We start from the raw sequence: 66,311 nt of genomic DNA, 5'->3' as shown, positions 1-66,311 counted from the left end.
TGTATTCTTTGTGAAACAAGATTAGTATTCTAGTTATTTGTTTTTTCGTTTGTTAAATGTTGTGTTTAAGAATATTATAGGTAAGGATTTATTGTATTTCCAGTGAATAATAACTTGCATAAATAATTTCATTCAAATGAAATACTGTATACAAATATACTATTGATAGTGTTACCAGAAATAAAAGCAATAATGAGTAATTTCAGCTGTAAACAAGATTATAAGCCCCTCTACCAGATCTAGATTGCAATTATCATATTCTGGCAATATTCTGTCACTTAACAGAATTTTCCATTATAGAATATTCCTAACTGTTAACAAGATGAAATCTGTAAATAAAATTATGATAAAGAACGTGGTAAACATCAGGCACAACGTGTTAATCTATGTGGGAATTCCAGTGTCACAGGCTCAGACTTAGATAAATACGTTTACATTAATAATAATCCACAGTCACAGGAAAACTACTAGTTATGCATTATTTCTTTACCAAAATCGAAATAACATCAGTGTACCTGGTCAGGTACACAATGATCTTGATTCTGAATAGGGTCAAGTCCAAAATACAATTATACACAGCATATAATCATGGAAAAGTAAAACTAAAAGACAATATAAATTAAATATACTTAACAATATACACTATATTCATGTAAAAGAACAAAAACAACAGTAAGTTTTCAGGTGAGCCTCCCAACAGCTATTTGAAATTTCTTCTACTGCGGTCTAAGCTATCACACTAATATTATCCATTCGATGCTGTCATTAGCTGTGGTGTGCGAAAGAGGTGGAATATATGTTATTTTATTCAAAACATATCCTGTGGACCTATATCTAGTTGTAACAAAGAACAAAAGAAACAGTATTTTTTCCATTGGAGTTAACACTATCCTGTCCATGTTTTGTAAATTTGCTGTCAATATATTTTGAATATCAATTATCCCTTAGGAAACGGATGCAATCAACTGTCTCTTTAATGGGTACTTGCGTGAACTCCTAGCTGTAATCTCAATTTTCTAGAGTCTCTCCACATAAAACATTTACACTGACTAATCGTTTCATGTTGCAGTTTATTAATATCATCTGAATCCATCCGTACATACTTTAAAAAAAATGTTTAACATTTCCCACAAGAAGATAAACTTTCATGACTGCTATGATAATGAAGAGATGTATCATCTGTACAGTTCGAAATTTAACTTATGAAACTTTTCGTTCATTGTTGTTCTCTGTCATCTTTAATGGGGCTGTCACCATTTTTTGTTGTTTTTTTAATTTAATATTTGCCTGTTTCACTTAGCTTTATTATCAGTACAACTGACCCCAGTAAAATTATTTCTCACAGTATGTTCAATTTTCCACAACAATCAACGACCTGATTTCACGAGTGTCCTTTCCCCGGCATAAATGTACACCAAACATTCTCAACAACACCCTCCATGATACAAACAACGTAAGCTTACTTTACTTTATTTACTGATTGTGAAAAGTGTATTTCTCATTTCATGATAATTTTATTCTCCAAGTTTGTATCCACATTTCCTTTCTGGAAGTAGATATAACTTTGTAGGCTTTTAAAGTTCTTCATTTCTTTTCCATCTACTGCTTGTGATTAGATTAAATAATTGTTAATGTCGCCGTACATGACATTTGGCCATTCTCTCGTGTCGTCAGTCGATTCATTTATATTGCAAAATACATCAGGCATTAATTTAAACACCTCGCATAAGACATTGCACTTTTCAACGTAAGTTTCAATTTGTTTACAATTCTTCGCAGTAATGTAATGGCAGACGCAGCAGTGGTGCTCCAAGCGGACTCAATCGATTCAAAGGGTGATATTAAAAAAGATATGTCTGTACAAAACACCATTCATTTTTGGGGAATTATCTGATATATTTTTTTAAAACTGTTGTCTGTCCACTCGTCGTCTTGACAATGAATATCTCAAAACTGATATCTTGGCTCTGTCCACAAATATCATATGCAAATGTCTTGCGTATTAATGTATTCTCTCTCTCTCTCTCTCTCTCGTAAAATTTATATAAAAATATTCAGTTTTGTGATCATTGATCTCTCTCTCAAAAAATTCGTGTAGAAATATTCAATTTCGTTATCATTGATCAATATAAGGAATGATGTTATCGAATTCGTAACAAAACGAGGTGTAAGGTACGCTTCCCACTCTGATACATACAAAAAAAGCTGTAGTCGATTATGTTCTGAGTATCTGATTTTAATTCCTAAATATACATTGTAGCAATATCTGGCTTTTATTAACGTATAAAATAAATGCGGACTTTATCTGACTATTTATGATAAAGAAATAAAAAATAAGCTGTTATTACTGGCAATTCTGTCACATTTTGAAATACAAGACAGTGATAAAGAAAGCAAAATAATGAAAGCATTTAACGTAAAAACGAAAATAGGTGTCAAAGGTAATTAACTGTACTATGGAAAATATTCAAATGATTAAAACAATGATTTAGAACAAAATGCCATATTAATACAAAATATGGTTGACTATACGCATATGTAAATGCATGTTGTCAGTGTAATCATTTTTGGCAGTCTAATCTAAACGGGCTTATGAGCCATAATGTCTATAATCTACATAAATAGGTGTCACAACGGAGTAGAAAAACACTGACATTTTAAAGTCCTGTTACGTGCAAAAAGTCGTGGATGTGCAATAACCTGAATAATACTGAATCTTGAAAGAGAGAAAAAAAAATGGTTGGATGCTTTAAAACTAGATATATCGACGATTCATCACGCCAAGAGTTGTGTAATTTCTCCCTTTAATCGAGAAATGCTGCCATTTTCACAAGCATCGTTGATCGGTGATATCCGTGGGTCAACCAATTTCAGTGGAGATTAGGAACACAGGATTTATTCTGTCACGGTTGTAAACAGAATAAGCCAGCACAACGCTATGTCGGATACGGTAGGTGATCCTAATGTAAGATTATTCAATATCACTTTCTTCCGAAAATAAATAAATTGTATCAGACATTAAGGAAAGGAGACACACGAGTTTAAAAAGCAGGAATGTCTCTATTTCTTCCCTCTCTAATCAATGTATTCTCAATCTGCGAATTTATTGTTACTGGATTATTCACTAGAATCTGCAGAATGCATAACGTCACAACTTTGGGAGCACACATGAGAAGAAAGAAAGGAAAAAAACGAATTTTGTGAGCGACTTCAGTGATTGAATTAAAACGTGGCGTCTCTTAATTCTGAGCCGAATATTTAAACGTCCATTTGCCAAACATCTTCATCATTACAAAGGTTTAATGTCAGAATTTTTTTAAAAATCATTCCCTTTCTTCCAAACTTTCGTTAGATTGGTAGAATTATAAATTGAAAATAAAACACGAAGACATTGGGGCTATATTGTGCTTTTTTCTGAGTAAAATTTAGATAATGTTTTAGTTAGAGACGTCGTAACCCTTTCGGATCTCATAAACAGGTACATCATAAGAATAAATAAGAAGAATGGATCTATCAGAGAATTGGACCTTTTTCATTACTCAGTGGAGAAAAGAAAAATTGAATGCTCCGAGATTCTTGCGAATTTCCGAAGTCAAAATGTTTGCCACGTCACACGTCACACGTGGCAAATGCTAGAATCCCAGGAGGTCGAATTTCATCCTGTCGTCTTTGACAACTTCAGCACTTACCAAATTTGAAATTAAAAGGCAAACCAAAGATTGCATCAATCTGATTAATTCTCACTTGTTCCTGTAAAATCAAATATCTTGAAGTGGACAACACCAAATTAGCTCCTGTCAGCAATGTCATGTTCAGCGAAGTGGAATTTTACTTGTTTACTTTTTCAGCAATAATTTTTGTGATTTGCGATCTCATTAAAAAAGTGCAAATGACGTAGTTTTTTATCAGGACATCACCGCAAACTTCAGAAAAGGCCCCTCTTAATATAACCAATACTTTCATTTCTGTATGAGATAACACATCTGTACATTTTGACAGTTTCACAGAAATACAGTTTGAGATTTTCACAGAAATATATTTGGATATTTTCACATTAATATTTTCTGACATTTTCACAGAAATACTTCTGAAAGCAAAAAAATGTCATTCGAAATGTAACATTACAAACGACATGTCCCCCTATCGTGAAAAACAACTAAATGAGGTGGAAAGTCTGAATATTCACCAGAACATGAATCTTTGTCGGTGCCTGACATGTCTTCGTTATGTCGAACCAGAGGCGTCACTAGGTTTGGTGTTACTCAGTTGTTTGCTCATTTTAAAACGTATCGAATACATTTGTATTCCTCTAGCGGCAACCAACGCAGTTGAAATCATCAACGAAAACAAAAGCGACTCGTGAGATACTCAAGGCAGTAAACCTTCACCTGGTGATTTCTTTTATACAATAATGTTTTCAAGTGTCATTGCATTAGGAGTAACGTAATTGAATTTTCGGGTTTAAACAATAAGCGCCTATTCTGTGGCATACACACTCATCCTTGACCATGGAAATGGTGTTAACCTTATAGATTCACAGTGATTGCTTCAAGATTACTTTGGAACTTCTTCTTGATAGTCATGATCATGTTCCAGAACCCCGTAGAAATTAGGTACTTGTTAAAGACCACGTACACCCAGTGTGGCCGGCGAAAACCAATCATTTTATTCTAAGAAATAAAAGAAAATTGTTTACATCTTGAATTCATAGTCCCATCATAACCTCGACAACAACCAATTATTTTAAATTAAAATAGAACTTGCTTATGTGGTTGCTACTTATTTTGAATCAAGATCAGGATCTAGATCAACACCTTGTTTACAAAACGAACAGTCAAGGTCAAACTATTTTCTTTAAAAAAAGTATCATCTCCAGTTAATAAATTTACATTACAATAGCATGTAAAATGTTTAAGTCTGACAAACAATTAAATTGAAATAAATATATATTAAATCAGATATTATTAAATCAAAAACTCATAACACAATACAATAGATGATAAGTATGCGTCCTTTCAGGCCAGGTAGAATTTTTAACAAATCCTTTTGAATGGCATATAACAAAATAATGTTTACATTGCACCCTTATAGAGCGAGAGGGATTTTTGAATGTTATTGATAATACAAATTGCAATATATCCGTGAAGAACATGTACAACAGTATAATGTCGATGTACTGACGAGCCTCAAACCATGTGACATGCTGTATTTGTGGTTATGAGATTGTCCATTTGTAAGCAAAACAAGAAGAATATATTCACAGGAGGTAATTATAGATGATATTCAGTGGGTCATGCTCTAAACGTTGCAGTAGGATTCAAATGATATTGGCTTGTAAACCCCACCTATTTCGCATTTCTTTTCAGTGAATTTGTGACGATCCCACGGCAATAATTAATTATAGGTTACTGCATTTGTATGGGAAAATATGAACGAGTTTTGGGATGGAATACTGCACGACCTTGGGAGTGCAGTATATCATTCCGACAAAACGAGTTCATATTTTCCCATGCAAAAACAGTAACCTTTTTATTATATGCTCATTTTTTTAAAAATTCTACCTAAGGTTTAATTATATAAACAAAATACGCTACAATAAACAACGTAAATGAATGTATGCCGTATTTCAAACTAAATACACAAGCGCATATTCATCATTACACATATCAACATTATTACTGCGCACATAACTCCGCCCAGATAAATTTGTACTTAGTCGCGCGCTCGACATAAATGGCGTGTCTAGTTAAAATTGAAATTTGGAGTCATATTTTGAATCAATGTGCATTGCAACAACTTTTCCATTTGATCTGAAATGAATAGATTTTGGTATTTTTCTCGATTCCAGGAATTTTCGTGATTATGGACTGGATTTGTATGTGACCATTCCACATGAAATACATGAGATTGAAGCTAGGGAGAAGCATGTTGACATCTGCAAATGTGTTTCTGTTTCTGTCATTGAATGTTTGAAATCAAAATGTGGGGAAAATATGAAGTCTTTCAATTGCAATTATCAAAAAAGACGCTATGGAATGTAATGCTCATTTCATTTTGAGTGCAGCAAGGAGGAAGTAATTGCACTTGTCATTGAAATTACAGAACAATTTCGAAATGTGTAATCCAGATTGAAAACTATGACATGGATCATGTAATTCAGATTTACAGAATTAAGAAAATACATTTTGAGGAAATTCAGGCTGTAAAACTGTAAGTATATTTTATTTTGCCATTCTTATCGCCAGCTAAAGAAGAGAGTATATGACTTGTCACTTGTTATGTTATTTGTAAGGACCTTATCTTGCGTCTGTTATATACTGTAGCTAGCCCAAATCCGTAACATTGTATCAACGTGGAATGTGACAAAGCAACTGGTGTGTGGCGGTCTACGAAACATCTGTTTTAGTTCATTCAGAAACAAATTTAAACAACCACAACGTAAAGAGTCTCTTACGCGAGTGTACATGATTTGTGTAAAAAAGCAAAAGTGCTGGCGTCTGCGTCCATTGTTTGTTTAGAAAGTAGTTCCTTTATGCATATGAATGCTATATGTGTATTGTCGCGCGAGTTCAGTATCGGTTAATACTGAACGATTCTGACAATGTAAAGTTAACGGGGGAAAAAATGAGCATATATTAATACCCTATTCTGGAGTTAACTTGTTTTGACCGACCCTACCGTATCTCGGAAGTGTGGGAGTACAGACCAAAGCTCCAAACCACGGGAAAATGGAAACCAGGCCCAGGGAAGGGAGTACGTAATATTCCAGAATCTTGTGGGATAAAAAATACTAAAACAATATTTAGAAAAACAGGTTGTCTAGGAAAGTCATTACATATACTTCTTCCCACATGATTTTGAGAAATATTACGAAAAATACAGTACCTAAGTTAATAAATACCAGAAGAAAAAAAACTTAGATCGGGTTGTTTTACTCTAAATGCATTATAGTAACACACTATATGACCTAGTTAAAACGAATTTTACCCAATCCATTGTCTCAGACTTTTAGCTTTTTTAAAATTCCGTTTATAGGAATATAATTATTGTCTTTTTTATGATCTCAAGAAATAAAATTATTACGGTCAACATTCAGGAGATGTCACTTGAGCAAAGGGACGTAATTCTTACGCGACTATTATTACTACCGGTGTTTATCGCACTGTACATGACCAAGAGTGTTTGATATATAGTTTTTACGTCTTCAGGCGACACACAACTATGCAGATTTGGGCCGCACAACGCTATGTACATTCTAATATGGTATTTAGGGAGGAAAGAACTTTGCTCTAGAAGGACTCCAAGAAGGTAGCACTGGCCAATGACGAGCAATGCGGTCGTCCAATAAACATCTCCATTTTATGACATTGTATATACGATATTTACAAAATATATTTATTATAGTATTTTAAATTCCAGTATTTTCTTTTTGGAATGGGGTGTTTCTTTTGTTGTCTTGATTTACAATTATGCTAAATATCTGCATGCAATTTAAGTAGTGAATAAAGGCTGACACGTCTAATTTACCTCATAGATTGTATTAAATTTATGAAGGAAATAAAATATAAGTTACGTTGTTTTTTCCGATTACAGTTAATATAAATAGGGAGTAAAAAAACGTGAAAAAAAACCCACCAAAATAAAGAAGAACATAAATTATGGAGATCCATTAAATAAAAATAAAAAAAACAAATAAATAAAGGATCTAACAGCTTTAAGAAAGGAAACAGAAAAAGGGCGAAAGGTAGAAGCATGCATTTTCGAGACAGGATAATTAAAGAAAGAACAACAAGGAAGGGAGGGAGTATCACATACATAATCTTGGTTGATTTTGCTGCTGAAATTTAAAAACATGGTAGAATCAAAATTTATTCTCAACCATTATTTCATATTTTTATTAATGGTTTTGGGAAACATGTCTTCAATTCAATGCACTATTGAGATCCTCAAATTAAAATCTGTGTGCATGGACACCGTACAGTGCAATATTGAGAACTTCAGTCTGAAATATTTGTGCATGTACACCGTACAGTGCACTGTTGAAAACTTCAAATTAAAATATGTGTGCATGTATATTATACAATGCACTATTGAGAACTTCAAATTGGAATATGTGTGCACGTACACTTTACAATGCAATATTGAGAACTTCAAATTAAAATATGTGTGCACGTACAATTTACAATGCGCTAATGAGAAATTCAATTCAATATCTGTGACAGTTTCAAATTACACTTTACAAAGCATTATCGACGACAGAGAAAAATTCATCTCTTGTACTGACATAGATTTGTACTATACTAACGATTTGTACTTTAAAAACCATATATAATTTATATAATTAAGCCTTAGGTAGAATAAAAAAATGAGCATAAAAGAAAAAGGTTACTGCATTTGTATGGGATAATATGAACTCGTTATGTCGGATGGATATACTGCACTCCCAGTGTCGTGCAGTATTCCATCCAAAAAACTCGTTCATATTTTCCAGTACAAATGCAGTAACCTATAAATATCTGAGCTTAATAAATTTTGCCAGACTTGTATTGGTGAATCTCGTTATGTGAGAAGTTTCACTGACCAAATGCTTTCACATGTTGAATGTTGTTGCTTCTTGAAATGATGTTGATCAGATCAGGAGTTTATGCAAACGCTTTCATGTTAAAACGTGACATACTGAACACAATACTTTAACATGATTGGCTAAAACAAACTCAAGGACTATCCACACATGATAATATTGAGTCAACTTAAGTTTTAGAATTACGGTATTATGAAAACTTCAGGGCCACCTAAGAGTTTGCTTTCAAAGGCAGTCGGAATTTAATTCAAAGATAATCAATTTACAAATTCAATGTTCCAATTCTTTCTTTTTTCCCTACAATACGTTTGACCTAAAACAAAGTATACACTGTTACGACAGTATGATCTTAAACTAAGTTATATATTAAAAAAACAGAACGAGACCCAACAAATTTTGTACAGTTCAACAAATAATGTATTCCCATAGAATATAAAGGAAAGATTTTAAAAGAACTTAAAGCATTGTGAAGTAAGTCACAACTGTCCATACAATTCGTAGTACAAGTACAAATCTACGAAGCTCCAACTGAGTTCCAGTGGTATTCCAATCAAATTCCAATACTGAATGTGTTCATGTACCTGTACTATCTAATGTGCTAATGTGCCAGTGGCCTGGATGGTGGTGCGTGTGTGGTTTTGGAATTTTAACATAGCTTTAAGAATTTGAATCATATCACTACGATGGTATCATGTCCCATGTGATCACATTATCCTGACACCAGGCCGACCAGTCCTGCCACTAACCCTTTAATGCTGAGCGCCAAGGAAGGCAGATGTTAATACCATTTTTATAGTCTTTGGTGTGACTCGCCAGGGGTTCGACCCCACGACCTTCTGCATCAGAGGCGGACTCTCTAACGACTTAGGCCACCGGAGCCGTGAGTGATGTGCTAAGAGTGTTTTGATGTATCACAATAATACAATCCAAAAATGTAACTGTCGGAATTAGCTACCATTCAATATTAATGTCCAGTACAAACATTTTATTGATGATCACTTCGTATTTCCAGTGAATAATATTTGAAAAAATAAATTCTCCGAAAGAAAATCAGAATATAAAATTAAGACTGGCTCTGCTTCAATATGCTAAGTCAAGAATGATTAATTTTTAGACAAACAAGATTATAGCCTTCTACTTACTCTAGGTAACAATTACCATTTTCTAAAAATACTCAATCAATAAATGGAATTTTCCTTCCATAAGATTCTAAGATCAGAATTTAAAAGACTATCTTTTTATTCAAAATCAGGTAAAACATGTTTACATTAATAATGATCTGAATATCAAGCGAGGCAGCTGTTAGTACCATTTTTAGTCTTTAGTATGACTAGGCCGGGGTTCGAACCCGCAACTTCTGGCATCCGAGGCTGGGGCTTAAAGTACATGTACAATAGGTGGGGTGAAGTGTCACTAATTACATTTTTCTGAGTTCGTATGACGGATTGTTCGTCCAAGACATTTGATATATTTCTGAGGATGATATGGCATATGTCGTGGATAGACAATTCGTCGCTTAACTTTAAACAACTGCAACCATTCTTTTGTTACAATGAAGAGAAGAAGGTAAAGAAAAACGGGTATAAAATTGACAAGTGTTACATTTTAAGTGGTGAATCTCATTTCTGAAGTACGTATATATTTTTTTTTAAAAATTGGTACTAATAATCCAAAAACACAAGGAAAACCAGAAGTTGGAAGGGTGGGATACCACCCACCCACCCCCACACCCACCCCACACCCAAAAAAATAATGGCGGTCGACAAATTTTTGCTATCTTTCATTAAACCCTCCATTGCGAAATCAGACGCTTTTATGAACAAGATACAAAAAACAATGACCTAAATTTATACGAGACTCACAGCCCTACCATACCGTAATCTTACACAAAAAAGCAAAAGGAAGTGCCTGAGATTTACGTTGAATATCTCTTCTTAAATATTGGGTAATTGTTATATTTTTTTTTCCATTGCAATTGTTGGATTATTTCAGAGCATTTTTCTTTTTCCCATTGTGCATGAACACATCCGCTGATGAATCGATAAGTGCGAAACAAACTTATAGAGATTTAGAGGGTTGTCAATGATCACTTTTAGTTTCGTAAATGTTTAGTGTAGCATGCATCCCCACCCCAGTGACTCCCGGGATCTTAAAATAACCGCCCTTGGGGATCAGGGAGGGCCCATGTAAGTTGCGCCTGGTTAGTTATTGTTAGAAGTTTTATTATTGAGGATCAACAGATTTCCCAATGACGCTGTTAGGGTCACCACGGAATCTTTTTATATTAGTCGTTGTAACACGGACCTCATTCATCCCTTTATCGATAATGTCGGCGTTGCTGTTTGGGTTTCATGGCGGGGGGGGGGGGGAAACACCAACAAATACAAAAATATTCTGAATCAGCTGACGTTAAAACACCTGACGTTAAAACACCTGATGTTTATTATCGCAACCATAATTTATCAGGACCATTATAGCCGTCATTAAACGATCCAATCTCGAGAAATAGCACGGTCTATCTGAATGGTCCGGGTGGTCCAGGTGGTTCTGGTATAACGACACATGTGATAGAATTATTTAAAAACTCTAACATGATTGTGCTGACGCCAACGCACAGACTTGCCAGAGAGATGAGACAACGTGGTGTCAGAGCATGCACGTATCATAGTTTCTTTAAAGGCGAGGTGATGAATTGAGCCCCGGACGAATAGGTGAGAAATATATCCCGAAAATAATTATCTGGGATGAGGGACAACTCAGATGGCTATGGGTAGGTAAGTATGATTGTTTCTTTAACGTTCATAGCATTAATGTTTTCTTATGAAGCCATTAGAACATTAGAGCTACGAAACAGTCCATATTCAGTCAAACACATCACCTTGTTGATGATCACTATCCTATCAAAATCTGCACCGCAGCTGGCCGTATGTTCACTGTAACGTCGCCCTCTTATTAAGAGGGGTGGTTAATTGGATTTGGCTGGCGTTATCTAGAAGATGGCCTCCCTCGATATTATATGCCGGCGAGGGTGAAGAAACATGGTATTTCAACAGATTACTGAGCGAGAATACTGGGAAGAAATAAAGCAATACGAGCCCCTTTTGACTAGAAAAAAACAACAAATTAAATTAGAGCAAATTAATACCGGCAATCCCAATTCAAGTTAGATTATATCAATAGAACTTAACAGGTGTGTCTAATTTAGATTTATTTCGTTATCATGAAAAGAGCGCAATGTCCACGATTGATTCCTCTCTTTTGACCATATATCAACGTCTCCTAGTTCATCCTTCCTAAGCTCATTGATTTGTTCCTTCATGGATTTCCTGGTCCTTTTATTCTGACCTCGTCCTTCTTTTTCATCGAACTTCTGTCTTTAGACTGTCCCGTCTCTCTCCAGAAATATGTTCCTTAAAGGACAAAATTACCCCTTTTTCTGTATACCTCACTCTCTAATACGTACATGAAATTCACTCACGTTACTAAGAGCATGTTGGCTATCCACACACTGTGTAAACTCTGACTTAGTACGGTAGGACTTTGACCTCGCTTCCAGCGGCAGGTCTTAAATTACCACGTGAGCGTCTGTCAAATATTACCGTATTTTTTTTTACATATACTACTACATGTTCGATTACTATTGCATGAAATTCACAAATTGTAACTCACAGCAATCTTTAACCTAAAAGATTGTTCAAACATTACAAAATCAGATATAATTAGGTAAGTATCGTTAAATCACGATGATCTGTATCGTCCTAACAAACAAATGAAGTTATTTCATATAACCCTATGAAATCCTACATATATGACATTTGGATCGCATGCAATCAATTCTACCAATGAACTAATAATAGTGCACTTAAAGGGTAAATTGCATAACAATTCTAGCATCAACACTTTCCATGAAATTTTATAAAATTAATTGCATAACAACTCTAGCATCAACACATTTCAGTGAAACTGAATAAACGATACATAATGTGGAAACCTAGTCATAGCAAACATATTTGTATAAATAAACAATCAAATGATAGAATATTACGTGAAACTAAAATTGCTTACCTGATTACTGTTCTCTTTTAGAACTTGTGCGTCTTAGCACTAAAACCTGTCTTTCTTTTTACAAAATGGCCACCTCGTCTCTTTCTTGTTTAACGTGGAAAGCACTATTCTCTTTAGGCCTCCCCGGAGTCGACTACACTTCTCCCTTCATGAAATTTCAAACTAAAGAATTTCGACCAAGGTCGACACTTTAAAGTCTGATTGCTCTAAAATGTACTCCTTAATTTCTACTGCCCAATAGTAGGCAGCGGTCCCTAAATTTTACCTAAGAAATAATTGCATTCATCAGCTTTAGACACATTAGAATCTGTGAACGTCGGTGCGTAACAATTTCATTTTGAAAAAAATAATAAGTGGACATAAGTTCCTACCAAGCGGTAAGGGTTGGTAGCTCAAATGTTTACTTTCTAAGGAAAGTGTTAAGATACCCCGGTCAATTTCACTGACTTGGAATTCTGCCCCTTTTTGAAGTTTACACTGACATGGGGGAGATGAACGAAGAAAGGTCGAAGTGACCTTTCACGAAGACTTTTCTGGCTTAAATGCTATAAAATTGTACAGCTCGATGCATTCAACTTTAATGTTCACTGCAATTAAAAATCCGGCACTTCACATTCACAAAACCTTCAACCCTAGGATACTCTCAACTCGGATTTTGCTATCTAAGAATGAATAAATTGATTTATACAAGTAAGATTCACCTTAATACTACTACTACTGCTAACTACTACTACTACTACTACTACTACTACTACTACTACTACTAATAATAATAATAATAATAATAATAATAATAATAATAATAAAGTCAAGTGAAAATGTGTTCTTGCATGAAACGGAGTCAACATATAATGCTCTCGAAATATGCAAAATCTGAATCTGAGTGTATACTCAAGTTTAGGAGTAATGTGGTTATGGTACCAGAATGCGTGTTGTATGAGATACGTGAATGCCGCACCAGAATGCGTGTTGTATGAGATACGTGAATGCCGCACCAGAATGCGTGTTGTATGAGATACGTGAATGCCGCACCAGAATGCGTGTTGTATGAGATCCGTGAATGCCGCACCAGAATGCGTGTTGTATGAGATACGTGAATGCCGCACCAGAATGCGTGTTGTATGAAATACGTGAATGCCGCACCAGAATGCGTGTTGTATGAAATACGTGAATGCCGCACCAGAATGCGTGTTGTATGAAATACGTGAATGCCGCACCGGAATGCGTGTTGTATGAAATCCCTGAATACCGTACCACAAAGCGTGTTGTATGAGATACGTGAATACCGTACCAGAATGCGTGTTGTATGAAATACGTGAATGCCGCACCAGAATGAGTGTTGTATGAAATACGTGAATGCCGCACCGGAATGCGTGTTGTATGAAATCCCTGAATACCGTACCAGAATGTGTGTTGTGTGAGATACGTGAATACCGTACCAGAATGCGTGTTGTATGAAATACGTGAATGCCGCACCAGAATGCGTGTTGTATGAAATACGTGAATGCCGCACCGGAATGCGTGTTGTATGAAATCCCTGAATACCGTACCAGAATGTGTGTTGTGTGAGATACGTGAATACCGTACCAGAATGCGTGTTGTATGAGATACATGAATACCGTACCACAAAGCGTGTTGTATGAGATACGTGAATACCGTACCAGAATGCGTGTTGTATGAAATACGTGAATGCCGCACTAGAATGCGTGTTGTATGAAATACGTGAATCCGTATCAGAATGAGTGTTGTATGAGATACGTTAATATAATTCCATAATGCGTATTCTATGAGATACGCGAATACCGTACCAGAATGTGCGCTGTATGAGATACGTGAATACCGTAGCAGATTGAGTGCTGCAGCAAATACGTGAATACAATACCAGAATGCATGTTAAAAGTGTTATGTGCTTACGGTAACATAATCATATCTGAGTGGAAATCTTTCTTTTTCTAAACTGAACCTTTCAACGTTTACAACTTGTGTAAACGTGACAGACGTAAGTACAATTCAATTGAATAAATGAGAATATGAACACTGTACAGAGAAGGTGAACGATTATTATGGTAAGTCGATTTAAGGCGAGATGACTCTGAAGCGACCTAAAGGTATGAAAGTATTTCAGTTTTACTATAAAACAATGGTCGCTCGAAAACGTGTTTTCATTGGTAATTCGACAAACGGGAGTAGTCCATTTTTTTCGTGTTTCAACACGCCTTAATTAAAAATAACTACAAGTTCCAATATGATTTATTTACCTCTCTTTCACTTTCTGCACGTCGGGCTGTTGATGGCTCACCCTCCTTTTCCACAGGTTTTCTCGGGATCGTCTTTTTCTTCTTTTAGGGGTAGTTTCAGTCCCTTCAGCAGTTGCGCTTTGGCTCGCTGATGCAGCCTTTCATCGTCTCGGATTCGCAAGTGAACCTCCAGAGTCTTGAGTTCCTTCTCCCGGTGGCCTTTTTTTTTCCCTTACCATTACTATTTTGACACCTGCATCTTCTTCTGTATTTGAAGTAGGCGAAAGAGGTGGTAGCTTCGACAATTTTCCGTTTCTTTCGCTTGTTGTCTCTACCATGGTTGCAAATAATTTCCAATCAATGGTGGAAGTGGCCTTAAGTTAGGCCGCGTATGAGCATAAAAATATTATTTTAAACTAAACACACACACACACACACAGAGGATGATGAAGAAACTGTTTGTATGAATCTGACTGAACAGTGAAACTGTCCATGGAAATTGTGGCATAATATAAAACATGTGAAGGACTTGTATAATTTGTCACATTTGTTTTTATCCAAAGACACTTTTCAACTGATCAGGTTTTAACATTTCTTGTATCTATACATGAAGACTTTTATGCCCGTGGTCTGTCACACCTATTGACTCTAGGAAAGGGTCACTTGTTAGATGACCCTACGGTACTGTTGCTGCTTTATGGCACACGGAACATTTTATGACCCACTATTATAAACAAACCTATTACAGATGCAATTCTTGTCCATGATTTTAGATTATATTTTAAGATGATGATTACTTAGAATTAAACATGTTTATGTGGCCTTTTGACCTTAGAAGTTCTAGAAAGAGTCTTGCTTAGGAATCTGATGGAAAAGTGACCCTCATCTTCATTCTGTTATTGTGTCAGTTTTTTATATAAGGGATATGTAAACAGAAATTCTCTATTCCTATTTTAGTATAAGTCTTTAGAGGAATATGTTTTAATTGTGTACATATTTAATTTGAGGATTTTTTTAAAAGTTATTCGCTGGAATTACTATGTGTTCATTAATAATTTCGGACTAAATCACTAATTTGTTATTATCGTGAATTCATTTAGTGATTCTTTGGATTAAATCATTGTGATATATCCAGACTGTTAACACATCAGCACTATTAAAGACTATTAGTACAACAGCATTTTCAATATTGGAACTCATTCAAAACAGCGCTCAAATTCATTTGAATACTATATAGTTTTGGATTTGTTTAGGATTATTGGGGGTTTAATTCACATTATGGCTATGTATTTTTATAGCACAGAAGTATAGTATCGATCGATGGCAAATGACACTCTACTATGTCAGCCATGTCAATAGGTTTGTTATTTTATGTTTGAATATATGTTAATCAAGAGGAAGTGAATATGCATTTTCCTCCTCTTCATAGTTAATGTTTCGGCTATTGGAACTTATTAAAATATATTGATTTAGAAACTACGGTATTAATTTCGTTTTTCTTAAAGACAAATTTTATGTTCATATGCTCTTTCATTCTTTGTCTGTCAATCTTTGAGGTATTTTTGTAACAGGATGGTTTCGTTTAAGTCTGCGCAATTGAAGTTAAGGGATTTTTTCTTCACATCCATGCTTCCCACGAATAAGGCGCGGCATCATGCCCCATTGCTTGACATCACTTTAAACTGTCACAGCAATATGACTGAAACATTTGTAAAGGTACGTTAGAAATCAAAATCACACACACGCACACACACACAGACACAGACACACGCACACAAATAAACCGATGCTTTCACCATTCTAACACTTAATCGTCGTCTAGACCACGTAAACACAATGAGCGTAAATTGGTATGGAAAACTAAGTCAGAGGACACGATGGAGTGGGAGAAATAAAATAGGGAACGCCAGGGTAGATGATTTGTTCAGACAACATTAGTGACAGGCAGTCACTGTCATGTCAGAGTGTCACAGACGCTTACCTGATTCGTTTTTAGACCTCTGTTGAGGACTCAAAGGTTATCCCATCAAACCCCAGATCATCTTAGTCTTGGATTCCTAGTAGAACATTTAATGACTTGTCTTGGAAGTGAGTTCTATAGAAATTATGACAAAATAGTAAGGTGTTTTGTTAAAATTGTGGCTATGTATTTTCTTTCGCTCAGAAACGCAGTGTCTGTCAAGGGCAAAATGACATTGTACTACACCAGTCTTGTAAATGAGTTAGTGCTTACTGTCTGAATATATGTAAATGAAGCAGAACGGACTAGACCGAATCCTCCCTCTTGATATTTAATATTTCAGTTATCGGCCTTATCAAAAAATGTTGATTTCGATAAATTGATGTTAATTTAATTTCGTTTGGCTCTATATCGACACCACATGTTAGGCTATGACGTAATACTAACTCTGCTTATTTATCTTAATCGCCACTAATTACTACTTCCGACATTATTCTCTGGTATATAAAAATATTTAATTTAAAAATAATTATTTAGTACGTAAACACTTTAGAGATTATTCTCTGGCATATAAACACCTATTTTCGATGGCATTCTCTGGTAGATAAAGACGTTTCCTTTCGACAGTATTCATGGTATATTCATGAATGAAGGCTTTATAAAATATCTTTTCTCGTTTTGCATTGTTGCTGATGTTGTTACTGCATTAATAATACGATTCAGAACAACTTTTCATAAATGCATATAACATGAACATAAGCAAAAAGTAAGTAATAATTTGCAAAATAGTCTCTGTGGTGTCAAATAAGTCTTCCTTGCGTTGGTTGGATGTGTAGTCTTTACGATTTTATTTCTTTCTATTTGCCACTATTTCGTTCTATCTGTCAGTATGTATGTATGTATGTATGTATGTATGTATTAAAGACTTATGACAACCCACATATCCATTTTAATCACGACTCTTTCATTTCTGACATTCATTCATTTCGTCTGTTTATATCGTTATATTTTCCCTGTTCATATGTGAGATAGTGATAGTGATTTTAAAAATATGAAGGAATTTCAAAATTCTGAGCATGTGATGTAAATTAATGATATATGTAATGTATGTTTTGAAATGTTAAGGAGTACATGTGTGAAACTGTGTTAAGGAGTACATGTGTGAAACTGTGTGTTAAGAACTTGTGTGTGTTAAGGAGTACATGTGTGAAACTGTGTTAAGGAGTACATGTGTGAAACTGTGTGTTAAGAACTTGTGTGTGTTAAGGAGTACATGTGTGAAACTGTGTTAAGGAGTACATGTGTGAAACTGTGTTAAGGAGTACATGTGTGAAACTGTGTGTTAAGAACTTGTGTGTGTTAAGGAGTACATGTGTGAAACTGTGTTAAGGAGTACATGTGTGAAACTGTGTTAAGGAGTACATGTGTGAAACTGTGTGTTAAGAACTTGTGTGTGTTAAGGAGTACATGTGTGAAACTGTGTTAAGGAGTACATGTGTGAAACTATGTTAAGGAGTACATGTGTGAAACTGTGTGTTAAGAACTTGTGTGTGTTAAGGAGTACATGTGTAAAACTGTGTTAAGGAGTACATGTGTAAAACTGTGTTAAGGAGTACATGTGTAAAACTGTGTTAAGGAGTACATGTGTGAAACTGTGTTAAGGAGTACATGTGTGAAACTGTGTTAAGGAGTACATGTATGAAACTGTGTTAAGGAGTACATGTGTAAAACTGTGTTAAGGAGTACATGTGTAAAACTGTGTTAAGGAGTACATGTGTGAAACTGTGTGTTAAGAACTTGTGTGTGTTAAGGAGTACATGTGTGAAACTGTGTTAAAGAGTACATGTGTGAAACTGTGTTAAGGAGTACATGTGTGAAACTGTGTTAAGGCGTACATGTGTAAAACTGTGTTAAGTAGTACATGTGTGAAACTGTGTTAAGGAGTACATGTGTGAAACTGTGTTAAGGAGTACATGTGTGAAACTGTGTTAAGGAGTAAATGTGTGAAACTGTGTTAAGGAGTACATGTGCAAAACTGTGTTAAGGAGTATATGTGTGAAACTATGTTAAGGAGTACATGTGTGAAACTGTGTGTTAAGAACTTGTGTGTGTTAAGGAGTACATGTGTGAAACTGTGTTAAGGAGTACATGTGTAAAACTGTGTTAAGGAGTACATGTGTGAAACTATGTTAAGGAGTACATGTGTGAAACTGTTTTAAGGAGTACATGTGTAAAACTGTGTTAAGGAGTACATGTGTGAAACTGTGTGTTAAGAACTTGTGTGTGTTAAGGAGTACATGTGTGAAACTGTGTTAAGGAGTACATGTGTAAAACTGTGTTAAGGAGTACATGTGTAAAACTGTGTTAAGAAGTACATGTGTGAAACTATGTTAAGGAGTACATGTGTAAAACTGTGTGTTAAGAACTTGTGTGTGTTAAGGAGTACATGTATGCAACTATGTGTTAAGCGTACGTGCATGAAAAAGAATGACAGTTCCACTCTAAAATGAAGGGTATATTTCGAATATACGTCTGCTGACACTGATAAAGTAAAAATATTTTATTACAAGATCTTTCAAATTTGACTGACGTCAAGAAAAATATATTGCTCTAAAGAAGATACACCAAAAATAATTCAGAAACCAGTCTTTGAGGATAAAAATAAAATTTGAAATGGCACCGATGATGAAACCTTTGTCGAGGTCTTGTGCAATTTCTTTCATCCTTTTCTGACAAATTTACTTTTTTCCTTTAACCAAGAGTAACAAAAGTAATAAAGCATATATATTTGAAATATGTCCTACGACGAAACGGGCACAACATCCAATAATTCAAATTGATTATGGGTGGAAAAACATAAGGAAATAAAAACAACACCTATTTAACCATGTTATTAATATAGTTACATGCCAATTTGCTCTTTTTATGGAATGCTGAAAAGACATTGTGAAAGCTGATAAATTACGACTGGTTTTTTAGACTTTATGAAATAATAAGAGACATTCATACATTGGGCGAGTCTTGCTAACAAATCTCGGGTATAAACCTGTCTCAAAGATATGTATGACAATGGACATTGTTAAACGAAAGGATATTCATTTTCTATTGGGTTCTTGTCACACAAGTATACCTAATTAGGATGAATGCCGTTATGTTGTCCTTTACAGGTAAAGCATGGGCGTGACATAGGAATCTGACTAATGCATTTAATTAACAAGTAGGTAAACCAATGTTGCTATGTAAAATTAAGTATAAAAGGTGTTTAAAGTTTACGATAGCGCTGTTTTTATGATATTTGTTTAATGCTGAATTCCACTTCTGAATTAAAATGTCTATAAGACGTTGTCTGAAGCTGCGTAAAAATACGCTTTCATCTCCTACAAAGCGTGCGTACCAAAAAGTACCAATTCGATAAGTGTTTTAATCTTTCGTTATACGTAATTTTACCTGACTCATCTCGATTTTTCAGCATAATATATTATTGACATGTATATAAATTGTTATGCATAATGAGCATCCAAATATATTACTTAATACATTTAGAACAAGTAAAACACAAAAGTATTTTTCCACACTCTCTAGCGGCAAAAGGGTGTATGTTCATCTCAAAGGGATCATAAATCTAGTATAAAATCTATCATGTACCTTGTGAAATGTAAGTGAATATTCTTATCCCTAAATTTCCAAATTTCAGCGCAAAGTTGAAGATGGGTGGGATCAGTATTACAGATAATATGTCAAACTTATTTGAATGCTAAGTTCTTCCTTCGCTTTATAGTCCCATGTATTTATAGCCAGGTACGGCTTTGACTCGTCCAAGTTTATAATAATTTATGTTTATAATACTAATTTTCCTTACTCGTCGTAAATGTCCTATTTCTGAATAAAATAATTGTCACATATCTCGACATTATTAATCAGTGATATAACGGCCGAATTTGCAAACTTCAACATCAGAAAACATATCGGCCCAAGTTGTAAACAGCATCATCAGAAAATATATCGGCCCAATATGTAAACGTCAACATCAGAAAACGGAAGAATCATATGAGCTATTTTTTGTGTGATATGATACAATCTGGTCAATTTAGTCAAAGATCAGATAACAAATCATTTATAAATAAATTGAAAAGAAGTGGACTTAATACATAGCCTTGTCTGCTATCAATGTTACATTTGAAACATGCACTATGGTGCTCACAAATATTACAGATGAAACATTCACTACAGTCCAACTTTTCTTTGGTGGCTAAGCAGTTTAGTAATTGTACATGATTGTTAGAGTCAAAAGTCTGGGTAAAGTCTATAAACACTCTATACATAGATATTTCTGGCTCATTGCTTGAAACGAAAATTATCTATTGCCGTTTAGCTTTTGATTAGGTTTTCCAATTTTGTTATTAGTTCCACGCCACTTAATGATATATACTTAAGTTTGAAACGATATAACATTTAATTACATATTGGAAATTTTTTCAAAAAAAAGAAAGATTTTTTTTAAGAATTAAGGCGATTCTCTATACTTCGGTTTTGCTACAAGGAATAGAAACGCTACATAAATATTCTCAGCTTTTTTGCTCCGGTTTGAACTGCGAATATTATGACATATATGGAGGGGGTGCCTGCGCAGCTTGAAAAGTGGCAGGACCAGTTGGATATCCGGCTTTCACATCGCCTTGTACGTAAACAGCATTTCCTGCTGGAGCCTGTGTCTGTACGGACTGGTAGCCAGCGTTCTGTATCACATACGGTTGGACATAACCCGGTTGTTGGACAGCTAAATAATAATAATAATAATAATAATAATGATAATAATAAATATTAATTCCGACAAGAACTAATTCACATTAATATAATTTACAATATTTTCAATTTGATACTGTTTTGTCTAATATTAAAAGAAGTGTTTCCTGAAAATAATCTCTCTCTCTCTCTCTCTCTCTCTCTCTCTCTCTCTCTATATATATATATATATATATATATATATATATATATATATATATATATATATAAATTTATATCATTCTTTGTGATTATGTCATGAAGGGATCTGCAATGCGTGCCGATATTTTTTTCGTTTAAGTTTTCAGTCTTACACCTTTGGGTGGTAAACATTATTTTCTGCTGCTTACCTATAGTTGTGACTGTAGGATTGGGATTGGATCGGAACACGGTACCAACAAATCTCTGTCTGGTAGTCTGGCAACATGCACAGCGTAAGCAGCTGATGATCATGCTGATGATTCCGACAATAACTAGGAAACCAATCACCCCGCCAACAATACCCCCAACATTGCTATCAGAGAAAGAGAATTCGTGAAAATATGATTATTTAAGTCCTATACTTGGTCAAGTCAGAATCAATGGTTGTACGTGAAGGTCTGGTCTAGCAATATGGTCAATTCAGAATTATTGTTTGTAAGTAAAAGTCTGGACTAGCAATATGATCAGGGTTATAATTACTGTTTGTTCGTGAAAGTCTGGTCTAGAAATATGGTCAAGTCAGAATCACTGTTTATGCTTGAAGGTTTGATCGAACAATATGGTCAAGTCAGAATCACTGTTGTATGTGAAAGTCTGGTCTAAAAATATGGTCAAGTCAGAATCACTGATTGTACGTGAAAGAATGGTCAAGCAATATGGTCAAGTCTGAAATTGGTGATTGTACGTAAAAATCTGGTCTAATACTATGATCTAGTCAGTTTCACTGATTATACGTGCCAGTCTGGTCTAGTAATATAGTCATGTCAGAATCACTGATTATACATGAAAGCCTGGTCAAGCAATATGGCCAAGTCAGATATCACTGATTGTACATGAAAGTCTGGTCTAATAATATGGTCAAGTCAGAATCACTGATTGACATGAAAGTCTGGTCTAGCAATACGGTCATGTCACAATCACTGATTGTACGTGAAAGTCTGGTCTAGAAATATGGTCAAGTCATAAATCACTGACTGTACGTGAAAGTCTGGTACAATAATATTGTCAAGTCTGAATCACTTTTTATACGTGAAGGTTTGATTTAATAATATAGCCATGTCAGAATCACTGATTGTACGTGAAAGTCTGGTCTAGTAATATAGTCATGTCAGATTCACTGATTGTACGTGAAAGTCTGGTCAAGCCATATGGTCAAGTCAGAAATCACTGAATGTACGTGAAAGTCTGGTCTAGTAATATGGCCATGAAGGAATCACTGATTGTATGTGAAAGTCTGGTCTAGCAATATGGTCAAGTCAGAAATCACTGACTGACGTGAAAGACTGGTCTAGCAATATGGTCATGTCAAAATCACTGATTGTACGTGAAAGTCTGGCCTAGTAATATGGTCATGTCAGAATCACTGATTGTACGTTTAAGTCTGGTCTAATACTATGTTCAAGTCAGAATCACTGAAAGTCTAGTCTAGTAATTTTATCAGGTTAGAATTACTGTCTGTACTTGAAAGTATACTCTAGTAATTAGATAAAGTCAGAATCACTAATTATTTACGAAAATCTAATCTTGTAATTTACATTTTAGAATTGTTTCACTATATATTTATTTCTACTTTCAAGAAATGAATTTCGATAACATCTTGATAGCTGCTGCTACAGCTACTACAACTACAAACACTATTACTATAACTATAATGATTACTACCACTGCAACTGCTTTAATAGCAGCTTTTTACAACTTACATTATTATCAATTAAACAATGGCCAGAATCAAGGTTAACACAGGTACTCATTATCATGGCAACTAACAGGCAAAAGCTGGTAAATCGATTGAATTTGAGGATTCGTAAATAATAATAATAATAATAATGATGATGATAATAATGATGACGATAATATTCACTTAGTACAGATCTTAGTCTTTAGAAGCTCTAAGCGCTTTACAACATTATATAACACATAAAAACAGATGCAATGACAAGATTACAAAAGAAAACACCACAACATTACAAGTCACAAACATGTTGACAATAATTAAAGAAGTAAACATTATAAGGTCTTTAAGTCTGTTCTTGTAGAAGAAATAGGTGAGATTTTATATCACGCTTTAATGAGATCACAGTGTCATTGTTTCTAAGATCAATCGACAATTCGTTCCACGTATCTCGGCCCTTCTACGCAAAAGAAGGTTGTCACGTTGACTTCATTTAAACAATGGGAACAATGAGAATACGGGCGAAGGAGGAGCAGCGTATGTTCCTAGATGGGCTATACGTATGGGTGAGGTAAGATAGACATATTAGAATGAAGCCAGGCAACGAAATGTAGCGGAGTGAATAGATTTTATGTCTGATTTTGGATCTAACGCGTGGCCAGCGAAGGCTACATAACGAGGTAGTGGGGAAGGTGTGTTCCGTTCTTCGTACTGTAAAGATGATCCGAGCAGCCGTATTTTTAACTTATTGAAGTTTCTCTTGTAGTAACTGAGACGAACCAGATAGAAATGAATCAAAATAGTCCAGTCTGGAATATGCTAAGGATCAAACAGATGTTATTGTGGCATCAACTGAAAGAAAATTGCGAATGGAGCTGATTCGTCTTAGTTTCTTATATGCAGCCATGCATATGTTCATGATATGTTGGTGTAAGGAGAGTACTGATGAGAATGACACCTAGGTTTCTTACTCACTATGTGAATAATGTTGGTATTGTTGATACGTATTTCTTGGGGTAAAGGATGTGAATGAGAGTCTGCGTAGTAATCAGGACGGCTTCAGTTTTATCATCATTCAATAGCAGCTTGTTATATGCCATCCATGACTCATATCGGAAAAGCACCTCTCTACGAGGCCGCTCCGGTGGCCTAGTGGTTAGAGCGTCCTCCTCGTTTGCGGGAGGTTGGGGGTTCGAACCCAGACAGTCATATAAACGACATACAAATGGTAGTAACAGCTGCCTCGCTTGACACTCGGCATTAAGAGGTTAGTGTTAGGACTGGTCGGCCTGGTGTCAGAATAATGTGACTGTCCGGGACATATTCCTACATGTCTGCGGCATAATGCACTAGTGCTAGACATCACTATAAACTGCCTCACTGCAGACATCGTAGCGATATGAATGAAATTTTTTTAAAGCTACGGTAAAAATCCAATCACACACACACACACACACACACACACACACACACCTCTACGGAAGCCTTCAACTTTCAGGTGGACAACTATATTTGCATATTTGAGTGTCATCAGCGTACAGCTGGTGAGACATCAGACGTCGATCTATGACACTTGAGAACGACTGAGTGTATAAAATGAAGAGAACGGGGCCGAAAACAGAGAATTGTGGAACACAGAAATACAGATGAACTGGACTGGAATGTTTTCCATTTACGAACACAATTTGTGTCATGTTGACTACGTAATACTTCAGCCATAGTAAGGCTAAATCATAAATACAAAACACTTGCTGGAGACGGCGAAGTATTATATCATGATTAATTGTGCCAAACGCCTCAGACAAGTCCAGGATTGTGAGGACTGTAACCTCCACACTCTCCAAATCAGAAAGAAGGTGGTTAACTACTCTCGGAATGACAGTTTCAGTATTATAGCGAGGGCGATATGCAGACTGTACATTGTTAAAGAGACTACTGGAATTCAGATGAGATACAAGGATAAAACAACCTTTTCTATTGGAATTCAGATGAGATACAAGGATAAAACAACCTTTTCAATTGGAATTCAGATGAGATACAAGGATAAAACAACCTTTTCAATTGGAATTCAGATGAGATACAAGGATAAAACAACCTTTTCTTAGATTTTTGACATGAATAGGAGGTTAGAGACTGGTCGGTAGTTCTTTGAATTTTATGATCAAGAGTCGGTTTCTTCAACAGATGTTTCAAAATGATAGTTTTGAAATCTGATGGGAATTCAGGCGGATGCGAGAGAAGTATTGATAATATTGTTAGTGAATGTAATATTGAATCTAAGCACTCAAGCAACAGTGATGTCGGAATCGAAAAGAGTTCACATGACTCTGGGACGCTTTTCATCACAATTGTGTTTACCACATCCATAGAGACAGGTTAAAAGTTATTAAAGGCTGCTGTTGATATTCTGTATCACATCTGTGTGGTAACAATGAATCAATTGAAAATGTGTTGTCAAGCTCTAATGGACTGAACTTTATTCCTGAAGAAATCTGCAAACAGGTCCGGAAGGTCGACTCGAGAGAAGGTCGTTGGAATTGGTGTACATTGTTCCTTGATATTTGCTTTTTCGTAATCTCGAACAGCTCTTTGCAGCTTGAAGTTTCAGTGATCTTCGTGCTTTATGAGACTGATTTAGCTGCTAGAACTATGTTTGTGACATTCTTATTAGCAGCTTCATATATCTGCTTATGAATAGTGAATTTGGTTGTAAGCCAAATCTTGTCAGCCTTACGGTGTTCTGTTTTAGCATTGCATAACACTACCATACCATGGAACGTGGAGAAGAGGTAATATAGAGGTAGAAGTAGGTAAATAGCTTTGTGAGTATGTAGATAACACAGTGACTAGGTAGATAACACAGTGAGTAGGCAGATAACCCAGCGAGTATCTTGATAACACAGTGAGTAGGTAGATAACTCAGTGAGTAGGTAAATAATCCAGTGAGTAGATAACCAGTGATAGTCGTCAAGTGCTTACAACGGAACTAGCTGTGGAATTGGAATCTGACGTCTGTATCAGATTTTGTTGTTGTTGTTGTTAGTAGTAGCAGTAGTAGTGGTATTGGTGGTGACGGTGGGGGATATATGATGTTGTAGTTTGTATAGGTTCAGTGCTTCAATCATTCTTGTTATGGTATTGTCATGGTAATTTACATGATACGAGTAAATCAGATAGTGTCTTTGTATTTGTAGCTTTCATGATTTGCTAGTATATCAGTAAAGGTGGTTCATGTAGACAGTGATAGTGTCACCAATGATTTTGTTCGTACTGCTAGTTATGTTACCAGTAGCAGCGTAAGTCTAGGTGAGCCCTTAGTCATACAATGTAAGACATAGCAAATTTTGTTTTTGTTTAAGTGGTATGTCTTACTATCAGAATAACGGTATTGTATAACGTGTTTCGATGTTGGTTGACATAGAAATAAGTAGTCAAAGTTTCAGAAATATCTCAAACACTTGGCAGCCTATATCGACATTCTTCCACTAATTTATGTGTAATTAATATACTTACTGTGCTATCTTTATCCGGGCGGAATAAAAATGTGACACTAGCAAATTGACGCATTTTCATGTTCCGTTAACATACATTTGAATTTGTTGCAACGCGACGGTAGTCGAAGTATGCCGAAGTATGTTTAATTTGGTTCATGTGGGGGATATGTTTCTTGAACAAAACGAAACGTTGCTTACAGTTCCAATATGGATAATATAATTTTATTCGTTTCGTTTAAGAATAATATTTCAATTTAACCCGATTTCGGGATTCCCAGCTTCGTCGCTTTCCAGCCAAATGAAATGTAAGCCAACGAAACTTGAGAACAGGTCCATTTCTTTTGTGAGAATTTAAATTTATTAGAGAAAATATATCAGGATAAGTAAGGTATAACAAAAACATTATAACTTTCTTTATTGGTTGCCAGTTGTGTGTGATAGTCCTGAAAATTTGACTTTCGTTACACTGTTAGTCGACATCAAAACACGCTGCACAACACCGTTATTTAGGCTGTAAGACCTATCACCCCCATGAACAAAAATATCGGGTACACGTGTCTTACGTTGTAACACTAGGTGAACCCTGCGTGTTGTGGTGATACTGCTTGTGGTATGGTGAGAAAACAACAGAAAGACTGACTGACAGATGAAAGGATGTCAAACAAGAGACAAAAATAGAGGCGGAACATTTATGAACTTACACACAGCAATATTGACTGTAGTAATCTCCACAACAGCCGTAGGCACATTCCTTGTAATCCAGGATGGACCTGCTGCTGGAGTAGTAACAAGTCTCACCTAAAGCATAGCCTGACAAATAAAATACATTTCTATTAGTATTCACGAAGGATCGATTCCAGTATTAATTCGGAAATTTACTAGAAGACCAACATAAATGAATGAAATAAAGCTACCCATTGAAATGGCGTGTTTTTCCCCAAATTTATTTCAGAAAAACAAGGGGACAATTGACTTTCTATCAAATCCATTACTCATTGGTGAACACTTTTATCATGACTAAAGACAAAAATTATTACTATCTCGGTCGAAGTTACGTTTGTCTTCATTACGGCAATGTGACTTTTTGTAAGTGAATTCAAGATGGAGTTTGGTTTTTTCCATGCAAGATGAGTGCGCGGTGATCATATACGTAGATACTTCCGGTTGAGAAACATCAAATATTTCCGGATAACCCATAACGGCACATTATACGAAACCCCATGTTTAATAGTCATTTATTTAGACATGGTATACCCCGAGCAGATACCCGTGTTCTGCTTTATTGGAAAATTGGCAATACAACATACTTAGAACGAATGATGATTCTTTACTCTGTCCAACTAACTGTGCCAATATACAAACAGCTTTTACGGAGTCCTTTGTTGAGGAGGATGACGTGTCTTACACGTTGGTTGCAACAATACCAAGGCAAGTAGTATACCCTTACCGATCAGATGCAGCATGCCGTACTTCCAGAATCAGTCCCAACCAAGGAACATGATTTCTTTCGTGGGTATAAGTCACAACTGGAAAAACACCCCGAAAGATTTTTACTGTTGTCCATTTAAACATAAATGGTGTAAGATACAAGTTTACAGAAATACGTTAAGTTCTAGTCGACACAACTATTTATTTCCTTGTTAAATCGGGACAAATTTGATTCTTCTTTTAGTGACAGTCTTTTTTCACGTTGATGTGTACAAACTTGAGGCCTTGTACTGCCAATGACGGCAGGACAATGTCATCTATTCTTTCATATATAGCGTTTCACAAGATGAAATAAATAACATCTAAGCAGATTACGTATGAATTGTATAGGCCCCTATCAATAATGTATATAAGCCCCTATCAATGATGTAAAGCTATTTTCTGAAAATCTTTTGGAATCCATTGACGAAAGACAAAGTTATTTTCATTGGTTACCTACGTTTTGATATGCATATCCTTTCCAGTTCTTTATGCCCATGTGATATAGGTGATATTTGTAATCTCACATACTTAATCAGAGAACCTACATGTTTTAAGAATGAATGTAGTATATCCTGCATTGATCTTATACTTACAAATAAACAAAGTTAATGTATCAATAATTTAAATATACGTAATGATAATAGTGATTATCATTTTACGGTTTTTGCTCATTTTAGAGACACTGCATTCTGCATCCAGAAAGAAAAAAAAAACCTGTGTCAACGCTGGCTTCTTTAATTTTGAAAAGTTCTGTAAATATCATAGAAAAACACGCTCCAACAAAACTTGCATACCCACCAAAAATGCATTACCTTATATGAATAGAGAACTAAGGAAAGCTATACGTGCAAAGAAGAGGTTTACAAGATACACTCTATACAAATCATGCAAAGAACTGGGAAAACTATAGGAGAAATAGGTACAAAGATACAATAATAGGTCTCTGAGAGCATACCTTCTAGAAACATGTGCAGGAGTACTTAATATAGGAATGTCTTGTCAACTATTACACAATATATTTCTAATAAATGTTCCGATGGTCAAGAAAAGACCATTCTTACTGAAGGTACAAAATTATAAACAATGACCGGACAATATGTGAAATCTTCCCAACATTTATATAACTGTGGCATAAGACATTGTAACGGATGTTAATTTTTACCCTTGCAACCAAAAGTGTATCAGTTCTGTAAAGGACAACAGTAACATGGATACAAATTTGGAATTTAATCAAATTAACCACGAAGAATTGTAAAAACTGATAAGAAGTTTAAATTCGAAAAAAGCCTATGCAGCGTATCAAATTCCCTTTTCTCGAGACTGACTACAAGCGTGCCAACTTCACGTCTTAATCCATTTATGAACAAAAATAGAGAGCAAAGTATTTTCAAGTAATCTCACAATCATAAAAATTGGTTGTTTAATGATGTTGCAGTCTGAAGAGTGATGGACGGTTCTGTCAAGATCCTACACTCTTTCTACCCCAGCAATGTTTGCTGAATCAGTCCGCACAAGGAATATGTTAACGGGGGAATACAATCTCTTCATTTTACTATGAAAACATTCATTAATTTGAAAAACAAAATGCACAATTTGAAGTATCATGTTGTAAGGCCATTTTTGGTCCTTGAGGCTGCTACATATATTTATACAAAGGAACAGAGAGTGTTATGTTAGAACAGGTCAAAAGCTTAGGGTTGGGGCGATGGAAGAGGGTTTATATCATCGACATAAAATTGAGAACAAATTCACAATGTCTAATGAATTGTAAAAATAAATAAATAAATAAGAGCTATAGTTATTGTTCACAAGCAGATTATGTAATAATTCTAATATAACAAACTGGAGGTGGGGGGCTGTCAGGTGTGATGGGAGACAACTGTTACAATCTATTTTTCTTGGAGTAAATATAATATTCTTGTTTTTTGATATTGTGAAATGCGCTATTTCTAAAGATCCAAAATGTACTAACTCGACACTTTGCTTTTTTTCTATCACTTTGAATTGTGGCGCCGACTGTACTCGTCAGTTGTCTGACCAATATTGGCAGCGCTCCCCTATTTATAACCTTCATCAGACACCATGTTAGACAAATCAACCAATCGCTGAATGCACGGCAACCCATGTGACCAATCAGTGTCTTGTATGGTGTGCCGTGTATTGCATTGTAAACAATACAGTTTTTGCATGGTATACAATGTCTACATTAAAAATACATTTTATAAGCGGCATCTACTGGATTTCATGTGTTAGTATGTAATGCTAACTAACCTAACTCGACACTTTGCTTTGCGTGGTATATTGTACATCGACCGAAAATGGTGATGGCAATTGATCTAAAAAGGATACTTTGAAAGTTTAACATCGAAAGTATGACCATGTGCCGGAGGGAAGCCATTTCAGGTCTATTTCAGTGAAAGGTATTTGTATATCATTTCCCCTCCCACCACACTAAACGGCAGGTGTGGAGAAACCTCTAACTGTAACTGTGAACCTGCATACGGGCGACTCAGGTCTTAGGAGAGCGTTCACTAGCCGACATAGTCGTAGAAGTCGAAGCACCCCTGGGTAACTGAGCAGCTCCTTTTAGGATCAAACTGCTGACCTCCGTATCACGAGGAAGGGGCTAGAACAAAGGTGCCCTAAACATTGACATGTTCGTCTTAATTCTGGTCAGCATATCACGGTTGTTGGGGATCGCAACGTAGCGGTCGAAAATTTAGCAAGAAAACAAAGATGACCAAATCATCGGTGCCTGGAATGTGCGCACAGTCTATTAGCAGATAAATCAGGGAGAAGAACAGGTCTATTTGGCATAGAACTGACCAGATTCAACATCCGCATAGCAGCCCTGAGTCAAACAACTAGACGCATGAGGAACCGGCAAAACTTTCTTCTAAAGTAGCCGAGGAAAAGAAGAGCGAGACGAAGCTGATGCTGGCCTTGCCAGCAAATCACAGCAAGTCAGCAAGCTCGAAAATCTTCCAAAGGGCGTGAATAATATACCAATCAAATGAAATTCCCACTGTCTGGGAAAAAAAGATATGCGACTATCATCTATATATGCACCCATCATGACCAACCCAGATGAAATCAAGCACAAATGTTATGAAGATCTGGAGTCTCTTATTGCAGAAGTACCGAAGGCATACAAGCTCATCATCCTTGATGACTTCAGTGCTAGAGTTGACACGGATCATCGGACATGGTCATTTTTCACTCGCATCAATGACTTTAGAAAATGCATCAACAAACTTCTGTTGATGAAAACATGCGTTGAACACGACCCTTATCACCAACACAGTCTGCCGCCTTCCGAACCGCAACACGATGTCTTAAATGCATCCACGCCCCAAACACCGGCATCTCACTGACTACGTCATCGCCGGAGAAGTTACAGGCAGAATGTCCGATTCATGAAGGCCATCAGAAGCGCAGAATGCAGGACTATCCACAGGCTCATAGTCTCCAAGCTCAACACTCATATTCTGGCTAGCAGGCAACCGCAAAGCAATAGTTCTCAAAAAGTTCAATGTCTCCAAATTGAAACAGGAGAATGTGAAAAGGCATTTGCCGAAGAACTGTGTAGCCAACTAGGATCAATTCATGCGAACTCAGTGAATATCGAAAACGATTTTAAGTATTTCATTGCAAACTCAGAGAGTTGCAAGACTCATGGCCGAGGAAGAAGGCTGATGAGATTCAGTCCTACACAGAAAGGAATGACATTAATAACTTCTCAGATGCTTTGAAGACAATACATGGCTCACTATCACCAGTCCTTGGCATCCGTCCGTCTACGGGAGACCATGGCGTAGCTCCTAAGTAAGCTTTTCTTTATCCTTCTTTCTAGCTCTCTTTTCAGCTTGTTTTATTTTTCTGTCTTCCTCTGCGTTTTGAACTCCCTGCCTGACAGCTAGACGCCAGCTGGAACGGTTGTTTGCACAGCTCTCCCAGTCGTTGACACGATGTTTGCCGTCTTCATATCCTTCTTGCAAACATCTCTGTAGCACAGATGTGGTCGTCTAGTTGGTCGTGCACCTCTAACTCCTCATATAACAGGTGCTTGGGAATTCGACCTGGGTCCATTCTCTTGACATGGCCAAGCCAGCGAAGGCGCCTCTCGCTGAGAATGGAGAACAAGCTGTTCATGTTGGCGCGTTCTAGAACCTCTGTGTTGGGTACTTTGTTCTGCCAATGGATGTGCAGAATGCGCCGCAGACGTCTCAGGTGGAAGCTGCTGAGTTTCCTCTCGTGTCTTGCATAAGTGGTCCATGTTTCGCTGCTGTAGAGAAGTGAGCTGAGCACGCAGGCTTGGTAGACACGCAGTTTGGTCTTCTCTGTGAGGTTGGGGTTGTTCCAGACCCTCTGGTTAAGTCTGGCCATCACTGCTGCTGCCTTGGCAATCCTGCCGTTCACCTCAGAATCAATGAAGAGTGAGCTGGAGATGTTTGACCCGAGGTATGTGAAATTTTCGACAACTTCCAAGTTGTACCAATCGATGGTGACAGATGGAGAGGAGTCTGCGTCCTGCGCCATGACGTTCGTTTTCTTCAAACTGATGGTCAGTCCAAATTCCTAACAAGCGTGGAAGAGGCGGCATACCAGCTGCTCACGCCCATCTTCCGTGTGTGATGTCAAGGCTGCATTGTCGGCGAAGAGCAATTCACGGATGAGTACCTCTGTGACTTTAGTCTTAGCACGGAGACGGGCGATGTTGAACAGCTTGCCGTCAGCCCTGGTATGGATGTACACTCCCTCGCTGCAATCCTTGAATGCGTAAGGAGAAGCATAGAGAAGAAGATGGCGAAGAGCGTCGGCGCAAGGACACAGCCTTGTTTCACTCGGCTGATGACTGGGAAGGCCTCCGATGTCGACTGAAGCACACTGATGTGCATGTTTTCATGGAACGACATGAGGACAGCAAGCAGACGTGGGGGGGGGGGGGCAGCCGATCGTCTGCGGGAATCTGAAGAGTCCACTCCGACTAACCAGGTCAAACGCCTTCGTCAGGTCTATGAAGGTAATGTAGAGGGGCATCTGCTGCTCGCGACACTTCTCATGCAGCTGACATAGTGAGAAGATCATGTCTACAGTTGACCTGCCGGCTCGAAATCCACACTGGGACTCTGGGTAGACGCGGGAGGCTAGGATCTGCAAGTGCGCCACCAATAACGTCTCCAATGCTGAATGCTGAGAACAATACACGGCTTACTGACAAAGACAAGATACTATATAAATGGGCAGTCAACTTCACCACATTGAAAATGATGAACGGAAAAACAAATTTGCAAATTAACATTTCTAGCATAGAATTTCCCTTGTCTACGGAAGAAATTAAAAAGGGTAACCTAATGTTAATTTCTCCTTTTCCAACAATGTCGCAAAATTGCGTCCAACTTGTCTGTCTTTTTCATCTGTAAATACCACCTCACCCTCTCTCTCTCTCTCTCTCTCTCTCTCTCTCTCTCTCTACAGTATAATGTTATTCCCCTCTTTCTCAAAATCCGTCTCGTCATAACACAACAATAATAATTATAGTAATATAACATAATAATAATAATAATAAGGACTATGACATTTGAATCGTGTGTAGCCAGCTTGACTTAAGGTCATCAAAAGGGTAACTGGGTACCTCGTATTTCTCAGTTACACACACACGCGCGCGCGCACACACACACACACACACACACATACACTTAGAAGTTTGCTATGAAATGATTTAGATTGAAATAATAACGCTATGTTTCCACTTTAACATATAACTCTAAAAGTGTGCCGTAGCAAAATGTATACTTTAAATTGAAGGCTTGATGATATATATAAGTATTGCTGTTTGACAGCATGAGTTGAGCCAAACCATAGGATTTCGGTAAAGATATCTCTTCACTCATTTGTCAGTTTTTCATTGTGTACATTGTAACTAAAGAAGATATGTATGTGGCTAGACCAATGAGTACGAAACTTCGTGTTGGCGGGCAGTATCATTCAACTACTACTTGCTTTTAGTACATAATGTTGATAAATCAATCAGTGAGAAACGGTGTTTTCAACGTCAACACCTGTTCTCTTTAGTACATAAATGTGTTGACATAAATCTTTATCTGTATTACTGTAAATACAAAATATTCACGAGATGCAACTTTCTGTGCACTACTTTCGCAGTAGAATATTAAAATAGTCCAGTTGTCAGGATGAAGGTCAAAGGAAAGATGGTTTTATGAATTTTATGTTTATCTGTTGTCTTTAGCTCTGAAATGTAGTGTGCATCGATGACGAAACAATAGTCTGTTAAGTAACTGGCGATGTATTTTGTTTATGTGGCTAGATCAGTGAGTACGAAACGGGGTGCTGGTGGGCAGTATAATTCAACCACTACTCGCTTTTAGTACTTAATGTCGATGTATCAATCGATGTGAAGCGGTCTTCTGCGGTGAATTCAACTTCAGTCCCCCTGTTTGCTTTAGTACATACATGTTTTTACATCAATGTTTATCTTTATTATTGTGAAAACAAATGTTCAAGTGATACTACTGTATGTGCACTACTTTCGCAGTACAATATTAAAATAGTCCAATAGTCAGGATGAAGGTCAAATGAAATACGGTTTTATGAATTTGATGTTTATCCATGGTCTTTAGCTCAGAAATGTAGTGTGCATCGATGAGGAAACAATAATAGACTGCTAAGTGACTGGCGATATAGACTGACAATACAGAGCTGTCTACCTTGAATCATTGTCATTTTTTGTATGCTTGTATGTGTGTTGATGTCTACGTTTACATCTAAAACTTGAACCCCCTTACCCGTCGTTGATGTATGATTGCTCAGGTGGATCAGATGAAGTGTTGGGGGTTTCTCCAAAATAAAATAAAATTCAAAACGGCCCTGAGTTTTCTCGAAAGGGCACCAAATCAAAGGTATATGTGTCTATTTACTCAGCGTGTTCATATACCCAATAAACGTTCTTATTGCCCACGTATGGCATACGTTTAAGCAACCTTACGTGAGCAACATAATAGCATGACCTCAGTTGTTTGTAAGTCTGTTCCTGAAGTAACTATGCCAACAGCTTAGCAATGTATCATAGGCGATTCAGAAAACAAACATTACACACGTGAAAGTACCAAGAGAGGACATGCACGAAATAGAACTTTTACTGTATTTCTGACTTATGACATTAGGTTAACTTAAACATGATTCTTTTCTATCACACCTATACATATATGCAATTGTTGAGGTTTTTTAAGAATGAACACTAAATTCTGTAAAATGTTATGTCTAGCCTGCTTCGGCGATACATAATCCAAAAATCGTTGGCGTAGCAAGAAACTTCTCTCCGACAAAAGATTTAATTCAGTAATTTAGGGGCAAAAACCCAATTGAACATTTATCCAATTATCACCCGTCCTCAGGGCAACATACTACCCCGCCACAGTTGCCGTTTTTGTTTTCTGCGATTGCTACGTCACTACCAAATCTTAACATAGCAACAATTGCAAGAACAAATTAGCTATTTACAACTACAGTTTACTTTTCGTGGGTGCTTTCATAAGCGATATTATCGCACACATCAAGTTTGATCCCCATACATGCAACAGTTTTCGAAAAGTTTTCTTCGTGCTATTTCTACCTATTTTCTTATCGATTTCCTTTGAATATCGATTACATTCCTCAACTGCTGACAAATATTAAGATATTGTTTAAAATCTCGGTGGTATTCCTGATAAGGACAAAAAATATATGTTACACTTAACAGATGAATCAAAGCAGTATTTTGTCTACGAGGAAGAGGAAGAGGGGCTTGTGCTATGGAGGGTTTAGATAAAGTATTTGATTACACACTCGCTTTTCTGTCTGCAGCCTTATGTTCGTTTCAAGGAACTAGCACTCATGCAAAATTGGGTGTTCATTCAAGGTCAGTTTCCCAGATCCCTCCACGTCAGAGGCGAGGTTACAAGGGACGCGCTAACCTAGATCTCACACAGTAGTGGGTTACATATTCAAATCTTGCCCAAAATAACTCAGGTTTGTTGTTGTGTGTTGTCTCTGGGCAAGTTACTATGTTCCATATGTCTCGGTACAAAAAGCCTTGGTTGGCTATTGTGGATGTCTCTAGACAAGGCACTAATCGTCATTGCCTTAACACAAAAGTCTTTCATTTACTGATATGCAGTTGACCTTATTTGACCTCCAATCCAATTATCAACCCTCAGCCTTAACCATGAACTTATCGTGTGTTAAGTGGTTATTTGGAATCTTGTTTCATTATTGACAAAGCATAATCTCATTTAATTTCAAGAGTCGTGTCACTTAACTCTCTCAAGTGCTATTGTTTTTCACGTTGCTGATGATATGACACATTAACTTCATATATCACGTATATTATTACATCGGATATCACTAAATGTATGTACCGGACATGAATAAATGTATGAATTGGATATCACTAAATCTATGTACCGGACATGAATAAATGTATGAATTGGATATCACTAAATCTATGTATTAAACATTAATAAATATATGTATTGAATATTAGTAAATCGATGAATGGGAGACCACTAAATCTATGTACTGTACATGAATAAATGCAAGAATTAGAAATCACTAAATATATGTATTTGATCTGTAAATCTACGTATTGAACATTAACAAATATATGTATCGGACGTCACTATATCTGTGTATTAGACATTATCAAATCTATCGGACTTCATTAAATCTATGCATTGAACATTAGTAAATCTATGTATCGGACATCACTAAATCTATGTAATGAACATTAGCAAATCAGTACATCGGACACTACTAAATCTATATATTGGACATTACTAAATCCATGTATCGGACATCACTAAATCTATATATTGAATATTAGCACAAAAAATATATCGGACACGACTAAATCTATGTATTGGACATTGTTAAATCTATGTATCGGACATCAATAAATCTACGTATTGGACGTCACTAAATCTATGTATTGAATATTAGCAAATCAATATATCGGACACTACTAAATCCATGTATTGGACATTCAATATAATGTTGTAATTTATTCGTAATTCCAATAGACCGTAACAATGAATTTAGAAACGAAGGCGAAAGTCTATCTATCTATATATCTTTATATATATCTATCAATCAATCAATCTATCTATCTATCTATCTATTTATATATCTTTATATATATCTATCAACCTATGTATCTCTCTCTCTCTCTCTCTCTCTCTCTCTCTCTCTCTCTCTCTATATATATATATATATATATATATATATATATATATGCCCAAAAAGATGTTTGATTTTACAATATAGTTGCAGATAACGATGTATGTTTTAAACAGGTCTGAAAATTATTTTAACACGAAACAAAGAACACAAAGTGGTATCACTAGGGTTGGTGTCACCGCGTGAGGTAGCTCATGGTGTCATCCCCATGGACCTTCTTCCTGCACAAACATATAAAAAAAAAATTTATAGACAGTCACGTGTGGTAAATCATGGTGTCACCCCCAATGAACCTCCTTCCTGCACAAAAATTCAAATATTTTATAGACAGTCATTTTGGTGTTACCCCCTTCGATGGTGTCAGCCGGTGCGGCCCACACCCACGCACACACTCTAATTACCGTACAGATTTTACTCTCTGATATCTAGTATTTGTGTATCCTTCTGTAAACAAAAATTGTAAATGCAAAATTTCACATACAAGCAGCCAATTCTAAAGAGCACAAATAGAGGAATCTTTTCATTTTCTCTGTGAATAAAAGGAAGAAGTATAATGCGTGTGCATACGAGAGAGAGAGAGAGAGAGAGAGAGAGAGAGAGAGAGACTTACCTATGCGCGATACAATGAAGAATAGTCCAAGTATGCAATGTAAAGACATGTCGGCTAATAAAACTATACAAAAATTGCACAGTTATGATGTTTCGCCTGTATAAGATTTCACTTTGTCTGAAGCCAAAACTTTCAAATTGTAATCTGAATAATAGACGGATTCTTCGTTTCCTGTGCCACGCTATTTTCTCCTCTGCTCTTATTATACCCTTTCGCCGACTATAACATTTAAACCATGTAATAAATCTCATATGATCCGTACTATCTGCCGCTTGATGGGAATATACTTTTGAAATAGGGCTTTTGTTAAATCCGGGAAGTACATGTAGTTAGTCTCAGAGAAGACCTTTAACATTGAAACAAAGGTGACTATTTCCAGAGCGTAAATCAAATCTGTTACAATACGAAAAAGATGTGAAACCGGAATTTTTTTACACTTTACATATAAACACACATACTATCAAACACGAAACATGGAAATGAAGGGGATTAAATCATACACATGCACACAAACACACTTATAAACTATCACACACGTGTAGGAGTACTCACACATATATAAGCAAAAGCTGAAGTGGCCACACACGTATAAACATGCTTTATGCAGAGGAGTACGAGTACTCACACATATTTATAAACGATCGAGCGCAAAATACGGTTTAAGTTTTCGTTGTAAAGGGCATACACATACATAAAACAGAATATTCTGGCAAGATCAGTGGCTTTTTCGCACTGCCGGTCCATATACTAATACTGTCTTCATTCGTCATTGTCTTTCCACATACCTTCTTCTTTTCCAGAGAGCAGTGTATGTGATCATGGTTAAGGCCTAGGGTGCTTTCACACGCACAAGGTGTCCTGGATTCAAAAGCATATTGGAAATAAGTGTGGATGATTCCACCTTCGTCAACATCTCGACTTGTCTTCAGAACTGATGATACAAGGGAACCAGATCCATTTTGTATGGTCTTAGACATGATTGAAACTCATTGGGAGGTTCAACTAACCAGAATTTCTGTAATATAATTCAGTTGGGGCGTGTTTTCTATATTTAAATCAGAATTGAGGGGACGCATGACGTCATTTTCGATGCAAATATACCCATGAGCGCTCCTACGATTTACCAGTGTGGAATAGTGCACGTACAGCATGGCTAAAATAGGGACACCGTGTTGGGGTGGGCCTGCTGTGGGCACTTCTTATATTTGGAATAACAGTACTACTACTGCTGCTCGAGACAGTATTATTCAAGACGATAACTTCTGTTTTTATCTTATATTTGCGAGTTCTTATCTTCTTCGCAAGAATTATTGCTGGTACCACCTTCATCTCCTTTTCTATCATTACCAGTATATGATGAATTTAAAGAGACACCGAATGAAGACAGACACATTTTCGTTACGTCATAAAGAAGACAACAATAAGAGATGAAATCTTTGAACAGTTAGAAGAAGGGAAGTAGTGAAAACAATACAATCAGTGTTTTGTATGACATTTTAACGGACTTAAAACACCTGAGAAACTTCTGTGACGAAACATAAGAGAAAGACTTTCAGAATCCGAGATGATTTTGTTATATATATATATATATATATATATATATATATATATATATATATATATATATATGCGTGTGTGTGTGTGTATGTGTGTGATAAAATTATTTAAAAAATAAATATGAAATTATTTTTCGCTCTTTATATGTAGATACACAGTTCCACAGAGACATGCCTGAAAACAACGTACACCTACCTATACCACGCTGATATACATTCATTACATAACATATGCATACACAAATCCAAGTAGTAATGAAATATACTTTAGCATCATTGTTTATTATTTCGATTTCAACAATTATTTTAATGCATAACTTCAATTTATCGTCTGTCGACTCGATCTACGCCTACTAACTAGGCTGCTGGATAATATAACACGGGCTAATGTAACACGGACTAATGTAACACAGACTAATGTAACACGGAATAATGTAACACGGACTAATATCTAATCATCGTCTTCGAATTATCGTCTGTAGGCTAGACCTCATTCAGCAGGCTACAGGTATGGTATAACACGGTCTAATATAACGCGGTCTAATATATAATCATCGTCTTCTAATTATCGTCTCTAGGCAGGCTATATGTATGGTATAACACGGTCCAATATAACGCGGTCTAATATATAATCATCGTCTTCTAATTATCGTCTCTAGGCAGGCTACATGTATGGTATAACATGGACTAATATAACGCGAACAAGTATCTAATTATCGTCTTCTAATTATCGTTTGTAGACTAGATCTAGGCTTCATTTAGTAGTCTATTGAATATAATAACAAGGACTAATATAACACGGACTAATATAACACGGACTAATATATAATTATCGTCTGCAGACTAGATCTAGACCTCATTCAGTAGACTACTGGTATAGAATAACACGGATTAATATAACACGGGCTAATATCTAATTATAATATGCAGACTAGATCTAGGCCTACTTAGTAGGCTACTGGCACAGTATAACAAGAACTAATATCTAATTATCGTCTGTGGATTATTATTATTATTATTATTATCATTATTATTATTATTATTATTATTATTATTATTATTATAAAGTCCGTAGATTATTATTATTATTATTATTATTATTATTATTTTCCCATTTAAAAATTTGGATTTTTCTGAAGAGTTTGAAGTCCGGAGTGAATATTGTGCTGTTGCTTAGTCATACTATCGTGTTGTAACAAAAGGACGTAGATTTTAGACTGATTTAGAGGCCTTATGCCTTCTATAATCAATTTAGACAGATTACGGGAAGGAAATGAAGAATCAGTTTGATTTTATAATTGATACTTATTTACAGCTTCATACGTATTCTTTCCATGCCAATTTGAGTGTCCATTCAGACGTTCAAGGTATGCCTAGTCGCCTTCGGGAAGAATCGAATAAAATATGTGTGCAAAATAGGGGATAAGAGGAAGAAAAAGACAGGTTTATCGGGGTTTCGTTTACCAGAGTATATCACATGTCCTTTTTGAAGATCTGATACGACTTGACAATGTTCAAGACAAAAAATGTTAAATCTGTATGCCAACAGGAGTATATCTTACTTCATACACTTGGACATAAATTTCCCGTTGACATACCGATTACACAGTTTGCTTAGTACATTCTTGAATTGTGTTAGATGCAACAAAAGGTGGTATGCTTGTTTCAGATGTTAACTTGCCGAACCTAAATTTGCTTCCTGGAGGTGAATTTTACCAACATTTATTTTCCGCCTGCTTGAGAAGGTTACGGGTGGTGACATGGAAAACCTCAATGCCATGATGTATGTGCGTGTGCGTGTGAGAGGGTACTAATTATAAGACACTATTTTACGTTTGAAATTTCGAACAATAATAAAGAATTGTTATTCTGATAAACAGGCAAATAATACAGCCAATTAACCTGATTAGTAATTTTAAAACCTAAACTGCACACACACACACACACACACACACACACACATATATATATATATATATATATATATATATATATATATATATATATATATATATATATATATATATATATATATATATATATATATATATATATATATATATATATATATATATATATATAGTGGACTTAAACACATTGTAACCATTCAATTTTCAAAGGATAGGTGGGTAGGGGTGATGGATGAAAAGGTATGAAATCTGGGATTTAACTGAAATAGAGAAATCATTCTGGTGTATGTCTTGATATGTATGACTGATCAAGTTTAATTTCCATTTAATATAAAATTGCTAAAAATAATAAACTCTTTGCAAAATATTGTCAATAAATTATTAAATACGGTAATAATTTCTCCAACACCAAAATCTGAAACTTATGGGATATTTGCCCTGTATTCTTATAAAATAATATAATAATGACTCTAATTGTTCAAGTACAAAAATGACGGCAATAAAATAATCGAGGATTGAGCGGGAGTGCTCACTGGAGCAAATACATTTGTATTATTGAGTGGAGTGTTTAAGTACTATCCTATTTCTCTTCATTCCGAAGAATCATTCGATATAATTATATCTGCAGTTTTTCGTTTTATTTTATTTCCTTGCTACTGTTTCTATAATGGATACGAAAGCAAAGTATAAAAAGGTAGGGGAACTTCCTGCGCAGTCAACGGAGGTACAAACAACTCAAGAAAAATAATTATCTTGAAAGAATCCTTATGTGAATGGGCGTTTAGTTCCTTACAAATTTCACAAGATTTCACTTTTTGATGATACTTAAATTATGTGCGCTGCACTTGTTAATGTAAGATCAGATCTTATAGGGAATTCAGAAGACGAATAAATAATGCAATTCGTGTGTTGTTTTATTTATGAAGTGTCAATTTTCGCCTAATGGTTGTTAATTATTGCTTTAGTGTCATGGTCAGCTGTTCTTAAGCTATAATTGGTTTGAAGCCCTGTAATAGTTAACCTGACTTTTTCCATGTTTCAGCATCCTACAGACTGGTTAACCTGACTTTTTCCATGTTACAACCTCCAAAAGACTGGTTAACAAAGTCACGTGATACTATCGTTAATCAACTGGATGTCAAGATGTCAAATTCCATATCGTTTGTACGAAGCATTCCAGGACATCACCCAGTTGTGTTTACATTGTTGCTTGTGAATTATCTTTCTTGTGTCAAATCTTTTACCTCATGCAAGCGCCTTGGACACCTACTCCATTCTCATAGAAGCACCTTTTGACGCTTCTACCCGATTCGCACGGAAGCTCCTTTTGTCGCCACTAAATTATTCTCACTGAAGTGCCTTTCGACGCCGGCTGTAAACACCAGCCATTTTAGCGGGTTTTCGTAGCGCCACCTATGGGGAAAACCCCCTATAAGATACTGCATCCATTGCGTCAGATCACGTGGTCACTGTTCAAGCGCTGGTCGAAATCGGCTATTTAAAGTAACTGGGTCGTACTCTCCACTCTTCAATATGGACGTCGCGGATTTTGTTCAGTACATTTCACGATTAGAATGAAAGCTTCAATAACTTAAGTAAAGGCTCTGATATTGATGTAGGCAGCAATTAGTTTGTATAAATTATCTAATTCAGATGATTTAGTGATGTAGACACAGACAAAGAACTTGTAAATTTCGAGAATGAGAAATGGCAGCTACGGATGGTCACGTGATTTCACGGTAAACTATTTCTCTCCAGATTTTAAAGCACGTAAAAAATAATTAAAACGAAAGGATTTTGCTCTTAAATCTTTCTATACATATTATATGTCTACCGAAAACGTATACCGAAAACGTAAAATGGTTAAAATTGATGTTAAACGTACATTGCTTAACAATTAACGAGCAGGCGTATGTGTATAGCAGGGGTGCACAACTCCCGGGCCGCGAACGTGTTCTGTCCGGCCCTCATTCATAGTTTTCCTAATGTTCATTCGCTTCTTGGAATCACTGTCTGAATACAGTTTCAATGCGTTGTCCCTCTGCTTCTATACATCGTAAACAATTGATTAACCAATACCATGTGTGTCACAGCTTTAGCACGGAAACACCACGATCCAGTGTTTTCAACAGTTCTACTTTATCTTGTATCGATATTGACTGGTGTTTACGCTTGACACCACAACTGACACTTGCATCTTTCTTAGAAGCCATAGCTAGGGTTACATGTAAGTAAAATAAGCTGAGAATCACACAAAATACAAGTATCACCACCAACAAATTCAGTGTAAACAAACCAAGTGAGTGCGTACACAGGTGCTCATCTGAAAAGCGGTGACAAGAGCGATATGGACAATGTCTTCAACTCCATAGTGCATCCCATATTGCATTACAGAACAGCGGTAGATGCAAAAGTACGTTTTTTACTTACCATTAACTCGATTCAACTTTAGGAATCCTGTTCCATGCAAGTATTATACATTGTCTTCTTCACTGCACAACACATCGTATACATGCATCTCTATTTTCAAAATAGGCGGCACTAACGTCAACGCCGAAATATGATTGGCTCAAACGGTTATTCTTAATATCATAGGAGCACGGAAGTGTCCACAAAGGAAAACTTAGCGAAAATCGCACGTTTCGGAGCCCGTAACTTCAGTTTGGTACAACGCAGAAAAGTCAATGATGGCTTGATGGATAGAAAAATATCTCAGAAGTAAAACAAGCCATATAGTATGGTCGCGTGCCTTTAAAGACGGAAATAGCAGAAGGAAATCGAGGGTTATGGGTGGAGCGAAGTATTTGGAAGTTCCGTACCTTCTCTCTTATATATTATGATAGAGAGGGTCCTATGTCAGAACGGGTCATGGGGGTAATCTAAGGTATTTTTGTCACTCTGTATGATTTTTTTCCTTTAGATTATTTTTTTTTCTTAACATCAAGCTCGCGTCGAGCACCTGTGAGTGCGCACCCATTAAACTAATTTGGCGGTGTTGGTAATTTCAAGTGCCATATCTTAATTTTGTCCGGATTAAAAGAGGTGCCGGGCCATCCGTTGCCGGAAAATCGGTGGTTTACCTGTACTCTCTATCAGGTAAAAGGTTAATCACAAACGTGTCGAGTTTTAGCGTGATGGGCTGATTAGTATTGGCACTTACAGGGTCTTGGTCCAGCAGATTTTTAGAATGCAAACATTTGGGGTCATCTTGAGGCATGTACATTGTTTATTAAGTATATACCACACAGCTGAACAATTTATATAAGGGTTCTGCATATTTGAAGAATTTTTTTTAGATGTTAATGCATAAATAACTGACATAATAATGTGTAAGATGTATATTCCATATAACATCCAACACGTTTAAGCATCACAAATATGTAGAATACATCATCAGAATTAATCAAATATGGAATATTTGTGTATCTCAGCAAACATTTAATATGAAGTGTCATGCAAAAGCACAAGAGACCCAAATTCATTAATGAAGCAGAAATCAATGTCGCTGACACGTTAACGCATTATATACGTTTCTTTCCTTAATCCATGCCTTTTTGCTATATCACTATAAGTCTATCATTCCCAAAAAATCAATGTAAACAATAAATAAAGCTTGTATCTGAAAATATCGCAACCTAAATGGTGTATATCAATACCTACGTCACTGTCACTAGTGTAATTACGAGCCAATTCTGTCAGATAAAGATGAAAAATAAAACTGAAGATTGAATTATAAAGTCTCTGAATCAATCGTGTAATTTTGAATAATTATACCCTGAATATTCATTCACGATACTTCATAATGTAGGTCGCTAAGGTCATGATACATACGTAACCGTTTCTTTACGCACGGCATTTTTTTTGTGGAAAAACACCAGGTTTTAGGGAGTGTAAAATGTGCTCAAAATTAACTTGTACGTTTTATTATAAAAATTCAACCAAATAAATGATTATTGTTGATACATAAAATATTTTACATACCATATGTTGTGATGTTCATTGGATATAAAGTATGGGATATTTACGTTACTTGGTGCAAATAATATGAAATCAAAATCAAAGGATTGAATAAACCCTTCGAAAATGTAATCATGTTTCATATATGTCTGAAAATAAAATCTTAATAAATCTATCACGTAATATTTTGACAAATTTTAGCATAAACAATGCTTAATAATATGTACGTTACCGATACATACGTGGCAAAGATATTACTAAACAACGGAACACGTGATGATAGATAGCCAACTTTGCATACGGAAAGGTCCTATGCTGCTATCTTTCAATTCTCAGTACTAAAAAACACCATCAAGTACAACGAGGACAAGCCAGTAAAATTGTGTTATATTCTATATACTGAAACCCACCTACAGGTAAGCTATTCCAATTAAAACGTTTGATTGACACTTACTTTGACATTTATCCAATATTAATTGTGTTTTTAAGAATAATTGTGTAGTAGAGCTAAACTGAAGATCTAAATTGTACGTATACTTTACACTGCTAATCATTTTTGTTCTGAATTAAGTCTTAATACATACATTACGCTCTGTACATATGACTACTGCGCAATTCCGGTAAAACCAGAATTTCGAAATAATGGCTGTTTACATCTAAGTCACGTATTCCCAGTATGACCCTGACAAAAACCGATCATATTACTCTAAGAATAAGATAAAAATAGAAAGTTGCTTACTTGACTCATTGGTTTCTGAATCAAGGTCCCTGATCCCCAAGGGCGGTCATTTTAAAGCGCCCGGGATTCACCGGGGGGGGGGGGGGGCTGCTTTACTATTAATTTACGAAACTAAAATACAGGGTGGACAGCCCTCTGAATCTCTAAAATTTCGTTTCGCACTTAGCGATTCACCAAGGGGTGTGTTCACGTACAATGGAAAAAAACAAACAAATACTCTCAAATAATCCAACGATAGCAATGGAGAAAGAAAAATATAACAATTACCAAATATTTAAGATATACCCGACGTCAAACAGCCTGGTCGCGGGCACTTCCTTTTGCAATTTTTTTGTGTCAGATTACTGTATGGTGACTCTGTGAGTTTCGTATAAATTTAGGTCATTCACGAGAATTGTTTTTCGTCCTTTGTTCATAAAAGCGTCTGATTCCACAATGGAGGGTTTATTGATGGGTAGAAAACATTGTCGGCCGCCATTTTCTTGGGTCGGATCCCCCCTCCTGCTGCTAAGGCATTGTAATCTGAAGGTAATACGACTTGACCTTGACGGCAACTTACAGATCATTTACTGGTCGCGTGGGTACGAGTCTCGACTCGGCCATCGTGAGTATGTTTGAAAGATTGAAAGTAGCTTCCCTTCGGTCGACAATTCTTCTCAGGGGTTTTCCGTGTTAATTCTCCACCAAACTATACTGGCCGCCATGTATAGTCTACCATTTGCAGAAAAATGTAGATAAACCGCCTTGACCTTGGACTATGCTTTTACCGTCATCTGCAGGTAGTATGACCTGACCTGGACGGTAATTCAACGGTCATCTGAAGGTAACAAGATATGCATAATCATATCTCTCTCTCTCTCTCTCTCTCTCTCTCTCTCTCTCTCTCTCTCTCTCAACTCTTTAATAAATTCTGAACCTCTCAACGCTTTAATAAATTCTGAACCATTCAAGAAACTAAGGACAAGACAACTTAACTTCCAGTTGTATAAAACATTTATATTCGAAGAACTAATTAGATTTAACCTTTAACAAGAATAATATTGGAGCTTTCGAAATTTATCATTAGATGATACGACTGTAATTGCATGCAACTGAGTTGCTATTGTGTCTGCCATTGATAAAGTCAGTTTCTCTTCTTGACTTTAAAAATTTTAATCTGCTGAATATAAATCAACGGGAAAGTCTGTTCTTAGATATGTCTCTTTTGCTTCTCCGATACATAATTCAGAAACTTATCATAACAACATTGGCAAGAAGAGAATGGTATTACAGCCACAATTTATTTATATTACAGCTAACAGAAACGATAAAGTGATTAATGTATGTGCACACATCGCGTGTCGTGACCATATATACATCAGTATCTTGGAAATGAAGTTATATTTAAATACAAAAATTGAAAATGAAACACGAAAGTATATGTGTTTGTGTCTTAGTGTTTTTAGAATTTTAGCATAGCTTTAACAATTTGAGTTATACGCAAATGTCTGCCGTGTGGCAGTTACAGTGATTTCTAGCAATGGGGCGCATATATATATATATATATATATATATATATATATATATATATATATATATATATATATATATATATAGAGAGAGAGAGAGAGAGAGAGAGAGAGAGAGAGAATTCTGAATTCTGTCCGATTTACCGGCGTAAAAGTAGTTACGATCGGCCCGTGTATCGCTTGACAATTCATATCCTATCTTTGAAAATTGAAAGATTGAAGAGGAAAATATTGGAAACAATTCAGTCTTCCATTATTGAAAATTTAAAGATGAAGGCTGTAAATACAGAAATTTTTCACACCTCCATCTTTTCACGGTTTGAAAAAGAAAGACGGAAGATTAAAAGATTCAAACTGTTTCCATCTTCCGTCTTATTTTAAATGCTTAATGGGCGAATTTTTATTTATCCTTTCACCTATCAAATACAGGAATTGAATTTCGGATTTGAAAGCGATTTGACGCAGAATTGCCCTCCGTTATGCAAAAAATAGCTCTATCTTGATTGTGCAACATTATATTTCTTTATGACACCTCGTTGATGATTATGCAGATTGTGTTAGCAGAAAGAAAGTATATTTTATTTCTATTATTATATCACGCAAACTCTAGTAACTTGCGACATGTGACATTACATGTGTTACGTACATCTGATTTAATATATATATATATATATATATATATATATATATATATATATATATATATATATATATATATATATATATATATATATATATATATATATTAATTTAATTGTTTGTTTGTTTGTCAGTTTTAAATTATTATTTTTTTTACATGCTATTGTAATGTAAATTTATTCACTAGAGATGATACTTTTTCAGAAAATTGTTTGACCTTGACTGTTAGTTTATAAACAACAGGTGTTGATCTAAATTCTGAACTGGGTTCAGAATTAGTAAACAAGGTTCTATTTTATTCTAAAATGATTGGTCATCGTCATCCATCTTGGATTATACATCATGATTCGAACTTGAAATTATTAGAACATTTATTACTAGGACTTTTGTAATTTAATTCGTGAATTATTCTTAGATTATTTGTTGAATTTAAATCTTGAAACCGAAAGTTCTTCTTTTATCATTTTTACAGAATTGTCCAGGAAAATAAATTATTTGTTAAATTTTAAAAAGCTTGTTGTTTTCACTCTTTCTGTGTTACCGTTTATTCGAGCCTAAACACGTAACATATGTTACTTTGCTACCATAACAGTAGGGGTGCATATTCAGTGATAATGTCCGTCTGTACGTCCCAAATCAACTTACAATCATGAGATTTGATAAGCATATCAATGTGCTCGTATAGATGACCTGATTATGTTTTCAACCCATTAGAGCGTTGTTCTTCTTTTCTTTTTCTACATTTTTTAACATTTTGGATTTAGAGTTTGCATTTTGATCTTAGCAAGATAGCACCAGAAGTATTTATCCTAAACCATGAAATTGTATCGGCATATTTTGTATACATGTAAAGATTAATTTATCTTAAGGTCACCATGTTATTATTATTTTTTTATAACACTATTGAGGAATGGACCTATTTAGTTGCGAATCTGCATGTCTGTAAGTTCAGCCAATCATATCTTTTATTGCACGGATTTCGGTTGTATTATCATCAAGTTAAAAAAAAATACCTTTCAAATTAATCTATCCCGGGACTTTACGGGAAGTATAAAGCAGAACAAAAATAACCCGCACCAAACACGACAAAATTTACAAGGACACTCGAATTGTTGCAGCCTCTACCTTTTCTGTCAAGCCAAGAGTGAAACATTTAAATGTGTATGACGGATTGATTTGCCCATTTTGAGACAGAAAAGTGACAGTGCAAAATACTCGCGTAACAAAGTAATACACAATATACTTCCTGAACTTGTATCGACGAAATAATAACCAATTTAATGCATTCCAGCTAAGAAATATATTGGTAAATGAACGTAGTTTTTTAACATTTTTAATCGTTTTAACTTATCAGTACTGTAGTTTTCATATATACATTGACGTCGTATAATATCGCGTGTTCCTGTCACATATTAATATGTTTGCTTTAACGAATGAAATTCAAAATGGGTACCTTTGAGAAAGTGCGGTTATTCTTCATGGAAAAGACAAAGGGGGCTTCCATTGGAAGTAGAATACCCAAAATTAGATGCACAAAACCCAAGATTTGCAACGAGAACTTACATCTGTTGTGTAAGTTCTCATTGTACATCTTGGGTTTCATGCATCTAATTTTGGGTTTTCTACATATAATTTTGGGTTTTCTACATATAATTTTCAATCACATATGTTTATTTACGCACGTTCGTCAAAAATTGAAGAAATTTATCAATGTACTTTTTCTCACTGCTAAATCTTGGTGAGGGAAATTATTTAGGTTCATTTCTTCTTTTAAAAAAAATATAAGATAAAAAGGAAAAAGAAGACCTGGTACTCTGCTTAATAAGTTTATCTTCTACAGAGAACAAACTACGTAACAACGTCTTTCTCCGTTTGTTCACTGAATGTCATCGAATGGATTAGTTCTACGCCTTCCGTTCCCAAATCGACTTATTACCGCATCGCCACTTGAAAAATGAGCTGCACACACTGAAATTGAAGAGCCACTATTAATTATATCAATCACTGTTCATAATAATAATAATAATAATGAAGACTTTGTACAGCGCCTAATCTTTAGACGCTCTAGTGCTTTACAACATTAGACAACACCTATAACATAAAAAGCATATATAATGATATTATTACAAAAAAACACCATGAAATTAGAAAACATAAAAACACGCTGTAAATATTTAAGGTAAGAAACATTATTAGGGTTTTAAGTTTGTTCTTGCATTCGAAATAAGTGATTTTTAAGGGCACTCTTGAATGGGATCACTGTGTCTTTGTGTCTAAGTTCAATGGGCAATTAATTCCACGTTGCTGGGCCCTGGTATGCAAAAGAACGTTGTCCATATGACCTATGTCAGCCAGTCGTTTCCTTTCTTACAAAGATTTTGGGTGTATTATCATCAAATTAAAAAAATTGTCATACCAAAATGTGCGGGTAGATAAAGTCTTGGAGCTGGATTTCATGGCTTATGCACATATTATTTTACTGATGCTACTTTCTGAGCTAAGAATTTCACGGAGTGTTATCTCCTTTTGCAGACATATTTTTTATAGTGGACAAAGAATACGTCCAGTTCTTTGAAGCAAGTTGTCGGTGCTCCAAAGGTTTCTAAGAATACTTTCAGCTCTCTGCAGCAAGTTGTGAGTGCCCAAACGTTTCTAAATTGCTCCATAACTGACTAATCCATCTGGCATCCCCTCGAGGGAGTTTACAGATCCAAAGGATGTTTTGCAAATATACCAAGCGAACCAACTTATGTTTCTGGTACAAAGGACTGCAGACTGTGTGTGGAAAATGAATGGGTAGATATGCATTATTAATACCCTTCCCTCACACACACACACACACACACACACACACACGCGCGCGCACACACACACACACTTGTACTCTAAATATTTGTTTCATGTATACAGTGACGTCGTAGTATGTCATGTGATCCTGTCACATAATATGTTCGCTTTAATGAATGGATTTCAAAATAGAAAAAGATTATCATATGTCAGGATTAGACTGATGTTTTGATTCGATTTCTGTAATAACAATGAACTGTTAGTGGTGATGTGACGATAGATTACAAAGAGATTCAATTACTGGACTTGATTGCTTATGAAAACCTTATTGGCATCTGCAAAGCCAAAGTAATTGAACGACTTGACATTTAGAGACGTACCGCCATCCCATAACTCGTTTATCAAGCCCTCTTGGAAAGTCTGGAACAAATCTCGCCAGCTGTACGTGTCCGCGTAGTAGGGGGTGCAAATATACTGCTGGAAAAGAAAATAAACATACTCATTTTCTTATGCATGCTCCTTTGTTTAGAAAATATTATCTTAAATCTATTCATGTGAACACAATTTAACTCTCTCTCTCTCTCATATAAAATATATTCATTCTCTCATATTAAATATATTCATGTGTACACATTTTAGCTCCATGTGTGTGTGTGTGTGTGTGTGTGAAGAATAATAGTAACAGGAACATAATATATTTATAGTCACGAAAAATCCTCCAAAAAAGAATATAATCATCTAGTCAATATTCCTTACACATAACTTTTTTCTCTCTCAAAAAAGTACAACAAGAATGCAGGCAAGGCGATGGGTGCCGTTTGCCTGGGTTCAAATCTCCGTAGAATACGAATTGAAAATTCTTTAACCTTTATGATAGTATTATTTGTATTAAAATATTAATTCTGCCTACTATTATCAAGCATTCTTCTATAGGAATCCAGGGATAGTACATTCCGTTCTGTCTGGTATATATATATATATATATATATATATATATATATATATATATATATATATATATATATATATATATATATATATATATATATATACTTCCAGAAACACTAGTATTTGCCGGATATGACCGCCATTTCAATGGTTCTGACTGATACAAACAAACTCGCTCAGAGCACCGAACGTCAGTCATAACTTATCATAAATATCATTTTATTCAGTTGTCTTTGATTGTATATTCATTAAACAGTCAAAAATAAAAACACCTCAATAAAGTGAAATTAAACGGTTGCAACGACTAGTGTACAAAATATTATATGTCGGACAATCGTAACAGTTTTTAAAGCTTTTTTCATAGGTGACTAGGTTTAACTTACAGAATTTGATTGTAGAACAATTAAAGGTGCGTCGTCGATTAAGCGTGTTAATGTCGAAGTACCAGAAAGCTATATCGCTCAGTTTATTGATCATATCGGTGTTAAAGAAGGGCAACCTCATCATGTAGTGAAATGGATTTCAAAGATCGGCTTTCCAGTAGGATATTTGTTTGTTATTCTCAGAATAAACACTTAAAGCAACTTGATGGTGGATTTTTAACACCACTGGAAGCTGAGTAAATTGAAGATACCCTCCTCGACAGGGAGTTTCCTACATCTACGTATGACAGTCACTTCAAATAGATAGAACTGAAGTACCATAGTATAAACGTGGCAACATCATAATCAATGATAGGAACAATTTGTACATATAATTTTTTTTAACAAATAACCAACAAATCGCAGGATACGCTCATTGTTTTCTGCTCACATTTAAAGAGATATACAGAGGGGTTGATCTACCGTTTTAAACTCTGTCTTAAAAACGTGAAGAGGACTTAATGACTGCTAAAAGAAAGGTGTTACCCCTACCCGGAAAAGTAGATTCGGTGCTAGTCACAAGCAACAGGCTCACGCAAGTGGCAAGGACCGGTAATCTGGTCAGAAGAACCATATCGAGTGCTGAAAAGGAAGAAACATTTTGACAAATAGATGACTATTGTGGAAGTTTAAGAATATAAATGAAAGTAAGAAAATGTAAAATAATAGATATTTAGCGTGGTCATATATGTGTCAAAGGTTCGAAAACAAATATTACAAGGGGAGATTTTGGACGTCTTTGCTTTCAGATTATTTCCCAGATGTTTCCCAAAAATAGTCTAATTTCATACAAGTACTGTCTTTATTTTGTCTCACTTACTATAGTATTTGCTATACTCCCGCGATTTTAAAAAGAAATATAATCAAGGACTCAAAAAGACACAAAACTTAGTCACTTCATTTGTCAGTTTGCGATGTCTAGCTGCCATGAGAGTGGTTGAATACTATAATTCACCTCTTCCAAAACGCTGCGTTTTAATATTTCGATCGTCGGCATGGATCCGGGATTTCGTTTCCACGGGGGTTGAACTTGAACAAGGTTAGTTTGCTTTTGCCTAAAATGTCCAAAGTTATGTTTACAACTGAAAAGGTTTCTTATTTTTTTTATTAAAAATATAATTCTCCATCAGGCCTATCCCGTTGTATAATGTCCACTGTACTTGACCGATGAACCTGTCTCCATAACAACCATCCGAAGAAAACAGTTCATTACCGAGACAAATTCAATTGTGTGCAATGCGCATGCATTAGAAACCTGTTTTCATCGATATGTTAATTTTAGCTCACATTCGACTGCTGCTTCATTCATCTTACTGTACAAATGCTAAACGGAAATTGAAACGGCTTGCAATTTGCAGTCACACAAATCCATACAGGAAGAACCAGTGCCGTCACTGGGATGGGGGGGGGGCGGACCGCACCGGGTGACACCATTAGAGGGAGTGACACCAAAATGACTGTCTATAACATTTTTTAATTTTTGTGCATGACAGAGGCGTAGCGGGGGGGGGGGGGGGGGCAGGGGGTACATATGTCCCCGGGCGCCAAGTTACAGGGGCGCCAAAATGAGGCTTACAACGTTACATTATAATAAGTAAACAAGGGTAATATTCAAAAATGTGATTAAACGGGGAGGGGGCTGGGGCGCCAATTTTATAGTTCGTCCCCGGGCGCAAAATATCATAGCTACGCCTCTGGTGCATGAAGGTGTTCCATGGGGGTGACATCATGAGTTACCGCACTGGGTGACACCAACCCTAGTTACGCCACTGGGCAGAACAAGTCAGACACCAAAAATAAAATCAAAAATTAAATAACGTATTCTCTTACAATTACAACATTTTAGTAGTAGCATAGAAGTAACAGTGGCAGCATGTTTAGGATCAGAGATTATGTTAGCTAGATAATAAAATAACGTGTTTTATTATCGTAATTAATTATACTTACGAGTCAGTAGTATTAGTAGAGTAACAGCTGCAACAAGTACAGTAGTATATGTTGTTGTTATTGTTGTTGTATGAGTAGAAAAGAGCTTCCCCCCCCCCCCAACTTAACTTTAGGCACTTAGAGCTAATATGGCTGTAAAACGTTTACAACAAACTGAGTTTAAAAATGATCTATATTTTGTTTTCAGTGTCAGGCAATATTTGTTTGTAAACCAACTCACACATTTCAAAATATTGTGCTTCATATTGGGCAGAATAAGTTATAACTTTACTAATGACAACATATTGATGATGTATACATTTACAATTCCATGTCTGAGCGGTGACAAAGTATAGCCAATCGCAAAAACCAAATTAGGAGACCCCAGCCCTATCCCATTAAAATATAGTACAAGCGAAGCACAGAGCTTCGCTGTGAACTATATAAACCAAAAATGGCAGGAACATTGGAATACCTCCACCAAAGGAAGGAAACTATACACACTCCTTCCAGAAGTTGACCGATCAATCAGACCACCTAAGAACTCCAGAGTAGACCAAAAACTAATTAACAGAATTATGACAGGAAAAACTAGGCTAGCAGGGAGCTTTGGCAAATATATCAGCCCCAAACCAGCAAACATTAACTATTATAACTGTCATACTGTAGAAGATCTAAACCATATATTCAATGATTGCACAAAATACAGGAAAGCAAGGAACAACTTCCAGAAAGCTCAAAAGAAAATCAGATCACCCTAGAAATACCCAAACTTACTACATACATCTAATACAAATAAGCACTTAACTGCTCAAAATATATTAAGATTTCTAGGAATAACATGAATCAAAAATAAGATATAAACAATAATCAACAGCTTAATTAAATAATCAATTAAAACCCATATCAAACTCAGGTAAATAATTATGACGGCTGACTAGGTCTGGTGGGTTCACGGACCGACACAGCCGTTCACATCATACGGACACTGCTCTTCACATAGGTTCATTGAAGAGCACTCCACTTCACATGGCTTCACATAGGTTCATTGAAATCAACACTCAAAACAATCTAGTAAAAACCCCACCAAACATAATATTCAAATTTAGGGGAGACAAAAATAAATACAAAACAAATATACAAAAAAATAATCTCTAATTCTTTTAACCCCATTCTATATCTCTCGTTCTAATTATTAAAACAGCACAGGATATTATCCTTTTCATCTTTGAGGACAATTATATCTAAATTCAAAATTCGACGCAACCATCAACCTGCATCCAGTGGACACCACCAAGGGCAGCAGATAATAGCCTCCCTGCGCTTTTCCTCCCTTGCCACGTCCGGACACCAAAAATAAATTTTCGACATATTAACATAAAACTGAGTGAGTGCAGGTAAATTACCACTCAACCAAACAGATAAACAGAAATATTTTATTAGTATCATGAGTGCGTGGGTCCATTCCCTCTCATGAATCAACCCTTCAGTCAGACCGCAATGGGTCCAAAAGGTCCCGCGACTGAAGCCTAAAATTATCAGTGCACCGTGTGCACATAAAAGCCTGGGGGATGAGGCTCTCATTCCTTCTCCCAGGAACAATTATCAGAAACCAGTGGCACATGTACATATGTGCGAAAGCCACTTATATCCAATGTAAGTAAGTAAGTATAACCAATCAAAATGTGATTTATAAGTGCGGGCGTGAAAGAAAGTGACTGCCTTTCCAGTGAGACAATTAGTTTTATTTACTGAACACAATTAGCTCTATTTCCTGTCTCAGCTGGCTTGACAAAATGACAGACTCATTAAAATATGCCCATTTTTTTCCCCGTTATTGTTCATAATATCCATCGTTGTATTCTTGCGGGCTTGTCATGCGCAGAAACAGGGAACTAATTTACACCACAGTTTAACGACACTTAATGAAACAGTGACATTACAACATCGCCTGTCAGTCAAAGGGAGAAATCCATTTATTTTTAATCTGCTGCTTCATATCATAACGTTTGTATAAATAATCTAATTTTTATCGAATATTTGAAATATACAACCAAAGATCAGATTCTAAGAAAAATAAGTCAACATATGGTATACCATAATGGTATCTAATGATAACAGTATAGATATGATTTACATTACACATATATAAAAAAAAAAAAAATAAGAAAACAAAAAAAAACAAACAAAAACACAACAAGAATGCCGGTGGAATGGCTCAAATTAGTGTAGCAACTACTTGTCCTACACTCTGTCCAAATTTTGCACTAATTTTAGCGATGAATTCTTTATAATTTAACATAAATTTATTAATGACTGTTACAGGCAATGTCTCAGAAAGGTTTTATAAACTAACAACCTTAATTACTTAAACAAAGAAATAAAATAATATTAAAGCAAATATGTGTGGCAAAATGTTTTTAACATTTTACAAAAATATTTCATTCATTATGATATGCCCGTTGTAGAATGTTGTCTAAACATAGTTTATTCCAAAGAAATTCAGCTTAAAATACTTAACAAGAGCACCGCCGAACGGTTTGAAGAATATGAAGAATATGATTTTTTTTTGTTGGTCAGCTGAAAGATTCACAACAGTTTCAAATAATATTAGTATCCCAACAGAGAGAGAGAGAGAGAGAGAGAGAGAGAGAGAGTCACGTTGACAATCTTGATCCAAACAAGGACAAAGAAAACAAAACAATCGCTTGTGTCATTGCCGAAATCCTAAACCTTGTTTACAATGTTGCTTGTCACAGTTAATACTTGTATTTAACAAACAAGCTTGACTTGTAAAACACATGCAAGAAACATATTGAGACATTTCTATTATACACGAATATGTACATTGACTACTATCCTGCTGATATTTGTATCGATTAATTGTAATCTGAACCTTGCTATGATACAGGAAATACAAACTTTTGTATCTAGGTAACATTAGTTAACAAATTGTAGCGTGACGTATGAGATAATTAAGTGTTATATACTAAGTAAGTCTACATAATAGTTTGACTACGAAATTTACAGAATAAATCCAACCTTCGAATTAGAGCAGTTTATAGAACACTTTGAACAAATCATGAAAATAAAATATGGGTTATTTTGCAGTCAAACATGGCCAAATAGTATGTAATTTATATCCGTTTGCTGCAATTACGTGAAATTTATATCCATTTTTATAAACTATTTTTAATGAAATAAGAGTGTATGTTTTGTTAGCCATATAATACCAAATTGATTCAACTATCGACATAAATATGTGTCGTAAATCATTCATACTTAGAAGTACTTCGGATTATGTCTTAATAGTACAAGTCAATCAATAGACATACATACATACATACATACATACATACATACATACATACATACATACATGTTCGTCCATTGAGTTCGAAAGCGACAATGACATTACTAACTGGTTTGGTTTATGTGAATACTTGAGGGGCTGATCACAACAATTTGCGTTCTGGACTGTCTTTGGCACACTTGACAGGAGATGCCGCATGGATTGCTTAATCAAGAGAAGGCGTTCTGCAACTTTCTCCGTTCAAAGTCAGTAGCTCCAGTATAGAAGAAACAGCGCCAAGTGGGGTGGGGTCGGGTTAACGCAGCTTTAACGAGTTTTGTCATATCGCTACTATGTCTTCAGTGTGGCAGTTTATAATAATGTCTGGTTAAGGGGCATATGTCGCAGACATATAGACAATTGACTTTATACGTTTCATTGACACTTCTAATTTCTTCATTAGGAAATATGACCTACTGTAACTTCCATCACAGTATTCAATAATGGCACTCGTCCTATGTTTTACTTTTACTTTCAATACACCAGCACATCTAAATTACTTCTATAGACTATAAATTAGTGCGTGATGTGTGATTTGGATTTTTAACGCAGCTTTAACAATTTTTCAGTCATATCGCTACGATATATGCAGTGTGGTAGTTTATAATGATGTGTAGCACTAGGGCATCACGTCGCAGACATGTAGCATGTTGTCACACCAGCGATATTATCATGACACCTAACCGACCTATCCTAAAACTAACCTCTTAATGCTGATCGCCAAGCGAAGCAGCTGGTAGTGCCCAACTGAAAACAAGTTATAAATAAATGCAGGACGTCATTTTCTTTGACCCAATGAGAGGACAGTATTCCATTCAGTGGAACTTCACTTGCATATTAAGCGGTAGTCCGATAAATCAACCCCCCCCCCAAATCTGTGTTGATATTGATGGACGATATGTGGGTCTGATGTGACCTGTTCATTAAGATGTATAATTGTGCTGCATGCAAATCTTTCCGGAACAAACCTGCATACACTTTAGACACATACTGGTAATTGGTGACATCCATATCAAAAGCGAAATTCAAACTGGCCACAGGACAGATGGTTGTGCTATTCCAGGTTGATTTACAAGTCACCAAAGCACATGATTTGCTCCGAAAATATAATGCACATATCACCAAAAGAACCCTTTTGTCGACGATAGCTGTGCAGCTACGAGAAATGCTGGTAAGTGTATAAAATGTACACCTATGTGTGCAGCCAAATTTGCATGCAGATAATTGCAACTGAAAAGGTGATATCATCCCCTCTCCCGAATATCAACATAATCACTGGTGAAGGGCTGATTTATCGGCCTAATGTCTGGCAGTAGCGTAGGAAAATTGCCTATATTCCTTAAAGTCATAATAGTAAGCCAAACTTTGGATAATCATACAAAGTCAAATGTCAGAGCTAAACATCGATATCAGATTTATTAGGCTACGCGAAATGTAGTTTGAAATGTCAGCGTTGATTCTTAAATTGGTCGGCGAGAAAGGAGAGAAATGTCCTACCATGTAGTATTGTATAATATATGAATGACTGATAGTTACATTGTAAGCAGAGATACGAGCCCGTATGTGGAGCCTGAGATAGCTTTCCTTCCATCGGCCAGCCGTTGAAGAGCTTCTGACATCCTGTTGACGTGGCCTGCCACTCTCAACTCTAATTTTATCACCAGATTGTTGATGCTCCGTCCGTGTGAAAACATCAGTGTTTAATACCCTGTCTTGACATTTTATCCTCACCAGTTTGCCCAGGAATCTCACGTTAAAGTGATTCATCTTCTTTGTATTGTGTCTGTACAACACGCAGGTTTCGCAAGAATACATAATGGCTTTGAGTTTCCATTTGTAGACTTATTCCTCTGCGCTCCCACACATTTGTACATAGCCTGCCAAAGGTTAACTTGCTTCGGCAATAATCACTGCAAACTAACAAAGCTATAAATGGATACGTAAATACAAATAGCACATACCCATGGTTTATAACAATACACACATACATACTTACGTACAAAACATTCTAAATTACATTCTAATTTTAATATCAGTCGGCTTCTTTTTCGTTTATCTCCGTTTGTATCATGTTTTTTAATTTTTAATCGGTCTCTCCCATACCTAGTAGCATTTTTTTGTACTTTACTAAGCACGTTGCAAAATCTATTGAGCATATTATGTATTAATATACTGTACATACATACATACATACATACATACATACATACATACATACATACATACATATATACATACATACATTCATAATTATATACATACATACATGCATACATGCATACATACATACATACATACAGAAACTCAGGCAGGTAGACAGACGAATATACAGCTGTAACGACTACTAATCTTGTAGAATAGCCCTACTGCATAATGAAGTAACGGATGTTAAGAAAAATTATTAATAGATTAATTGACTAATTGACTGATTTTTTAAAAATCTTTTCATTTATTTAGTTATTTAATCGATGAGAAGATTTTTTTTAAACGATAAATGCACTCAGAGTATTTGTATCTAACCGAATAAACTGTTGGGTAAATTGAATCTAAAAGACGGCACAGAGTGGTAGATTAGTCAAAGTTGATTCCATGTTAGTAAATCTTAATGGAAATGTATTGTTAAATTCTGGGTCTATTTCTTATTTGAATATGCTTTAAAAATTAGATATTATGAAAATATTTTTCTTAATCTTTTTCCGAACTTATTGCTTAATGGCAATTTTATTCCATCTCAATTGGCAAAGACGAAAAAAACAAAATCTGGGACTTCTTGAGCCTCGTAGGCTAGTTGCAAGTATTGTGACCCAACTTCTCTAATTCCTGGAAGCACCTGACTGTACGGGTTCAGAAGCAATCCAAACCTCAGTGGTTGATCATTTTCTATCTGTGTAGTTTTCTTACACAAGACAGTTAAAAGTTTCGGTGTGATATTGATAAATTTGGGGGTGCATGATTACATGCACTTAGATTCAATGTATAATATTGATTTGGTGAATGTTCTCGTAGAAATGATGACCCGTGATTTGTTAATTCTTTGAAACAATGAACAACTCGTGTAATTTCATCTCATATGTATTTTAACCGTTGCTTCCCTGTAAAGGAAATATAAAACAAACCTTTGACTGTATCGACGCTGATAATGAAGGTATTCTTAGTTTGAGCGTTAGTCAGTACCCTCTAATTTAGTTTATTAACACCATATATTATGTGTGGTTCATCATTTGTAGTATTTTCATCACTGTAATGGATAACCAGTGCAGTATTTTATATGAAGGAAGCACTATCTACAGTTCATAATGAATTTTGTAATGAGTAAACTTTGTTTATCTCTAAAACTACCATGCAACCGTGACACTTGTGTTAGAGTGAATGGTAATCCCACTGTTAAACGTGCAGGGGAAAAATGTTGAAAACCATTTATGACCTGAAGATAATTTTCCTTAATTCTGATGGTTAATGTTATCCACGTATGCATTTATGTATGTACGATTATTTGTAAATGTATGCAGTTTATCACCTTCATTAGATGTATTTTTATGTTTCTTGTATTCTCTGTACTATTAACTGCATTCTTCTTAATATGCGGAATCGATCAATGAGTCTCTCTCTCTCTCTCTCTCTCTCTCTCTCTCTCTCTCTCTCTCTTACGATGAACAGATCGTAAAATCATAAAACGTATGAAGAATGTGGTCACCATAAGGAAATACCTCAATACGGACGCCAAGCACCAAAAATGTTGACATTAATTCCACACGAATCATACAAATTGTCAGCGATTGAACCATCATGACCTGTTGTTACTGAAAACCCCGTGTTTGTGTGGTATACCTGTTACGCTCTAAGACAAACGCTACACGTAATTAAGGGGGAGGGACTAATCGAGATTAAACACTCATAACTTTGTCTAAGTTACGATTTTAACTGCCATCAAAATATTAAATATCACTGAAAATGATGGTGAAATCGGGCATTGATGCGTGTTGATAACAAACCAAAACTAAGTGACAATCGAAATGTGGGTGCAACATCTGTTACTTAACTAGACTCCACACTTCCCAAGGCGACACGTTTGAATGCACACAAGAAAAAAAAACACCAAGATCCCAACAAGTAAACTCAAAATCATTAAAATCCTATATTTAAAGATGCTAGTCTGATACGGCAGCTGTGATGTTCAGACCAGAACTCCAACAATGTTTCCAATCCGCAAGAAATATGTTAACGAAAATAAAATCTCCGTAATTAATTTCACAAAATACACAATTCGAAGCATTATATTTACAAGCTCAATATGTACAGATATCAAGTCTTAAAATTATTTTAATATATCGGAACTTATTTTATCGTAGATATCCGCTAAACAGTATATCCCATCTACAGAAAGGAAACAAACATACAGTAGAAGTTTCAGTGGCTGTCGATTTACTTAGTATTCAGGGAAACACAGATGACATTTAACGACAAGTTAACAAAGGGTCTGAGATACATCAGGTTTATATGGAAAGGAGCGCTGGTTTTAGAAAAAGGCCCAAAACAATAAACACTATATACGTTTTGCAACGTCTTATAACTCGTAATAGGATTTAGGAAAAGATATTTTATTGTCGTTTTATTGATTTTCCGAAATCATCAAATTATGTAGTATTTTATATACTATGATAAAAACGTTTGAAATTAGGGGTTGGGTGGTAAAGTAGATGCTATACCAAATCCTACGGCTTTAATTTCTTAACCGAAATAAGATAAGAATACATTTTGTGACCACTCCTGTGTGTAGTAAAGGATTACTTGTTAATGAATGGAATTTTGTTGTCTTGAAACGTAGATGATTACTATATTAAACATGTTATATTTTGATAATAATGTATGAGTATCAGAAATGGTATGATAACAAGTCTTGGTTTATTGTAGTAGAGCTGTTGATGGAGACCTTATGTCAATACAGATATGACTAGCATACACTGTCTGATAACAAGTCTTGGTTTGTTGTAGTAGTGCTGTTGATGGATACATTATGTTAATACAGATATGACTAGCATACACTGTCTGATAACAAGTCTTGGTTTATTGTAGTAGTGCTGTTGATGGATACATTATGTTAATACAGATATGACTAGCAGACACTGTCTGATAACAAGTCTTGGTTTATTGTAGTAGTGCTGTTGATGGATACATTATGTTAATACAGATATGACTAGCAGACACTGTCTGATAACAAGTCTTGGTTTATTGTAGTAGTGCTGTTGATGGATACATTATGTTAATACAGATATGACTAGCAGACACTGTCTGATAACAAGTCTTGGTTTATTGTAGTAGTGCTGTTGATGGATACATTATGCTAATACAGATATGACTAGCATACACTGTCTGATAACAAGTCTTGGTTTATTGTAGTAGTGCTGTTGATGGATACATTATGTTAATACAGATATGACTAGCAGACACTGTCTGATAACAAGTCTTGGTTTATTGTAGTAGTGCTGTTGATGGATACATTATGTTAATACAGATATGACTAGCAGACACTGTCTGATAACAAGTCTTGGTTTATTGTAGTAGTGCTGTTGATGGATACATTATGTTAATACAGATATGACTAGCAGACACTGTCTGATAACAAGTCTTGGTTTATTGTAGTAGTGCTGTTGATGGATACATTATGTTAATACAGATATGACTAGCAGACACTGTCTGATAACAAGTCTTGGTTTATTGTAGTAGTGCTGTTGATGGATACATTATGTTAATACAGATATGACTAGCAGACACTGTCTGATAACAAGTCTTGGTTTATTGTAGTAGTGCTGTTGATGGATACATTATGTTAATACAGATATGACTAGCAGACACTGTCTGATAACAAGTCTTGGTTTATTGTAGTAGTGCTGTTGATGGATACATTATGTTAATACAGATATGACTAGCAGACACTGTCTGATAACAAGTCTTGGTTTATTGTAGTAGTGCTGTTGATGGATACATTATGTTAATACAGATATGACTAGCAGACACTGTCTGATAACAAGTCTTGGTTTATTGTAGTAGTGCTGTTGATGGAGACCTTATGTTAATACAGATATGACTAGCATACACTGTCTGATAACAAGCTGAGGCTATTTGTATTATTGCTGTTGATGGAGGCTATGTTACTGTAGATGAAACCAAAATATGTGTTTCTAACATAGGCTCTCAGTTCAATAGAAATATAGCCATTATGGCGGTCGAAAAGTCAGAAGTCGTAAACAAATTCACATATTTATTTACCTCATTGGCATCCTTTCTGAGGCACAGAAAACCACTTTTGGTTAAGCAATGAAATAACTCTTTAGATCAGATCAAATCTGTGAGTTTGTTGGCGTTACATCGCAACGCTTTTGCTACCTTTATTGTAAACTCTTACCACAGGTCCTGAGCTATGGTTGCGTGGTATTGGACTCTTACAATGCTTTTGGTGTGGAAACGGGTACTTTAATGTTTAGTAAATGTATTTTTTAATGGAAGTATTCTTCTTAAAATACGAGAATGATACGCAAGAATTATAAAATATTGGTTTGAAATTGTAAGTGTTAATAGTAAAAGACTTATTTTTTTACTAAATTCTTTTACATCTTTGTTCATTTTTTTTATTATTTACCAGCTAAATTGTCTTGGAATCTGAGTAAAAGATAATTTTAATCCTATCAGCCTCCAAAGACGAAAGGATATGATAATCTTTAGCCTGTCCGTCCGACCGTCAGGTATACAATCTCGTTAGCTCATTTAGTCCCTTTTTGTCATCACTTGATGATGCGCATGTCAACAAATCACTTTGATCCCGCATTTTTCGTTAGAGTTATCGCCTTTATGTCTTCTAACAGTATATTACCCAATCTTCTTAGCGTAATCAGTCCCGCAGTTTTTGATGGTTTGCCGTGAAGTAATATGGTAACCACCCGAGTTACTGCAATTTTTGTCTTGTATTTTAATGCAGTGTATGGCAGAGTCTGGTTAGCGCAACGCGCTTTGCAAATCTTGATGGATTACTATGAAACACAGTACATGTTATAGTGATCACCTGAAGAGGTTCATATCGACAAATCTCCCGCAACGCTTGCAAGACATAAGACACGGATATATTTATATTTGCTTACCATTCCTCTATCTTTGTCTTGTTCTAAACTTTAACAACAAGAATTAACTGACTCCAGAACTAGCTAGAATGTATTGCTATTGATCTAGTTTTATCGAATATGTGTTAATATGAAAAAATTTGGAGAAATTTAGAATAGCATTAGATTATTAATAAATAGATGGTTCAAACTTCATCTTAACCCATATGAAAAAGAAAAGGTTAAAATATGTAATCGTCGACACTATGAATTTCATTTGTTTTTCGATTGAAAACGTTTTGATAAAGAAGAAAGCGTATGTTCCTTTCACATTCTCTAAAAGGTGGTGAATATCCAGCATGTGTTAGTTTGATTTGTAACTTGGATATGTACCCAATAAGATCACACACATGTGTGTGTGTGAGTGTGTGTGTGTTGTGTGTGTGTGTAACCCACAGCGTACATAGCCAACTTATGTATCAAACTATATATATATATATATATATATATATATATATATATATATATATATATATATATATATATATATATTAGAATCCATGTATGGTTTTATGGTGTAATGTCTTCGAATTTCCACCAAAATATGCATATATACATTCAATGAATTAGCACGTCTAATACTCTACCACAAAACATTTAAGTATTACGTACATTATATAACAATTAATTACAAGAATATCAGACTAAATTAATGTTGCTATCTACCGTGTCATATATAATAATAATTTTGTCTGTAACTGGTCATTTGAACATTTGCGAAATTAAGAATATATCCATGTACTATCTCTCTCTCTCTCTCTCTCTCTCTCTCTCGTATGTATGCATATAGGTATATATATATATATATATATATATATATATATATATATATATATATATATATATATATATATATATATATAAAGAGAGAGAGAGCGAAGAGACAGACAGACAGAGATAGAGAGACAGATAGAGAGACAGAGATAGATAGATATCAATAAAAGAAAATAGAAAGAATAAAGGGGTAGAAAAGTAAGCATTTAGAACACTTACCTTGTATTAAAGTACGATGAATCTTAAAATCAGTGTTGTCACTTGTCCTGCGAACAGAGAAGTTGACCGTCCAACAGTAGAACAGCGCGCAACTGAATGGAGCACAATCGATATTTC

The 66,311-nt window shown here is 35.6% G+C and overlaps 1 protein-coding gene and 1 long non-coding RNA gene across 2 annotated transcripts in view; both read right to left on the bottom strand.

The window, feature by feature from the left end:
- Positions 1 to 19,388: 19,388 nt before the first annotated feature.
- On the bottom strand, positions 19,389 to 38,645 carry LOC149790366 (uncharacterized). The gene is made up of 4 exons (XM_089972411.1): positions 38,307 to 38,645; positions 27,694 to 27,802; positions 21,976 to 22,139; positions 19,389 to 21,620 (listed from the first exon to the last, which is right to left on the bottom strand). The coding sequence occupies exons 1-4, from the start codon at positions 38,353 to 38,355 to the stop codon at positions 21,442 to 21,444; spliced, it is 501 nt and encodes a 166-aa protein (XP_089828537.1). The 5' UTR covers positions 38,356 to 38,645; the 3' UTR covers positions 19,389 to 21,441.
- Positions 38,646 to 50,433: 11,788 nt separating this feature from the next.
- Positions 50,434 to 66,311, bottom strand: part of LOC149790365 (uncharacterized) — a 16,224-nt gene continuing 346 nt past the window's right edge. Inside the window, exons 1-4 of the long non-coding RNA XR_016424046.1 lie at positions 66,195 to 66,311; positions 53,265 to 53,354; positions 51,783 to 51,879; positions 50,434 to 50,583 (exon numbers count right to left, since the gene is read on the bottom strand). The exon at positions 66,195 to 66,311 is cut by the window's right edge and continues 346 nt beyond it. This is a non-coding gene — a long non-coding RNA (uncharacterized LOC149790365). The remainder of the gene's footprint in view (positions 50,584 to 51,782; positions 51,880 to 53,264; positions 53,355 to 66,194) is intronic.

This window comes from Sinohyriopsis cumingii, chromosome 10 (genome assembly GCF_028554795.1).
Source record: "Sinohyriopsis cumingii isolate HCF-2022 chromosome 10, ASM2855479v2, whole genome shotgun sequence".
NCBI classification, from domain to species: Eukaryota; Metazoa; Mollusca; class Bivalvia; order Unionida; family Unionidae; genus Sinohyriopsis; species Sinohyriopsis cumingii.
This window is presented reverse-complemented; position numbering and strand designations above follow the sequence as displayed.

Bases quoted from the DNA above. Each gene is read 5' to 3' on its own strand.
- LOC149790366 (XM_089972411.1), bottom strand. From the start codon at position 38,355: ATGTCTTTACATTGCATACTTGGACTATTCTTCATTGTATCGCGCATA. The intron at 27,803-38,306 runs GTAAGTCTCTCT...TTTATTTGTCAG, and splicing joins CTTCATTGTATCGCGCATAG to GCTATGCTTTAGGTGAGACT. The intron at 22,140-27,693 runs GTAAGTTCATAA...TTTCTCTGATAG, and splicing joins TACAGTCAATATTGCTGTGT to CAATGTTGGGGGTATTGTTG.